This window comes from Hyperolius riggenbachi, chromosome 8 (assembly GCF_040937935.1).
Source record: "Hyperolius riggenbachi isolate aHypRig1 chromosome 8, aHypRig1.pri, whole genome shotgun sequence".
Taxonomy (NCBI): Eukaryota; Metazoa; Chordata; class Amphibia; order Anura; family Hyperoliidae; genus Hyperolius; species Hyperolius riggenbachi.
In genome coordinates this window covers 25,941,914-26,007,536 of record NC_090653.1, presented here as the reverse complement: position 1 = coordinate 26,007,536, position 65,623 = coordinate 25,941,914, and the positions used below count along the sequence as shown (strand labels likewise).

General features: G+C 48.6%; 1 protein-coding gene across 5 annotated transcripts; it reads right to left on the bottom strand.

Moving 5' to 3' along the window:
- Positions 1-8,966: 8,966 nt before the first annotated feature.
- MEIOSIN (meiosis initiator) lies at positions 8,967-48,855 on the bottom strand. Of its 5 annotated transcripts, none has more exons than XM_068249277.1 (12): positions 48,776-48,855; positions 45,694-45,769; positions 40,360-40,462; positions 39,128-39,223; positions 37,263-37,305; positions 34,507-34,604; positions 33,323-33,427; positions 33,197-33,243; positions 20,484-20,696; positions 14,141-14,301; positions 13,973-14,062; positions 8,967-10,000 (listed from the first exon to the last, which is right to left on the bottom strand). In XM_068249277.1, exons 1-12 carry the CDS (start codon positions 48,847-48,849, stop codon positions 9,856-9,858), a joined length of 1,251 nt encoding a protein of 416 aa, XP_068105378.1. In that variant the 5' UTR covers positions 48,850-48,855; the 3' UTR covers positions 8,967-9,855. The 5 variants fall into 5 exon arrangements, with proteins under 5 accessions (XP_068105378.1, XP_068105380.1, XP_068105379.1 ...); XM_068249279.1 differs by having other exon boundaries at positions 13,985-14,062; XM_068249278.1 differs by having other exon boundaries at positions 33,197-33,240.
- Positions 48,856-65,623: the final 16,768 nt, after the last annotated feature.

Sequence of the window (65,623 nt, the reverse complement as noted above, 5' to 3'; positions counted from 1 at the left end):
CCCATCCCCTTCTTGCACCTCCGACACTGTGGTTGTTCTTCATTTGTTTTGGTGCGCCATATCAACTGTTTCCTATATCGTTCTTGGGGGGCAATGTAAAACTTGCATCGGGCCCACAGCTTCTTGGCTATGCCACTGGATAAGGAGGATAACCCCGAGGAGAGAAGGGGGTGGGGCAGAGGTTACCCCAGAGGAGGGGGGAAGACGAAACCGCAGAGGATACCCCAGAGGAGGGGAGAAGAGGATACCACAGAGGGGGGCGCACAGGATACCCCAGGGAAGGGGCGCAGAGGATGCCCCAGAGGAGGGGCGCAGAGGATACCCCAGAGGAGGGGCGCAGAGGATACCACAGAGGAGGGGCGCAGAGGATACCCCAGGGAAGGGTTGCAGAGGATGCCCCAGAGGAGGGGCGCAGAGGATACCCCAGAGGAGTGGCGCAGAGGATGCCCCAGAGGAGGGGCGCAGAGGATGCCCCAGGGAAGGGGTGCAGAGGATGCCCCAGAGGAGGGGCGCAGAGGATACCCCAGAGGAGGGGCGCAGAGGATACCCCAGAGAAGGGGCGCAGAGGATACCACAGAGGATACCCCAGGGAAGGGGTGCAGAGGATACCCCAGGGAAGGGGTGCAGAGGATGCCCCAGAGGAGGGGAGCAGAGGATCCCCCAGAGGAGGGGTGCAGAGGATACCCCAGAGGAGGGGCGCAGAGGATACCCCAGGGAAAGGGTGCAGAGGATACCCCAGAGGAGGGGAGCAGAGGATACCCCAGAGGAGGGGTGCAGAGGATACCCCAGAGGAGGGGCGCAGAGGATGCCCCAGAGGAGGGGAGCAGAGGATACCCCAGAGGAGGGGTGCAGAGGATACCCCAGAGGAGGGGGGCAGAGGATACCCCAGGGAAGGGGCGCAGAGGATACCCTAGGGAAAGGGCGCAGAGGATACCCCAGAGGAGGGGCGCAGAGGATACCCCAGGGAAGGGGCGCAGAGGATGCCCCAGAGGAGGGGTGCAGAGGATACCCCAGAGGAGGGGTGCAGAGGATACCCCAGAGGAGGGGCGCAAAAGGATACCCCAGGGAAAGGGCGCAGAGGATACCCCAGAGGAGGGGTGCAGAGGATACCCCAGGGAAGGGGCACAGAGGATACCCCAGGGAAGGGGCACAGAGGATACCCCAGGGAAGGGGCACAGAGGATACCCCAGGGAAGGGGCACAGAGGATACCCCAGGGAAGGGGCGCAGAGGATACCCCAGGGAAAGGGCGCAGAGGATACCCCAGTGAAAGGGCGCAGAGGATACCCCAGAGGAGGGGCGCAGAGGATACCCCAGAGGAGGGGTGCAGAGGACACCGCAGGGAAGGGGCACAGAGGATACCCCAGAGGAGGGGAGCAGAGGATACCGCAGAGGGGGAGCAAAGGATACTACAGAGGGGGGGGGGGGGGGCACGCAATTAAGAAGCAGGCTCCCCCGCCTCCTTCATATCGCCGCTCCACACCTGCGTCCCTTCCCTCCCCACTGATTGTAAGGAAGGGACGCAGACGGGGACCGGCGATATGGAGAAGGCGGGAGTGCGGCAGAGAGTGACAGTGGCCATGTAAACAGCCGGCTATCAACGCTATAATGTGTCGCTAGCACATTATAGGTTTGATTTATGGGGGCAAGCAGAGTGCAGGGGGTGTCTGGGGGAGCACAATTTAGCAATAGAGGCTGGGCATTACATGCAGACCCAGCCTCTGTGTGCAATTAGGGTTTTTAAAACCCACCTCGGGTTGACCGTTTCTTCTTGAACGGGGACGCTACTGGAGCCGGCGTGATGACGCGTAGCGTCGCCGTTCAGGAAGTATACGGCCGACCTTCAGCCCGAAAGTCGCCGGTAACGGAGCCGCCAGCGGGACCCGCAGAAGAGCCAGGAGAGCGCCCGGGGGACCTTGCGGTCTACGGTGGGCTGGAGGAAGCCCCACGTAAGTACCAGTTTCATTTTTTTGGACTCCTCAGGGTCTCTTTAAGGAGAAGAAAGATGACGGAAGGTAGCAGTATACAGAAGATGGTGATGTCAGAAGAAACACGTACTCAGATTTTTTTTAAAATAAAGTTTATATTTTTATTCAAAACAGGTAGAGGGTCAGTATAATGACCCCCAATATCTATTTACATGGTAAGGGGACAGGCACATAGGAGCCCTTTATTAAAGGGGGAATCCCCGGATTCCAACGTAAGCCCCCCTCAGGACCTATCCACATGTGTGGGGGTACTTACCTCCTCTAATACATGGAGTTGGGGATAAGCCCCGAGACATGGACAAGGGGGAGGCTTTGCTGTCCCTCTCCTCCAGAAAGGAGGGGGGGGGGGTGCAGGGACCAATAAAGATAACCAAGAACCTGTTTTTTTCTTGATTTCTAATAGCTATAGGAGCTGCCACGTTTCCCCCTCCCCTTCTAGCTGCCCATTATTATTGTGTTGTGTGTGTTGATAGTCTGCTCATATCCACAAGGCATATATATATTCATTAGTTCAACCCACACACCCTTGGTATATGACAAGTCTCGGTGTGTTCAAATTTTCAGGGTGATTGTCCGCATCCTCTTGATAATTCAGACAATACACCAAGGCTAGCACTTTCTTAATCTTCACAATTCTATTGATGCAGTCAGCCAACGTTGGGACAAACAGGTCCCTTCTTCAGTACAAAACCAAGTTTATCAAAGCATCAGCATGACCACCATGGCATCTGCCGCTGCAGTCGCCTTCAAGCGATGTGCTCAGTCCATCTGATGCTTTGACAGACTTGGTGTTGCCCTGAAGAAATGACCTGCATGTCCCGAAACGGCTGTCTGCATCAATACAATTGTGAAAATGAAGGAAATGCCAGCCTTGCTGTATACATGTTTTGAATGCAAGAGTTGTATCCTGCCTTCAATTAGGCTCTGCACACCTATGTTGTTAGGCATTCAGATGCAGCCTGTCTTGGGAAGCGCTGCCACCTCTCCCTGCTGCTTTAAAATGTAAGTTTACCTCAGGGCTATCTGCTCCCATTTGTTAAAGAGAACCAGAGGTGGGGTTCTCTGACAATGCTATTTGCATACAGAGGCTGGGTCTGCCTATACTGCCCAGCCTCTGTTGCTATTCAGATTCCCCCTGCGCTCTGCCCCATAAATCACAGCCGCGCTGTGCGGGCTGTGTTTACCTTTGTACTGTCAGTCTCGGCGCTCCCCCCCCCACCTCCTGCATAGCTCCGGTCCCCGCCCACGTCCCTTCCCTCCAATCAGCGGGAAGGGAAGGGACGCGGGCGGGGACCGGAGCTATGCAGGAGGCGGGGGGTAGCGCCGAGACTGACAGTACAGAGGTAAACACAGCCCGCTGCGACACGCTGCATGTTGACAGCGCGGCGGTGATTTATGGGTGATCGCAGAGCACAGGGGGGGCTTAGGGGGGATCTGGATAGCAACAGAGGCTGGGCAGTATAAGCAGACCCAGCCTCTGTATGCGGATAGCATTGTCAGAACCCCACCTCGGGTTCTCTTTAAGTTTGAATTCCGTTTTTATTCAGAGTTTAGGGATCTAGTGCATAGTTGGCATCTGTTTTGAATACAAGGGTCCATATGCAATTAATTTTTTCACCTGCTTTTTCTCCTAGGTAATATTTTTAAAATCGTCAATAAAATACCTTTTAAACAACCAGCAAGCAAGTAAATACTCAAAATAATTTTGATAATACATTTTCACCAACCTTTTGGTACTTTTTCAGTGCTGAAAAGTTATTTTAACTTCTAGCCGACCGCGTCACGCTGACGGGCGTGGCCACGGCGGCAGCCCCAGGACCGCTTAACGCTGATCGGCATAAAGTCCTGGGGCTCTGTTTCGCAGGAGTTCGCGCGCAGGCTTCAGTCTCCGAGCGGCGTTCCGTCGTCAATTTACCCATACAGCGCTGCGATCTACAGCAGCGCTGTACTGGGGACAGCTGTGTGACACAGCTGCCCCCCGTGGGGCACAGGAGCGATCCGCTGTGATAGGCTGAAGTCTATCACAGCCGATTGCTGTGATAGGCTGGCTGGGGGAGGGAAAGTGAATACAAAAATACTGTTTTTAATTTAAAAAAAGGACACATAAATGTGTATAATAAAATAAATAAACATGGTGGGGGCAATCAGACCCCACCAACAGAGAGCTCTGTTGGTGGGGAGAAAAGGGGGGGAAATCACTTGTGTGCTGTGTTGTGCGGCCCAGCTTAGCCTTAAAGCTGCAGTGGCCTATTTTACAAAAAAGGCCTGGTCTTTAGGGGGGTTTAACACTGCAGTGTTCTCCCCAGGCTCTTTTAGCCAGGTGCTCCACCCAGCTAGTTTTGGTGAGCACCCGGCTGTCATCGGCTCACTTCCTCCTATGCTGTAAGCATAATTGCTCACAGAAGCACCGGCCCTGCATTCTCTCATCTCTCCCCACCTGGCTACTTTTTTATGCCACCCGGCTACTTTTTCATGCCACCCGGCTGGAAAAAAATTCTGGGGAGAACTCTGCACTGGTCCTCAAGAGGTTAAATAGAAAATGAAAAATTTTCTCCTAGGAGAAAACTCAGGTGGAAAAGTAAATTGTAATGGGCTAAGGTGTGTATTTGCCTCTAGTGGGCTCTGCACGCCTCTGTTGGTAGTCATTTCAGATGCAGCCTGGGTTTAGGATGTACACCTATGCTGCTAGTCATTCAGATGCAGCCTGTGTTGGGAAGCACTGCCACCTCTCTCTGCAGCCTTGCTGTATTGTCTATGAAATATCCATGAGGCAGGGGCGTAGCAATAGGGGTTGCAGAGGTAGCAACCGCATCGGGGCCCTCCCTCAACTGCAGTATTAGCTCTCTATTGGTCCTATGCTCATAATGATCACTTCTATAGATACTTGGAATAGTGGTAATCATTAACAAGCTGTTCCCCATCCCCTTCTTACACCTCTGACACTGTAGTTGCCATTGGCAGGTTTTGGTGCACCGTATCAATTGTTATGTATAGAGTTCTTGGGGGACCCAATGTAAAACTAACATCGGGGCCCACAGCTCCTTAGCTACGCCACTGCCATGAGGCAGGAAAGGTTGTCATTGTTCAAGTATGCTGGGGCCCCCATTAAAACTTTGCTATGGGACCCCATGATATTTAGTTATGCCACAGCTGTTCATGATGAAGCTCTGCCCACTGGTGGCCCTATCATAAAAGAATCTGGGCAGTGGACTAGGTATGGGATCTCATACACAGACTGACAGTTTCAGAGCAGACCTACTTCACCCCGATGATGAAATGTAAATACCACCCCAGAGGAGCCTGTTATCATAAAGCCTATAGGAAGAAAGGAGCCATATGACAAGAAATATTTTTCTGACAACAAAGCATTTTATTTGTCAATTTTTCTGCAACAGCATAAGACAGCTCTGACATATTGAAAATACAGTGGCTGTGTGGCCTGTCCTTTTTCAGGTTCAGTAGAAGGAACATTTACATATAAATACTATAATATACATAAATACTATAATATAAATAATGAATAAATAAAAGAGAATTTCAAATATGAAATTAATAAATGGAACTTCTCAAAGTTATCATCTAATCCCACCAGCCAATCAGTGTAGAGACAGTTCTTAACACCTAAATCAGGGATCGTGTTTATTGGTGAATCTCTTTTTTTGAGTGCACTTAATTCGGGACTGCCCAGCATACGTATTACTTTTTTGTCATAACTTCCCTCCACACGGAGGTTGAAGCTCACTCCGAGGATAAAAAATAGCCCTCTTAAAGGGGACGTTTACATAAAAGTGTTAGTTACAGATACCCATTATTCCCAACTGCTGCAGCATTCCAATTCATGTGTTTTGAATGTGAGGTGCGAATGTGTGTAAGGGAGGACTGAGGCACCCTGGGGATCCTCATTTTTAAGTGATTTTAAAGGGGCACTACAGCGAAAAACTGTAAAATTTAAAATATGTGCAAACATATGCAAATAAGAAGTACATTTTTTCCTGAGTAAAATGAGCCATAAATTAGGTTTCTCCTGTAATGCTGTCACTTACAGTAGGTAGTAGAAATCTGACAGAAGTGACAGGTTTTGGACTAGTCCATCTCTTCATAGGGGATTCTCAGCAAGGCTTTTATTCTTTATAAAGATATTCCATAAAAAGGATTTAAACAATGATGCTGGCCAGCTTCCCTGCTCCCTACACAGTTTTTTGGCAGTTGGACAGAGCAACTGCCATTCACTAAGGCCTGGAACCCACTGAAAACAGCAAACGCAAAACGCTACCGCTAGAGTTTTGTCTGAGCGGTTTGCAAGCGGATTCATGCGCGTTTGCGGTCGCGTTTTGCAACATTTTATTTTTTTGCTCAGCGGTTGTGTAGCGTTTTGCGTTTTTATCCTGATTGGTCCTGTGAATTATTTTTAATTTTGTTAGTGTGCTGAACCGCAAAACGCTAGCAAAACCGCTCAGTTTAAGTTTTGCTGAGCGTTTCTGCTAGCGTTTCAATACTTTACATTGAAACGCTAACGGTCCCAAAATGCTGCAGGTCCTGCGTTTGCGTTTCTGGGAAACGCAAACGCTCCTGTGGAAGTTGCCCCATCCATTAACATCAGCTGATCGTTTTGGCAAAACGCTAGCGTATCGCAGCGCTGCCAAAATGCTCAAAAAACCGCTCTTGTGGGTTCCAGCCCTAAGTGCTTTTGATAATAAATATATATCTGAGAATCCCCTATAAAGAGATGGACTAGTCCAAAACCTGTCACTTCTGTCAGATTTCTACTACCTACTGTAAGTGACAGCAACATAGGAAAAAAGTCATTTGTGGCTCATTTTACTCTGGAAAAAATGTACTTTTTATTTGTATATGCTTGCACATATTTTACATTTAACAGTTTTTCGCTGTAGTGCCCCTTTAACTGTATGTTGTTTGCTGTGAATTGGTCCATAATAAAGATTTTTGTATTTTTCTGGATCACGTTGAGGCCTGTTTTGGAACTTGTCTGCTCCATGCTTTTTAAGTCTAGTACTTTAGTTTTTAGGGCCCAAAGGAGTTGATGTTAATGAGGAGCTATATGCTCTCATGTTATATACTTCAACTCAGATCCTAGAGCATTGAGGACTGTCTCTTTGGTGTAGAACTGTCTATAACTGGAGACAGTTCTGCACAACTTTTCATGGAGTATCAGTTAAAGAGAATCTAATTTAAAAAAAAACCTCCTCTGGGGGATACTTACCTCTGGAGGGGGAAGCCTCTGGATTCTAACGAGACTTCCCCCATCCTCCAGGGTCCCGGCAATCCAGCGCTGCAACCCCCTGAACCCCGGCAAGGTAAATATTTACCTACCGCGATCCTCCGCAGGCGCACTAGCGCCTCTCCGTTCGAGTTAAGGCGGAAATAGCCAAACCCGCTCAATCCGCTGTACTGCGCAGGCGTGAGTCCTTTGCGACTTCGCAGTAAAGCAGATACGATCGGGTATTGCTAATTCAGCTTTACCCCAACGTAGAGCCGCTAGTATGCCTGTGCAGGATCGCAGAGGGGTGAATAAATCACCGCTTGTCAGGTGTGGTTTCGGAGGAGCCAGCGCTGGATTCTCTAAAGCTAAGGGGAGGGGAATCCTCATTGGGACCCTGAGGCTTTCCCCCTCCTGAGGTAAGTATCTCCCAGAGGGCTTTTTTTTAAGTACAGGTTCTCTTTAAAGAGAACCAGAGATGAAGCACCCTCTTGTATTTTACCTTATAAATCAGTGGGAACATGACAGTAAACACCTAATCTGCTCTTTGTTTCATTGTTCTCTGTTTAATCTGACTGTTATCACCTCTGATAAGAATCCCCGACTGAGCACTCAGTCTGGCTTTGCTATGGAATGATTATAGCGGAGTCTGTCTTCTCTGGTGTCTTTTTAAGCCCAAGCCTGCCCCCTTGTGGCTCTGCTATAATGACTCAGCTATAATGACTCTCTGCAAAGCCAGAGTGAATGCTCAGTCCGGGATTCTTATCACCGCTGATAACAGACACTTTTAGCAGTGAGGATGAAACAGAGAGCATGGTAAGTGTTTTCTCTAATGTTCTTACTTATATATATGGTAAAATACACATGGGTGCTTCGTCTCTGGTTCCCTGTAAAGGACAACTGTAGTGAGAGGTATTATTTCCTTTTAAGCAATACCAGTTACCGGGCAGTCCAGCTGATCCTCTGCCTCGAATACCTCTAATACACTTCTGCGGCCAAATAGATCAGCAGGGCTGCCAGGCAACTGGTATTGTTTAAAAGGAAATAAATATGGCAGCCTCCATATACCTCTCGTTACATTTGTCCTTTAAATGTAAGAAGCTGTTGGCTAGGGCTCTGGGTTGACATAAAGTGCTGATTGTGTCTTGCATAGGCAATTACAATTTACAATGCCCTGCGTTAAGAGTAATTAATTAAGACTAATGTACTAAGTCTGAGAAATGGAACTGAAAGTGTAAGCTCAGGGCCAGCCCGCTCATGAGGCGGGGTGAAACATTTGCCTCAGGTGGCAGATCTGGGGGAGCGGCACCTGCCTGTCCATGGATGCTGGGGGCCGCCCGCCGAGCTGGCGGGGTAGCTGGCAGAAAGGGGGTATTGGGCCTAGCAGTGGGGAGGGGGGTCGGACCCCCCCCCTCACCTGGGTCCCCCGATCTGCACTCCTCCTCCAGCGTTAAGTACCAGCGTGCGTATGATTAAGAGGCGACGGGCGGGGGAATCGCTCACCTCTTCCGAATTCCGTCGTGCGCTCCAATGACGTCACTTCCTGCAACGCCGTCCACTTGGGCGGTGTTGCCGGAAGTGACGTCAGTGGAGCGCACGATGGAACGCGGAAGAGGTGAGCGATTCCCCCGCCCGTTGCCTCTTAATCATACGCACGCAGGTACTTAACGCTGGAGGAGCGCAGATCGGGGGACCCAGGTGAGGGAGGGGGGGTCCGACCCCCCTCCCCACCGCTAGGCCCAATACCCCCTTTCTGCCCGCTACTCCTCCAGCTCGGGCCCCCCCTCCCCACAGCTGGGGGGGGGGGTGCGGCGATTTTTTCTAATTTTGCCTCAGGCGGCAAAAAGTCTAGAGCCGGACCTGGTTAAGCTCCACCTATACCATTACCCTTATCTTCAGCAAACAGGGTCACCTATCTCCTTTTTATACAGTACCACTTCCTGTATCTTCAGCAAACAGCATAGCCTATCCCCCCACCTATACCACTTCATGTATCTTTAGCAAACAGCATCACCTATCTCCTTTCTTATACCGTGCCAGAAAAGAAGTGGCAGCAGAACATACAAGATGAGGAATGCCAGACAGGAAGTGGCAGCAGAATAGACAAGAGGAGGAATGCCAGACAGGAAGTGGCAGCAGAATTGACAAGAGGAGGAATGCCAGACAGGAAGTGGCAGCAGAATTGACAAGAGGAGGAATGCCAGACAGGAAGTGGAAGCAGAACATACAAGAGAAGGAATGCCAGACAGGAAGTGGCAGCAGAACATAGAAGATTAGGAATGTGAATCAAAGTTCCTCATTGGCAGGAACTATCTGGTGGATGACAGTCTCTTTCTAGGGGATGGCAGTATCTCTGGTGGATAGACACATACGTTGGTGACTTGGCATTGATTTGGTTTCTGGGGATCTGCTCCCATTTATGAGGACATGTCACAGCAGGAGGGATATAGCAGGGGGCATACAGGAGGAGGAAGGCAGATCAGAGTGCAGGAAGGGCAGGAGGCATATGACAGGTGTCATTCTCTCGCTTTGTTAGATGGACACGCACTCTGGCTGGATGGAGATAGAATTTGGAAGAAGTCCTCTTAGCTGTAAGCACATATCACACCACAGGGAGGCAGTAGTGGGTCATATGGAAGGAGGAACGTGAATCAAAGTGCAGGAGTGGTGGAAATAATCTTCTCCGCCAGCAAGACAGACAGCGGTTTAGGCGGTGATATGTATCCAATAGGCATGCTGGCCTTGCTTTTCCTTACCATGCGGTTGTTCAGCACACTGAATTGCAGAGCCTTCATGCTGAAAGGAGAAGACAACAATGAGCTCTGACCAATTTACAACCTTAAAGCGGATCCGGGATGAAAAACTAACTATAACAAGTAACTTGTCTATATATCTTATCTAAAGTTGCTGCAAACAGCTTCAACAGTATATGATTATTTATTCCTGTGATACAATGAGAGCGGCCATGTTCTGTTTGTCACATTACACACAAGCAAGCTGATAGCATCTCCAGGTCTCAGCCTGTGAAAACTTAACTCTCCTCCCCTCTGCCTCTGAAACCTCTAGCTAGTAACCTCCTCCTCCTGCCCAGACTGAGCTCCCATAAGCCCTTGCTACTAAGGCTCAGAGTGCCAAGGCACTCTGGAGAAGCTGTGGGCGGGGCTTGTTTAGTTTATAGGGAATTCGAGTATTAAAACAAAAACAAAAAAGTATTTGGCTTGAGGAATGCCCTATAAACTATATGAAAGGAACACAATTATGCAATGAGTAAAAGTTTATCTCGGATCCACTTTAAAGTGTAGCATTTTTAGCACCCAAGGCATCTCAATAGCACATTAAACATGCATGCCTACAATGTAGCTTATTAATAAAAAAAACTTCAGTTTTACCTCTTCTTTTTACATTTAAAAGTTTAGCAGAGTCTTTTACTACCCTACTTTCACTGACAGCAGGGCCTGCCTGACCACAGACATTTCAGGCAGATAAGGACTGCTGTAATTATTTTATTGCATACATTAGTAAATAGAAAACACAAGCTTTCATCAGCAGGAGTTGTGGGTGGGGATAGGACACTGTGCTTCAAAGAGTTTAGAGAAGTCACAGATGCTATCTTCACACCTCCCCTGGATAAATAAGGGCAGTTAGAAGGAGAGGGGGGAACGTGGCAGCTCCTCTAGCTATTAGAAACCAAGAGAAACTGCAGGAAAGAAAGGTGCTTGGTTCCATTTAAAGAAAATCTGTAACAAAAAAAACTCCCCTAGGGGGTATTCACCTCGGGTGGGGGAAGCCTCCGGATCCTATTGAGGCTTCCCCCGTCCTCCTCGGTTCCACGGTGGCGGTGAAAAACCTCCCGGAGTGGCAGGGATGTAAATATTTCCCTTTTGGCTCCAGCGCAGGCGCAGTATCCGCTCCTTCCCACAGAGATAAGCGTAAATAGCCGATCTCCGCCGGGCCGCTCTACTGCGCAGGCGCAAGTCTCCTACGTCTGCGCAGTAGAGTGGACCCGACAGAGATCAGCTTTTTCCGCCTATCTCCGTCAGAAGAGCTGCAACAGCGCCCCCGCTGGAGGCTGTCGGGCCGCTGTTCGGAGGGCTGCAGCGAGACCCCCGTGGGACAGAGGAGATCGGGGGAAGCCTCATTAGGTTTCGGAGGCTTCCCCCTACGAGGTGAGTACCCCCCAGGGGACGTTTTTATTGTTACAGAGTCTCTTTAAAGTGTACTTGAAGTAAAAACAGATACTTAGGGGTGTGTTTACTAAACTATGGCAAGCAGAATAACGCGCTTATAGTTTATCGCACGATGAGCAAAGTGTAACGCAATACATTGCATGCAATGCATTACGCTTTACTCATCACATGTAATTCCGCTTACTGCAGATTAGTGAATCTACCCCTTACCTCAGTCGTGGGCAGCCTCTGAATAGTGCAGGGGCTTCCCTGATCCGCTTACACCCCAACATTCCAGCGCTGGGTCCCTCTAAACATATTCAACAAGAGCTTTTTGAATATGTTTCTCGTGGCCACTCTACTGCCAAGTAGAAACACATCCATACTGAGCATGTGCGAGTAAGGTTTGCACGTGCCCAGTACAACGAAGGCGCTCATGCATGTCTTTTCTTCTTAGTGCATCAGGGCTTTATTTTTCTGGGACTGCACGGACCGTACTAACGCTTGCCCAGTACGGAAGCACCCATACATGGTCTGGGGTGCGGCCAGGACAAGAAGCTCTGGGGTGCCTCTGGAACATCTAGACGCTTCCCACTACTTAGGTTAGTGTCCAAGTTTGCAAATACCTCCTGTTTTAAGAGGGCAAAATTATATTTGTCACCTACTACAGTAATTATAATTTTGTTTTCTTAAAGAGACACTGAAGCGAAAAAAAATTATTATATAATGAATTTGTTGTGTAGTACGGATAATTACTAGAACATTAGTAGCAAAGAAAATATTCTCAAATTTTTATTTTCATTTATATATAACATTGGATCATTCTCTAATATTTGCAGTTTACACATTACACAGCATTCTAAATGATTTTTACAGAGCAGTCTTGTGAACTATTCACCTGTCCTCTGGAGAGAAAAAGAAAATACAGTGACTGACAGTTGAGATAACAAGCTTCAGAAGACAGGGCTCTCTGCGACTTTGAAAGTCGTGGAGCTCAATGGCTCTTTTGCATAAATAACAACTGGAGTTTCTTAACTCTTCCTGTACTGGAAACAATATTAGACTTATGTATCTGCTCCTAATGTTTTATTTCTTAGCTGTACTCCGCATACAAATCATTATATCATTATTTTTTTTTTCGCTTCAGTGTTTCTTTAAAGAGGATCTGTAACATGAAAAGATCCACTGGGGGGTACTCACCTCGAGTGGGGGAAGCCTCCGGATCCTAATGAGGCTTCCCACGCCGTCCTCCATCCGTCAGGGGTCTCGCTGCAGCCCTCCGTGGAGTCCGTGCAGCGGTGACGTCAATATTTACCTTCCTGGCTCCTGCGCAGGCGCTCTGACGGCTGTCGGCTCCGAACTACACGGAAATACCCGATCGCCGTCGGATCTGCTCTACTGCGCAGGCGCAAGTTTCCTGCGCCTGCGCAGTAGAGCGGACCCGAATGAGATCGGGTATTTCCGTGTAGTTCGGGCCGGAAAGCCGCCACAGCGCCCCCGCTGGAGCCAGCAAAGGTAAATATTGAACTGACAGTCGGGTCTGTCGCCGGCTGTTCGGAGGGCTGCGGCGAGACCCCCGTGGGACAGAGGACGGCGTGGGAAGCCTCATTAGGATCCGGAGGCTTCCCCCACCCGAGGTGAGTACCCCCAGGGGATCTTTTTAATGTTACAGAGTCTCTTTAAAACAGAAGGTTATTCATAATTCACTTTTAAGTGAGCAACTGTGAGTTCCCATGATGCATCACTCCCGAATATGCAAATCATCTCTTTATGCCTCAGGAGGCAAAGCTGCACATTCAGTACCGCTGATGTTACCTATAACTTCTACATTTTACAAAGCCACATAGCGTTATACTCCTCTAAAGTATGCCTGTAGGTCTGCTTTTCATTTCTTTATGCCCCGTTTACACTTGCCTTGCAAGTATGCATTGCATTACCCTGTTTCACCACAGGGTAGCGCAACGACAATGCAAAGCAATGAGGCCTAGTACACTTACCATGTCACGTTCCCTATGAAGATTCCGATCAGCCACCGAGCCGCTGCAAAGTCAACACGCCGTTACTGTCGGACTTTTTGATGAAGGGGCCTCCGCATCTAATGCGTTTATCAGGTCTCCAACAACTTTTACTGACAATCATGGTCAGCTAGAGAATTTTGTTAGTAAAAGCTGTTTGAGGCCTGATAAACTCATTAGATGCGGAGGCCCCCTTCATCAAAAAATTCTTTGACGAGATCTTCCCACTGACTGTGATAGAGCAGTGCCCCCTAGTGGCCAGAATGGAGCTGTGCACACTGCGGTACATTCTTGGCTTTCCCTGAAGTTTATGAGGCTCATCTTTGCCTGGAATGAAGGACCCTTATCTGCTCTACAAGCTGAGACTGATGCCTTCAGACAGGAAATAATAAATACTGGCAGAAGATGAGGCGGAATTGTTATGTCTGTATAGCCCATCCAATAGTTCCCTGGAAGAGGGGAAGTTTCCCCATCCTCCTCGGGAGGTGACAGAAGGATGGAGCCAGGAGACATAAGAGGACCTCAGATGCCCCCAGAACAAAACAAGCATGTAAACATCACAGCTGATACTCCCAGAATCCTCTCACCAGTAAGGGTACCTCTCCTCCACAGACATAACTTTCCACAGTTCTGCCAGATCTCTGGTGGCTGTTGTTGATGCTTTGCCGGGATTGGCCCTAGACAAAGAGGTACAGTTCAGATCGTGCTGCCTCCATTGCCCCATCATACAGCTGTCCGATTTCCATTCCGAGTACCTGAGGTAAGCTTTCCGGTTCAGCCTGCAGAACATGATGAATCCGTTCACACATTTCTTCCTCTCTCGCTGCAGCTGGAAGACCAGCGGAGGTTTCTCGTCAGCGTTGCCGGCAGCAGATCCTTCAGCATCGGCAACATTGCCAGACGGCGGCACCTTCACCTGCGGCGACAAACCCATGCAGTTTGAATCCCAGCCAGAGCCCTATCTGCACAGAGTTTATATGTTCTTCCCGTGTCTGTGTAGGTTTCCTCCGGGCACTATGGTTTCCTCCCACATCCCAAAAACATACAGATAAGTTAATTCACTTCCCCCTAAATTGGCCCTAGACTATGATAAATATATAGACATAGGACTATGGTAGGGATTAGAGTGTGAGCTCCTCTGAGGACAGTCAGTGACATGACTATGTACTCTGTATAGTGCTGCAGAAGATGTCAGCGCTATATAAATACATGATAATACTATGGTAGGACATTACACTATTAATTTTGCAAAGCAAGAAAAAAGGATCTTTCACGGGCACCTTCCGTCTGATGAATTTATTAATTCCAAAGTGACAGCCAAAACTTCAAGATAGCAGGCAACAGTGACACTTCATAACATTGCAAGATCCAGTATCTCAAAAGAACATGGTGTGAAACACCTCTTAAGCCCCATCTACACTATAAGATGTTGCAGCGATTCGGCGGCTCGATTAGCCGCCGGATCGCCTCTTCCGCGTGCCCGCCGCGTCCCCGCTCGCCGCGCGTGCGCCGCATTTGATTCCCCGCCCGTGCCCGCTCGTCCCCTGCGGCGCCGCTTACCTTCTGCTCGATTCCCTGCCATTGTCCCCTCGCGGAGAGCAAGCAGGGAATCGGCGGTGCGGAGATCCATCCTGTTGGATCTTATCAATCGAGCCGCATCAGCAGCTCGATTGATAAGGAGCATCGCGGCCGCATCTACTCGTGTAGATGCGGCTTTACGCCTAGTACACACCGTACAATTTTCTGTAAGATTTACCTGCCAGATAGATAATTTCCGACATGTTGGAAATTACCTATCTGACCATCTATCTGCTTAGCAATTAAGCATTGTTCTACTCAGCAGGACAATGTCTTCCTCAGTAGACAATGCACCAGAGATAATTCCCAGTCTCTACCAGTACTTTACAGAAAATAATCTAATTACAGAAAATCTAACAGAAAAATCTTACAGAAAATTGTATGATGTGTACTAGGCCTTACACATGTCCATTGGAGCAGGGTCAGCGATACTGGAAGTGGATGTAGGCACTAGATGGTGGTGTTTACACTATCACAGGATTAGATTAGACAGATTAGATTAGATTGTGAGCTCCTCTGAGGACAGTAAGTGACATGACTATATAAATACTAAATAATAATCTCTCAGGAAAAAAACACTTCATATCTTCTATATTTGAGAAGTGGCCTGTCACGTAGCTTACTATCAGTCAGTACGGCATAGTGATGGACCCATAGAAAGATGTGGCAGGCTATACTCGAGCACGTTGAATCCAGTGCAGGAGATTTGGATGCAGCCGGCGCCACCATAGACCGTAATAGGAATTACGGCTATAGCAGCGCACAGTGAGTAACTTCAGCGCTGTCAGAAGACGAGCTGAAGTTACTTTTAAAGAGAACCGGAGGCGGGTATTTGAAATCTTAAAGCGGTATTGTCACCATAAAAATCAAATTTCAACAGCAACTGGTCTGAGTGTATTAAGTGATAAAGATGCTAATCCTGCATTCAAAACTTGCAAAACTTTTTCTGCTGTTATGGTTTGTAGTTATCACATACTTTAGGAGCACTGGCCCTAGTGCCAAACAGTGCCAAAGAGTTGTATGCTGGGAGTTCTTTTTATCTATAATATATTCCTTCTCTTACATTTAGTTCCCTGCCTAGCTGCTTATCAGAAACATATTCTGATTACTTGTGTTTAGAAGCAAGGCTGAGGTGACTCAGTGATTGGATGTGTAAATAAAAAAAAGACAGTGCAGTTGTTAGTATACACCTCAGTGGGAGTGTCTGAAGACTCTGGGAGGAGGGTAGCTAATAAATACACAATGAGCAAGAGAAGGGAGGGGGGAAAACAAGAGTAAGGGAGGATATGATGTCAGCATTAGCTTGGCAAGATGGCCACTGCCTAGAATAGGATTTTCTGCTTTTCCTTTGTAAAATTCACAGGATTCATTACGTGGATAACCCAATACATCTGTTATGTAATAGAAGTAGTATTTATCTACTTATATATGTGTTTTTTATTTCTAGGTTAGCATGGGTGTAGCTTGTTCTTTAAGAAACCACAGAGGAATGTCCTGTGCATAATCACATGCCTCTGGGTCTCGCTAACGCCGCCTCTAGTCCCCCCTCCCCCCGGGGTCTCATGTGCCCCCCTGTTAAAAGCGCCAGTCTCCTTGTCAATTTACAATTATGTCTATCAATGCGCGCTCCCCCGCCCCTGTCCCCACCTCCTGTAAGCTTCCTCCAATCGGAAGCTAAGTTGCAACCCAGGAAGTACCTCCCAGGTCATGGCTTTGCTTCTGATTGGAGGAAGCTCACAGGAGGCGGGGACAGGGGCGGGGGAGCGCGCATTGATAGACATACAAATGGTAACTAGACAGCTAGCGACAAGGAGACTGTCGCTAGCCTGGCGCTTTTAACAGGGGGGCACAGGAGACCCTGGGGGAGGGGGGACTAGAGGCGGCGTTAGCGAGACCCAGAGGCATGTGATTATGCACAGGACATGCCTCTGTGGTTTCTTAAGATTTCAAATACCTGACTCGGGTTCTCTTTAAAGACTGTAATTCGGCCTCAAGCAATAGCTGGCAGCCGAATTACATCATTCCCCACCATCCACGTGGACCTGGAGGAGGAATAGTAATCAACGCCGCCGGGACTTGTGCAGCAGCAGGATAAGCCATATATTGGCTGTTTCCTGCCCCCAAGTCTCCCGGCGGGGATTTCATACGTATGCGCCATACTGGGCATATGCACAGATCTGAGCGTTTAAAGAGCTGGTCCTCTGTGATCCCGCTGGAGCCCGGGGCAGATGCGTCACCCCCTTAGGCTATATGGGGAACGCATCCACCTTTTGACACACAGCTCCTGCGCTGACACACAACTCCCGTGCTGACGCACAGCTCCCACCCTGACACACAGCTCCAGTGCTGACGCACAGCTACACAGCTCCCGCGCTGATACACAGCTCCTGCGCTGATACACAGCTCCTGCGCTGACACACAGCTCCCGTGATGAAGCACAGCTCCCGCGCTGAAGCAGCTCACGCGCTGACGCACAGCTCCCATGCTGACACACAGCTCCTGCGATGACGCACAGCTCCCGCGCTGACGCACAGCTCCCATGCTGACACACAGCTCCTGCGATGACGCACATCTCCCGCGATGAAGCACAGCTCCCGCGCTGACACACAGCTCCTGTGATGACGAACAGCTCCCCCGCTGACACACAGCTCCCGCGCTGACACACAGCTCCCGCGCTGACACACAGCTACACAGCTCCCGGGCTGACACACAGCTCCTGCGCTGACACACAGCTCCCGTGATGACACAAAGCTCCCGCGATGAAGCACAGCTCCTGCGCTGAAGCAGCTCACGCACTGATGCACAGCTCCCACGCTGACACAGCTCCTGCGATGACACACAGCTCCCGCGATGAAACACAGCTCCTGCGCTGAAGCAGCTCCCGCACTGACACGCAGCTCCCGCGCTAAAACACAGCTCCTGCGCTGACACGAAGCTACACAGCTCCCGCACTGACACACAGCTCCTGCGCTGACTCACAGCTCCCGTGATCACACACAGCTCCCGCAATGCAACACAGCTACTGCGCTGAAGCAGCTCACAAGCTGACGCAGAGCTCCCACGCTGACAGACAATTCCCGCACTGACACACAGCTCCTGCACTGACACACAGCTCCCGTGATGATGCACAGCTTCCACGATGAAACACAGCTACTGCGCTGAAGCAGCTCACACGCTGGCGCAGAGCTCCCACGCTGACACACAGCTCCTGCGCTGACACACAGCTCCTGCGCTGACTCACAGCTCCCGTGATCACACACAGCTCCCGCAATGAAACACAGCTACTGCGCTGAAGCAGCTCACAAGCTGACGCAGAGCTCCCACGCTGACAGACAGTTCCCGCACTGACACACAGCTCCTGCACTGACTCACAGCTCCCGTGATGATGCACAGCTTCCACGATGAAACACAGCTACTGCGCTGAAGCAGCTCACACGCTGGCGCAGAGCTCCCACGCTGACACACAGCTCCTGCGCTGACACACAGCTCCTGCGCTGACTCACAGCTCCCGTGATCACACACAGCTCCCGCAATGAAACACAGCTACTGCGCTGAAGCAGCTCACAAGCTGACGCAGAGCTCCCACGCTGACAGACAGTTCCCGCACTGACACACAGCTCCTGCACTGACTCACAGCTCCCGTGATGATGCACAGCTTCCACGATGAAACACAGCTACTGCGCTGAAGCAGCTCACACGCTGGCGCAGAGCTCCCACGCTGACACACAGCTCCTGCGCTGACACACAGCTCCTGCGCTGACACACAGCTCCTGCGCTGACTCACAGCTCCCGTGATGACGCACAGCTCCCGCGATGAAACAGCTCCTGCGCTGAAGCAGCTCCCACGCTGACACACAGCTCCCACGCTGACACACAGCTCCAGCGCTGCACAAATAGAAACAAGCTCTTACTGTCTGTATTATTTGATATTCTGGTTTTGACCTTTGTCTGTCTCATAATTCTCTTGTGTGCGGATTATGTTTATGCATTCCTGTACATATACAGTATTGTGTGTTTCGTGCTCCTGTATATTTGTCATTGTATACATCAGTTTAGTTAGTTAGTTAGGGTGGTTATTGTGGGATTTGTGGTGCATCGTATGTTTCTAATTGTATGTTTGCATGCATATTGATGTGTGTGTATGTATATATTTATATACAATACAATACAACAACATTTCTATAGCGCTTTTCTCCCATAGGACTCAAAGCGCTTAGGCTCTCTCAGATTCAGTAATTGGTAGTAGGATGAAGTATTCACACAACAAAAGTTATATTTCTGCAAATGCCAAACTGAACAGGTGTGTTTTCAGTCTGGATTTAAACACGTCCAGGGATGGAGCTGCCCTGATCTGTTGAGGTAAGGAGTACCAAAACATAGGGGCAGCATGACAGAAGGCTCTGGGACCAAAAGTTTCCAAGTGGACTCTGGGTATGACTAGATTATTAGAACCTGTGGATCTGAGAATGCGGGGATTGCTACGCAGCTGCAACATATCTTTCATGTATCCAGGGCCCAGATTATTCAGGGATTTAAATATCAGTAGGCCGATCTTGAATAGGACCCTCCATTCTATAGGTAGCCAGTGAAGGGAATGCAGGACTGGCGTTATGTGGCAGTGACGGGGTTGGTTGGTTAGCAGTCTGGCAGCAGTATTCTGTATCAGCTGTAGGCGGTACAAGACCTTTTTTGGAAGGCCAGTGTAGAGAGCATTGCAGTAGTCCAGTCGGGATGTGATGAAGGCGTGGACTAAGGTTGGCAGATCTTCTGGGGGGATGAGGTGCTTGATTTTTGCAATGTTCTTCAGGTTAAAATAGGATGATTTCACCACAGCAGAGATTTGAGTTCGGAAGTTTAAATCCCCATCAATTAGAACTCCTAGGCTACGCACATGATCAGAGCTGCGCAGATCTGTGCCTCCTATTCCCAGTGGTGAAGACGGCAAGTTAAGTTGTTTTGTTGTCATGTGCTGCCCTCCGATCAGAAGGACTTCAGTTTTGTCTGCATTTAGTTTCAGCCAGTTGTCATTCATCCATTGCTGTAGTTCACGTAAGCAGGCGTTTATAGTTAGAGTTGGGTCTGTCACACCAGGCTTGAAGGAAAGATATAGTTGGGTGTCGTCTGCATAGCAGTGGTATGTCAGGCCATGTTTTTGGATTAGTTTTCCAAGCGGTAACATGTAAATTGTGAAAAGCAGGGGAGAGAGGATTGAGCCCTGGGGCACCCCATACTTAAGTGGTACAGGGATACATATGCATGTATGTTTGTATATATATATATATATATATATATATAACATTCCTGTAAATAAACACATTTTATTCACTTCACCCTTGGTTTTGTCCTCAGTATTTCCTGCAGAGTGATCTCCTGGTTCTGTTTTGTCACATTTACGAACCTGCATGTGCCAATCGTAACACCGCCATTCTACATGCTTGAGATGAAAACCGTTTGGTGGTTGCCATTGCCAGTGTATGCTGTGCCAACAGGAGCATGATGTGCACCTTCCCCGTAACTTACCGCCTTCTTCTTGGCTTTGCTGTGAGCTCCTGACTTCACGCACCCTATTGTGCTACAATCAGACTTCAGGCTTGCCATGTGAGAGCCAATCTCCACGCGGAATCCTTGGTGCTGCCGCTGGAACAAGAGCCCCGAGCCTCCAGTCACAGCACTGCTCTCATTTTCTAGCTTCACACTACATTCCACAGCAGGCCTGGAGGCCACTGCTGACTCCTGAGACATGGAGGACAGAGGTGTCAGAAGTGTCAAGAAACAGTCAAAAGCCACTAACAGAAAACATATTCTGCACTGTCCTAGCCCATCACATACTGCACATTTTTAAACAATATCTTGTTAATACATTTAAAAAGTTACAAAACGACAATAAGAAACAGGAAGTCCATAATAGTCAGTATATACCTCAGAACAATTAATGTGCAGAAGATAACATAACATAGTAAGGCACTATATAAAAGGTAATAAACAGACGACTTTAGCAGCAATACATTTCCAATTACCTGCTGTCACAGGAGCCCTTGTGGCTGACCGCACTTAGCCTTCTAAACGGTGCCAGCGCACAGATCGTGCGAACTCTGGTCGCAGTCAATGCGCAGGAACCGTTAAGAATTAGCCGCAGACAACTCAGAAGGGAGCCTGTGAGACACGGGTGATTACAACGTCACCTACTGGTTCAGAGTAAACTGCCACCACCGCGGTTACTATGGGACCGTGGGGCCCACTAACTGACTGACTAATCCTGCGAATAAAACGGTTAAACACACGATATTCTGTCTAGCCAACAACAAACAAACAGTAGCGTATCTTCAGAGACCCGGGATCAGTTCTGTGTGTGCTGATAAGCAGGGTAGCGGAAAGTGAATGACTTGGAGAAAGTCGTTTATTCACGCAATATAAATAATTAATATATACAGACAATTATGAAAATCAACAATTATGAAAACAGTAATAGCCAGTATGAAAAATAAAAGAAGGGAGAAAAATACTTAGTTCCTGGAAAGATGTCCTTATTGTGGGAAGAATCATAAAGTCCTTGGTTTCAAAGTCCAGAGTTCAGAGTTCAGACCAGGTGGATGCCAGCATATCCTCAAGCTGGCATCTGATGAGTGCAAGATGTTTCAGTGTGGAGGACTCCAGCCCGCCTGCTGGCTCTGTGCTTTTGATGAAGCTGGTTTGGGGGTGTGGCAGTGCCAGCCCCCTCTGAGCTACCAGCAAATGACAGTTCATTCCCTCTGAGAGATTTTAGAGCTAAACTTATGAATTGCTGTAACTCCTGAACCATACATGTTACATTTAGGGGGGTAACAGCTTCAGACTTGTTGGAAAATACAGATTAATATGACATCAGACACGGCTAAGCCAGCGGGTCAGGCTCCTGAGAAGATTCATATCTCGATAACCGGACGGTCTATCCCAAGGAATTTCATATCAGCACGATGGCCAGATTTTACCGGACAAGACGATATGAATTTTATAGCTGTGCGACATACGGTTTTCGTATGCCGACAGGAAATCATATCACCCATGCTTTCCTTATGGCCCATGCTCGGTGCCGGATCGGCTGGCTTTCTATGGCCCCCCTGTGGAGCCAGTTTCCTGGTCCTTTTCATGGAGACATCTGCTGTAGGGGGAATGAGCTGGGCCCCACAGGGAGTCCAGCCACGTGCGACATTCCGGAGGGGTGAGGGGACTGCTTTGGCTCACAGGGGAACAGATCTCTGGATTTAAAACAACACAAAAATGTCATTTTCGGATCGCTTGCCTGACTACACAGATCCGACAGGGAGCGATCAGGAAAGCGACTGTGAATTCTCTAGATTCACCTGCGTTTCTCACGGCTATTCCGTGACACCTCCCTTTCCTGATGCTGTGTAGAGGGTTGTCAGCAAGACATCCGTCGTAGCAGCCATTGGCGCTGTTGGGCCTAGTTCCCCCTGACACCAGGACAGCCCATCAGCGTTCCGGTGTCGGCCAACCTGGCTGACGGGTCTCGGGTTGCCGGTGCGGCAGGGAAACCTATTGGAGCCTGTGGCTCGGTTCCCCTGGACCGGTCGCGGTCTGCTACCCTCAGGGTTGACCCGACATGGACCGTTCTGGACAGGGCGTTTGCGCCACTGCAGTCGGACGTGGTGTCTGCCGGGACTGCTGACAACGGGCAGTGGGTTGGTTAGGTCAACAGCCAGCCCACGCAGGGTTCCCCTGCTAAGTGGCTGTGGACCTAAGGGAACCCCGCGGGAATCCCTGGACCTTCCCAGCTCCTGACAGACGGCACATGCTCCGCAGTAGTTTGCTACATCCCTGTTCATCCGGGGCCAATAAAACTGTTTCCGAATACCGGCAAGTGTCTTGCGGACCCCTGAGTGCCCTGTCAGAGGATTACCATGTGCGGATTTCAGCACATGTCCCCTGAACGCACTCGGGACCACAAGCCATTTGGTAATCGCGTGGGATCTACCTGCAGGGGGCTGTACAGACTCACTGTACAGTCTCCCACCTTCCCAGTACACCTTGAAGGCGGCCCCGTCTGCGAGGGGCTCAGCGGCTTGCTGCCTGAGCACCTCCAGGCTTGGGTCACTTTGTAGTGCGGCTGAGAATACGGCGCTGTCAGTTTCAGCCAACTGGCTCATGTCACACGAGGGCAGCGGCGGAAAGGTCTCATCCCTGCGGTCAGAGGAGGGGGAGGAGGCCGGAACCCCCTCCACCTGTTCTGAGCTCGGGTTCTGAGCAGTGCAGCTGCGCGGTACTGCTAGCACAGGTACACTGTCAGAATGGCACAGACGGACATTACTCAAGTCATCATTGCATGCAGTAATGACATTGACAGGTATAGACATTTTTCCATTACAGACAGGTTGTACAGTAAACTCAGGTACAGTTACAGCATCATCACAGCAGACAGTCTGTACATCAAACTCAGGTGCCTTTGAAGCAGGCACTATTGAACCTGGTACCCTTGAACTGGGCACATTCAACCCGCCTCCCCCTGGTGCTCCCCCAAGTGTATAAAGTACCTGGTGGTGGGTGGAGAGTCCGTCTCCTTCCGTGAGCGACAAGGCGGTCGTGGCAGGTTCATAGTAGGACACAAGCTTGCCCAAATCAGTCCCCAGCAACACAGGGACTGGGAGATCCTTCATAACCCCAACAACCCTTTCGTGGACCCCTCCCACTCCCCAATCCAGCTTCACTCTGGCGTGGGCTATGTGGAAAAGGGTGCCCTCTACTCCAGTAAGGGCAAGGGATCGGCTGGAGCTGATGCTCTCCTTTGGCACAAGATGTGAGTGAACTAACGTGATGTCAGCTCCGGTGTCTCGAAATCCGGTGACAACTTTGCCGTTCACTCTAACAAGTTGCTGCTGGTCGGTTCGGTCGCGGATTTCCTTTCCGCGGGCAAACAGGACAAAATCGGATGATCCAGGCTGTGGTTCGCTGGCGGGCTGCCTCTGCTGTGGGTGAGGTGCAGGTGATGCAGATGATCCAGGTGCTGGTGGTGTCTGTCTCCGCTCCGGACAGTCGAATTTCATGTGTCCGGGCTGGCGGCAGTAGTGACAGGTGACCTCTCCAGGCGCTGCGGGCCTGGGTGCAGCAGCTGCGCTGGGTGGCCTCTGTGGCGGACGGCTCACAGGGGCAGGAGGGTCTGCCGAGGTATTGGGCTGACCTCCTCTCCAGCTGGATGGGACAGTTCTGCGTGTATCAGCCACCCGGGTAGTTGCAAAAGTCTCAGCAAGGTCTGCAGCGACAGTGGCTGAAGCCGGCCTGCGTTCTAACACAAACTGTCGTACATCAGCAGGGCAAATGTTCAGAAATTGTTCCAGGACTATCAAGTCCTCCAGGACATCATAAGACCCTTTGGTGAGGCCTAGAGTCCACTGCCGGAGTGTGGTGAGCAAGCTGCTGGCCACATCTCGGTACGAATCAGAAGGCTTTTTCTGCCAGGCCCTAAACTTTTTCCGATAGGCTTCTGGCGTCAGCTGGTACTTAGTAATGATAGCGTCTTTTATAGCAGCATAATCATTATCCTTTTCCGCAGGCAATTCTGCGAAAGCATCAAGCGCTTTGTAGCGCAGCAATGGTGTCAGATGTCTGGCCCACTGGTCTTGGGACAGACGATACTGACGGCATGCTTTTTCAAAAGACCGCAAAAACAAGTCAATGTCAGTGTCTTTTTCAATATTAGCAAATTTAAATTTTGCACTTACGGGTGCTGCAGCTCCTTCAGCAGGGAGGCTGGGCGGTGAACTCCGGCTGGCCTGTTGCACCTTTGCCATGTTGAGCTCATGCTGTCGTCTCTCCCGCGCCTCTGCGGCATCCCTCTCCGCGTGGCGTTCAGCAGCAGCAGCAGCAGCTTTGCGTTCTGCAGATTGGCGCTCCCGTTCCTCTCGTGCTTCCATGTACTGCATGTACTTTTCCAGGTCAGTCTCCATCAGCTTTTGTAATGCCTGCTGCATTACCGGGTCAGCACCCATGGACAGTCCAGTACTGGCCAGTTCCGGGCGAGTAATGTCAGAAACTCTGGGATTGGGGTCCATACTGACAGTCTCTGGCGTAACTGTTGCAACAGGGCCCGCAGGATGCTCAACCTCTGTACGCCTAAGATCTTCAGCCTCTGGTTCCCCTTGATTGTCAGATGGGCTGGTATCCACCTCAGCGGACACTCCCGGCTCCCGCAGTTGCTGGGCATCCCATCTGGACAAGTCTGCTATCAGGTCCCGTTTTGTCTTGCGGAGGATGCCAATGCCCCTCTCTTCGCAAAGATTTTCCAGGTCTGCTAGGCACATGTTCTGGTAGTTCCCGGACATTTCCATGCCAAATAAAATAAAACTTTGGGGAAGGGGTACTGGCTACACAGTCTCTCTGTATATATAAAAAATATATTGCCTTCCAGCTACACCAACGAATTAGTTCGTTTCTCGATAGCGCTAGCGCTATCGTAGATACTTTCAGCACAACACAGGTCCCACCCGCTGCCTAACACTGTCACAGGAAGCCCTTGTGGCTGACCGCACTTAGCCTTCTAAACGGTGCCAGCGCACAGATCGTGCGAACTCTGGTCGCAGTCAATGCGCAGGAACCGTTAAGAATTAGCCGCAGACAACTCAGAAGGGAGCCTGTGAGACACGGGTGATTACAACGTCACCTACTGGTTCAGAGTAAACTGCCACCACCGCGGTTACTACGGGACCGTGGGGCCCACTAACTGACTGACTAATCCTGCGAATAAAACGGTTAAACACACGATATTCTGTCTAGCCAACAACAAACAAACAGTAGCGTATCTTCAGAGACCCGGGATCAGTTCTGTGTGTGCTGATAAGCAGGGTAGCGGAAAGTGAATGACTTGGAGAAAGTCGTTTATTCACGCAATATAAATAATTAATATATACAGACAATTATGAAAATCAACAATTATGAAAACAGTAATAGCCAGTATGAAAAATAAAAGAAGGGAGAAAAATACTTAGTTCCTGGAAAGATGTCCTTATTGTGGGAAGAATCATAAAGTCCTTGGTTTCAAAGTCCAGAGTTCAGACCAGGTGGATGCCAGCATATCCTCAAGCTGGCATCTGATGAGTGCAAGATGTTTCAGTGTGGAGGACTCCAGCCCGCCTGCTGGCTCTGTGCTTTTGATGAAGCTGGTTTGGGGGTGTGGCAGTGCCAGCCCCCTCTGAGCTACCAGCAAATGACAGTTCATTCCCTCTGAGAGATTTTAGAGCTAAACTTATGAATTGCTGTAACTCCTGAACCATACATGTTACATTTAGGGGGGTAACAGCTTCAGACTTGTTGGAAAATACAGATTAATATGACATCAGACACGGCTAAGCCAGCGGGTCAGGCTCCTGAGAAGATTCATATCTCGATAACCGGACGGTCTATCCCAAGGAATTTCATATCAGCACGATGGCCAGATTTTACCGGACAAGACGATATGAATTTTATAGCTGTGCGACATACGGTTTTCGTATGCCGACAGGAAATCATATCACCCATGCTTTCCTTATGGCCCATGCTCGGTGCCGGATCGGCTGGCTTTCTATGGCCCCCCTGTGGAGCCAGTTTCCTGGTCCTTTTCATGGAGACATCTGCTGTAGGGGGAATGAGCTGGGCCCCACAGGGAGTCCAGCCACGTGCGACATTCCGGAGGGGTGAGGGGACTGCTTTGGCTCACAGGGGAACAGATCTCTGGATTTAAAACAACACAAAAATGTCATTTTCGGATCGCTTGCCTGACTACACAGATCCGACAGGGAGCGATCAGGAAAGCGACTGTGAATTCTCTAGATTCACCTGCGTTTCTCACGGCTATTCCGTGACACCTGCCCTTAGAAACAGGGCTGTGGAGTCGAAGTCGAGGAGTCGGAGCAATTTTGGGTACCTGGAGTCGGTGGTTTCATAAACTGAGAATTTAGAGTTGGATTTTTGAACCAACTCCACAGCCCTGCTTAGAAATTCTCAATGTCCAGGCGTATCTTCAATAAGGGAAAATATTTCACCCACTGTGCACTCTGAAGAGCCAAGAAGAAAGACTCATAATTCTAGCTACTCATAATTCGAAATTTAAATTATATAGCGCTGCCTGTGGTGGGCTAACTTACCTACGCTGCCACCAATAGCCGATGCGTTCCATTCACTGTACATGTAACTCCACTACTTACCCCTTCCGGGTTTGAAGGAGAAAGTAGTGGCGTTACGTGGAATGCAAGTGAAACGCATTGGCTATAGGCTGCGGTATAGGTAAGTTAACCCCCCCCCCCCCCCCGCAGCGCTATCTACTGTAAATTTCAATTACAGGTAGCTACGTCCTTGTAGCTACGCATAGTTACCATGACTACTGTACATCTGTATGCTGTTCCGTTGATCTGGTCACAAAATTATGCAATTTTTTATAGTTTGATCGTATTCATTGCATAACATTGCACTTTATGTATTGTGGTTTGTGCACTATTTTAAATTTTGCACAACAGCACTTTTGTCGCACTAGTTCCATTAATTTATCATATCTGTACTTTGCTCTCTTTAGCATTTTTTAAACCCGGGTTCAGTATCAAAGGGGTTCCATTTGCGTATCTACTTACGTGCCTTGCAGCTTTATTTATTAGATATGGAAGAAGATTATGCATTTCTGTTTTTAAATGGAATTTAACTTACTATTTAATTGATTCATAAGTAAAATATTGTGATATACTTTTTGAACAGCAGATGGTGCTGTTGGGCCAATTCTTTCTCTTTTTCATGTTCTCAGGGCCCATTCATACTAGAAGTACTAGAAGCGCTTTTCTGAGCGTTTTGCAATTGATTCGCGTTTTTTAAAAACGCTTCCATTCACTTTCATTAAAATTGCAGAAAAATCGTAGGGATTTTTCCGCGAAATGAGCCCGAGGGTGATATGGAGGCTGCCATATTTATTTCCTTTTAACCCCCTTGGCGGTATGAAAAATATCGCCAGGGGGCAGCGCAGCAGTTTTTTTTAAATTATTTTTTTTTTAAATCATGTAGCGAGCCGAGGGCTCGCTACATGATAGCCGCTGCTCAGCGGCATCCCCCCAGCCCCGCCGATCGCCTCCGGCGATAGGCGATCAGGAACGGGATTTCCTGGAGGGCTTCCCCCGTCGCCATGGCGACGGGGCGGAATGACGTCACCGACGTCAGCGACGTCGGGACGTCATTGGGAGACCCGATCCACCCCTCGGCGCTGCCTGGCACTGATTGGCCAGGCAGCGCTCGGGGTCTGGGGGGGGGGGCCGCGCGCCGCACCGGATAGCGGCGATCGGGCGCGCGGCGGCGGCGATCGGGGTGCTGGCGCAGCTAGCAAAGTGCTAGCTGCGTCCAGCAAAAAAAAAATTAAGTAAATCGGCCCAGCAGGGCCTGAGCGGCACCCTCCGGCGGCTTACCCCGTGTCACACACGGGGTTACCGCTAAGGAGGTTAATCAATATCTGTTGCCTGGCAATCCTGTTGATCCTCAGGCATCAGTAGTGTCTGAGTCTCAACCCTAAAACATGGGCTAATCTAGTCAAACTTCAGTCAGAGCACCTGATCTGCTGCATGCTTGTTTGGGGTTTATGGCTAAAAGTATTAGAGACACAGGATCAGCGGGACAGCCAGGCAACTTGCATTGTTTAAAATGAAACCAATATGGCAGCCTCCATATCACTATCACATCAGGTTTCCTTTAACACTAAAATGAGCCGTACACACAGAAAGTCACAGAGCAAAGGTAGACAGACACACAGAAGGCAGATGGACACACAGAAAGTCACAGAGCAAAGGCAGACAGACACACAGAAGGCAGATGGACACACAGAAAGTCACAGAGCAAAGGCAGACAGACACACAGAAGGCAGATGGACACACAGAAAGTCACAGAGCAAAGGTAGACAGACACACAGAAGGCAGATGGACACACAGAAAGTCACAGAGCAAAGGCAGACAGACACACAGAAGGCAGATGGACTCACAGAAAGTCACAGAGCAAAGGCAGACAGACACACAGAAGGCAGATGGACACACAGAAAGTCACAGAGCAAAGGCAGACAGACACACAGAAGGCAGATGGACACACAGAAAGTCACAGAGCAAAGGCAGACAGACACACAGAAGGCAGACGGATGCACAGAAAGTCACAGAGCAAAGGCAGACAGACACACAGAAGGCAGATGGACACACAGAAAGTCACAGAGCAAAGGCAGACAGACACACAGAAGGCAGATGGACACACAGAAAGTCACAGAGCAAAGGCAGACAGACACACAGAAGGCAGACGGATGCACAGAAAGTCACAGAGCAAAGGCAGACAGACACACAGAAGGCAGATGGACACACAGAAAGTCACAGAGCAAAGGCAGACAGACACACAGAAGGCAGATGGACACACAGAAAGTCACAGAGCAAAGGCAAGTAAGACACACAGAAAGCAGAAGGATGCACAGAAAGTCACAGAGAAAAGGCAAGACAGACACACAGAAGGCAGACGGATGCACAGAAAGTCACAGAGCAAAGGCAGACAGACACACAGAAGGCAGACAGACACACAGAAGGCAGACGGATGCACAGAAAGTCACAGAGCAAAGGCAAGACAGACACACAAAAGGCAGACGGACCCACAGAAAGTCACAGAGCAAAGGCAGACAGACACACAAAAGGAAGACGGACCCACAGAAAGTCACAGAGCAAAGGCAAGACAGACACACAGAAGGCAGACGGACCCACAGAAAGTCACAGAGCAAAGGCAAGACAGACACACAGAAGGCAGACGGACCCACAGAAAGTCACAGTGTAAAGGCAAGACAGACACACAGAAGGCAGACGGACCCACAGAAAGTCACAGTGTAAAGGCAGACAGACACACAGAAGGCAGACGGACTCACAGAAAGTCACAGAGCAAAGGCAGACAGACACACAGAAGGCAGACGGACACACAGAAAGTCACAGAGCAAAGGAAGACAGACACACAGAAGGCAGACGGACACACAGAAAGTCACAGAGCAAAGGCAGACAGACACACAGAAGGCAGACGGACCCACAGAAAGTCACAGTGTAAAGGCAGACAGACACACAGAAGGCAGACGGACTCACAGAAAGTCACAGAGCAAAGGCAGACAGACACACAGAAGGCAGACGGACACACAGAAAGTCACAGAGCAAAGGAAGACAGACACACAGAAGGCAGACGGACACACAGAAAGTCACAGAGCAAAGGCAGACAGACACACAGAAGGCAGACGGACCCACAGAAAGTCACAGTGTAAAGGCAAGACAGACACACAGAAGGCAGACGGACCCACAGAAAGTCACAGTGTAAAGGCAAGACAGACACACAGAAGGCAGACGGACTCACAGAAAGTCACAGAGCAAAGGCAGACAGACACACAGAAGGCAGACGGACTCACAGAAAGTCACAGAGCAAAGGCAGGCAGACACACAGAAGGCAGACGGACACACAGAAAGTCACAGAGCAAAGGGAAGACAGACACACAGAAGGCAGACTGATGCACAGAAAGTCACAGAGCAAAGGTAGACAGACACACAAAAGGAAGGCGGACCCACAGAAAGTCGCAGAGCAACAACAACAACAAAAAATTTGTAAAGTGCTTTTCTCCCTGGGAACCCAAAGCACATAAGCTTGTCTCAGATCAGTAAACAGTGATGTGTGCAGGGAAAAATGATGTGATCATAAATACCAGACTAAACAGGGGGCTTTTTAGTTTTGATTTAAATGTGTCCAGGATTGGAGCTGTCTTGATTACATTTGGCAAGGCATTCCACAGGGTAAGGGCAGCATGACAGAAAGCTCTGGCTCCAAAGGTTTTTAGTTGAACTCTAGGGGCAAAGGCAGACGGACACACAGGAAGTCCCAGAGCAAAGGCAGACGGACACAGGAAGTCCCAGAGCAAAGGCAGAAGGACACACAGGAAGTCCCAGAGCAAAGGCAGACAGACACACAGGAAGTCCCAGAGCAAAGGCAGAAGGACACACAGGAAGTCCCAGAGCAAAGGCAGAAGGACACACAGGAAGTCCCAGGAAGTCCCAGAGCAAAGGCAGACGGACACACAGGAAGTCCCAGAGCAAAGGCAGAAGGACACACAGGAAGTCCCAGAGCAAAGGCAGACGGACACACAGGAAGTCCCAGAGCAAAGGCAGACGGACGCACAGGAAGTCCCAGAGCAAAGGCAGACGGACACACAGGAAGTCCCAGAGCAAAGGCAGACGGACACACAGGAAGTCCCAGAGCAAAGGCAGAAGGACACACAGGAAGTCCCAGAGCAAAGGCAGACGGACACACAGGAAGTCCCAGAACAAAGGCAGACGGACACACAGGAAGTCCCAGAGCAAAGGCAAAGGGGCACATAGGAAGTCCCAGAGCAAAGGCAGACGGACACACAGGAAGTCCCAGAGCAAAGGCAGAGGGGCACACAGGAAGTCCCAGAGCAAAGGCAGACGGACAAACAAGAAGTCCAAGAGCAAAGGCAGACGGACACACAGAAAGTCACAGAGCAAAGGGAAGACAGACACACAGAAGGCAGACTGATGCACAGAAAGTCACAGAGCAAAGGCAGACAGACACACAGAAGGCAGACTGATGCACAGAAAGTCACAGAGCAAAGGCAGACAGACACACAGAAGGCAGACGGACCCACAGAAAGTCACAGAGCAAAGGCAAGACAGACACACAAAAGGCAGACGGACCCACAGAAAGTCACAGAGCAAAGGTAGACAGACACACAAAAGGAAGGCGGACCCACAGAAAGTCGCAGAGCAACAACAACAACAAAAAATTTGTAAAGTGCTTTTCTCCCTGGGAACCCAAAGCACATAAGCTTGTCTCAGATCAGTAAACAGTGATGTGTGCAGGGAAAAATGATGTGATCATAAATACCAGACTAAACAGGGGGCTTTTTAGTTTTGATTTAAATGTGTCCAGGATTGGAGCTGTCTTGATTACATTTGGCAAGGCATTCCACAGGGTAAGGGCAGCATGACAGAAAGCTCTGGCTCCAAAGGTTTTTAGTTGAACTCTAGGGGCAAAGGCAGACGGACACACAGGAAGTCCCAGAGCAAAGGCAGACGGACACAGGAAGTCCCAGAGCAAAGGCAGAAGGACACACAGGAAGTCCCAGAGCAAAGGCAGACAGACACACAGGAAGTCCCAGAGCAAAGGCAGAAGGACACACAGGAAGTCCCAGAGCAAAGGCAGAAGGACACACAGGAAGTCCCAGAGCAAAGGCAGAGGGGCACACAGGAAGTCCCAGAGCAAAGGCAGACGGACACACAGGAAGTCCCAGAGCAAAGGCAGAAGGACACACAGGAAGTCCCAGAGCAAAGGCAGACGGACACACAGGAAGTCCCAGAGCAAAGGCAGACGGACGCACAGGAAGTCCCAGAGCAAAGGCAGACGGACACACAGGAAGTCCCAGAGCAAAGGCAGACGGACACACAGGAAGTCCCAGAGCAAAGGCAGAAGGACACACAGGAAGTCCCAGAGCAAAGGCAGACGGACACACAGGAAGTCCCAGAACAAAGGCAGACGGACACACAGGAAGTCCCAGAGCAAAGGCAAAGGGGCACACAGGAAGTCCCAGAGCAAAGGCAAAGGGGCACATAGGAAGTCCCAGAGCAAAGGCAGACGGACACACAGGAAGTCCCAGAGCAAAGGCAGAGGGGCACACAGGAAGTCCCAGAGCAAAGGCAGACGGACAAACAAGAAGTCCAAGAGCAAAGGCAGACGGACACACAGGAAGTCCCAGAGCAAAGGCAGACGGACACACAGGAAGTCCCAGAGCAAAGGCAAACAGACACACAGGAAGTCCCAGAGCAAAGGCAGAGGGGCACACAGGAAGTCCCAGAGCAAAGGCAGAAGGACACACAGGAAGTCCCAGAGCAAAGGCAGACGGACACACAGGAAGTCCCAGAGCAAAGGCAGACGGACGCACAGGAAGTTCCAGAGCAAAGGCAGACGGACACACAGGAAGTCCCAGAGCAAAGGCAGACGGACGCACAGGAAGTTCCAGAGCAAAGGCAGACGGACACACAGGAAGTCCCAGAGCAAAGGCAGACGGACACACTGGAAGTCCCAGAGCAAAGGCAGAGGGGCATACAGGAAGTCCCAAAGCAAAGGCAGAGGGGCACACAGGAAGTCCCAGAGCAAAGGCAGACGGACACACAGGAAGTCCCAGAGCAAAGGCAGAGGGGCACACAGGAAGGCACAGTGCTGACCATTACCTGAGTAGGAGAACTGCACTCAATCTGGACCTCATGGAAAAGAGCTGCTAGGAGAAAAGTCACATGATTAGACCACCAGTCCACCATGTTACCCCTGCACCCCAGACATACACTGTACTCCTGTACCTGGAGGTGTTAAGCTATCATCCAATTCTTCAGCCAATGGGGAGGACCGCAGCAATGGGCTGACACAAACAATTGGTGCTGCCAGTGAACTGGGAGTAAAGGGGCCTAATGTAGGATAATTGAATTGTTAATATACACAAATGAACTGCCTGCCATCCATTCCATAATCCATAGCAAATAACAAACTCCATCTGTGAACTGCAGTGTGAAGGGTCAGCCTCCGCTGAGTTCATGGCAATATGACAAACAGCCCATCCAACAGACTCCCTAGCTTACCACTGTCAAATGTTAATTACATACTACCTATCGCTAGCAAATGTCTGTATGGTTGGTGTGTGTGTGTGCGCCTGTGTGTGTCCACACTGCAGCGAAGACCTCCCTTCCTGTCTGTATACTGTTCTGTGTGTGTCCACACTGCAGCGATTACCTCATTTCCTGTCTGTATCATGCAGTGGGTGTATCCACACTGCAGGCATTACCTCACTTCCTGTCTGTATACTGTTCTATGTGTGTCCATTCTGCAGCGATAACCTCACTTCCTGTATGTATACAGTGGTGTGGCTCCACAACACAGAGCTGACCTCTCTTCCTGTTTGTATACTGCTGTGTGCGTCCACACTGCAGCGAAGACCTCGCTTCCTGTCTGTATCATGCAGTGGGCGTATCCACACTGTAGCGATTACCTCACTTCCTGTCTGTATACTGTGCGGTGTGTGTCCACACTGCAGCGTTTACCTCACTTCCTGTCTATATACTATTCTGAGTGTCCCCACTCTGCAGCGATGACCTCACTTCCTGTCTGTATACTGCGGGTTGTGTCCACACTGCATCGATTACCTCACTTCCTGTCTGTATACTGGTGTGTGTGCAACCACACTGCAGCGATGACCTAACTTCCTGTCTGCATACTGCTCTGTGTGTGCCCACACTGCAGCGATGACCTCACTTCCTGTCTATATACAGAAAGAAATGTCAATGTGAGCCTCTCATTGGAAAAAAAAGCAAAAGAAAATGTTTCCTTAATGTGTTGGCAAAGAGAATTATACACTTAGGAAAAGCAAGATATTGTTAAGGCGTTAATTATTAATTGCTAACTAAACAAAATAAAGTTTCATAATGCAAGCTTTCGGGCAGCTAGTCCCCTTCCTTAGGCATATTTTCAGATTAGCTTTGGGAATACTCACTCCGGGGCGATGTAGGGGTGCCAGATACTGAGACCAGCCAGGGACCCAAATCACCGTTGTCTGAAGATGAGGATGACAAGTACCGGACCAGCTTCTGCCTGGGTGATACAGATATATTACATCACATCATCACACCACCAGAAGGGGAGACAGGTTATACACAATAACTTGAGGCTGCTGGATGCCACATGCCGCTGGCCTTCTAACCTACTTGAACACTATTTTGGCAGCAATGCTGCGCAACTGCTATTCAGTACGTAAGTGCTTTTGAAAATAAATAAAACCCTGAGACTCCCCCATGAGGAGATGGGCTAGTCTAAAATCTGTCAGATATTTACTACCTGCTGTAGGCGACAGCAGCATAGGAGAAAAGTCATTTATAGTGCATTTTACTCTGGAAGAAACATACATTTTATACAGTATGTACCCGTGTTTACCCTAAAATAAGACAAGTGTCTTATATTAATTTTTGCACCAAAAGTTGTGCTAGGACTTATTTTCGGGGGATGTCTTATTTCTAAGAACACACAAGTTCCTGTGCTGCGAGTCCTGCCTTCCCCTCTGTGCCGCCTCTTCCACTGCTGGATCCACCTTTTGTGTGCCTGTTTCCCCCTTGTACCTTTAGTGTCCTCCTGGTGTCCCCCTCTGTACCCTAAACTCCTGTGTCCCACGTAACCCTATGTCCTCCTGATGTCCCCAGTGTCCTCAGATGTCCCCCTGCATCCTCCTCTTATCCCCAGCTCCATGCCGCTGTGTCCCCGAGTTTCAGACTATGGGGAAGAAGTACGGCAACTTGTGTTTCTCGGCTCCAGTAATTATGCCATACTTTTTCCCCTTACTGCCGCTAGGGCTTATCTTCAGGGTAGGGCTTATACTTCGAGCATGCTCAAAATTCTTGCTAGGGTTTACTTTTTTGTGGATGACTTAATTTTAGGGAAAGCGTATCAGGGAAAAATGAATTTAACATTTTTCCCAGTAGTGGTCCTTTAAAGAGACTCTGAAGCAAGTCTTATGCTGGGCATACACGGGTCAATCACGGCAGCCGATTAGCCGCCAGATCGACCCCCGCCGCGTCCCCGCTCATCGATTCCTGCTCGTCCCCGCCGGTGCTTATCTCCCGCTCGATTCACTGCTATTGTCCGCCCGCGGGGATCGAGCGCAGAGTTGATCCCCGCGGTGACCGGACACGTCGTATATTATCAATTGAGCCATCAGAATCGATTGATAAGCCTCCCCTCGATGCCATGTATGCCCAGCATTATTCACTTTTTTAACCTGTAGCCATGTTAAAGAGACACTGAAGCGAAAAAAAATGATGATATTATGATTTATATGTGTAGCACAGCTAAGAAATAAAACATTAAGATCAGATACATCAGTGTAATTGTTTCCAGTACAGGAAGAGTTAAGAAACTCCAGTTGTTATCTCTATGCAAAAAAGCCATTAATCTCTACGACTTTCAAAGTCGTGGAGAGGGCTGTCTTCTGACTTTTATTATCTCAACTGTAAGTGAACAGTTTTCTTTTTATCTGCTAGATGAGAGGTCATTAGTTCACAGACTGCTCTGAAAGACTCATTTTGAATGCTAAGTGTTGTGTAATCTGCACATAATATAGAATGATGCAATGTTAGAAAACACACTATGTACCTGAAAATAAAAATATGAGAATATTTTATTTGCTGCTAATCTTCTAGTAATTATTCATAGTACACAACCAATTCATTATATCATTTTTTTTTTCGCTTCAGTGTCTCTTTAAGCACTATAAGCCCTGCTAAACCGCCGCCATCCTGCGGCAAAACAAGAGGTTTATACCCCCCAACCCTCTGCTGTGTTCGGGGAGCGATTCTTCATAGAGGCAGAGCTTATGGCTGTAGCTCTCCCTCTCAGCGCGTCAATCCCCGCTGATCGCCGCCTTTCCCCGCCCCTCTCAATCTTCCTTTACAGAGAGGGGCGGGGGAGAGGCGGAGATCTGCGCAGCAATTGACGCACATGGAGGCGGAGCTGCAGCTGAAAGCTCTGCCTCCCGGGCAGCAAAATCCACGACCAAGAAAGTAGTGGATTTTGCAGGGGGGATTTGGGGGGTATAAACCCCTCGTTTTGCTGCGGGATAGCGGCGGTTTAGCAGGGCTTATAGTGCTTAACATAAATACAAGTTAAAAAAATTAATTTAGACTCGCTTCAGAGTCTCTTCAAAGCAGACCTGAATGCAGAACGCCCTCTCTGCTCTAAAAGATAAGCAACAGCATAATAACCTTTAAAGAAAAAACAGTTCTTTGTTACAGCTGATACAAATCCTACAATAAATCTGCAGTGTGTCTTCTTCCTGCTTTCATGGAAGCAGCCATAGGGTTAACATCCTGTGTTTACAAATTAGCTACTCTGCATTGGCAGAGGAGATTCCTGAGCTGCTACACCTGAAAGATCAAATTACAGTTGTGATTAGTCACAGATGAGGGGGGATTAGACAGGCTCAACTCTCTAAATACATACAAGGTGCATTTCTCTGTTTTCTTTCTGTCCTGTGCAAGAGTTCAGGTCCACTTTCAAATATAAACAGGGCACACATCTTTCCAGCTGTCTGCACAGCGGAGGTGGGAGTAGCAATACTGCAGTCAGTATAGGGAACGTGAAACCATCAGATATGTGGTCAATGTCATTCCACATACATGTGACTCAAGCCCACCCTTCACCCCCACGGATTCCCAACGTCACCCCAAATGAGAGACCTGTAACATGTCTGTGTGGCATTACCTGACTCCAGGCTCCACTTCCAGCTCCAGCCACTCTGTACACGCTACAAGAGTGAGAGAATATTAAAGAGTTACTCCGGGGAAAGGGATGAAAGCATATACTGCACCACAGACCACTGCCATCACTGTCACCCAGCTTTACCTTCATCACCATGTAACAGTGCTAATGGCTTATCCATCATATATCACTATCTGCGCATATTTGTATGTTCTCCCTGTGTCTGTGTGGGTTTCCTCCTGGCACTACGGTTTCCTCCCACATCCCCAAAACATACAAATAAATTAATAGGCTTTCCCCTAAATTGGCCCTAGAATATAATACACACACTACACAATACATACATAGACAGATGACTATGGCAGGGATTAGATTGTGAACTCCCTGCATCCCATGTACACCCCAGGGATACACACACTCCCTGCACGCCACACACACACAACCCTGTGTCCTGTACACACTCCAGGGCTACATACACTCCCTGCACCCCTGGTGTGCACACACACATCCCTGCATCCCATGCACACCCCAAGGATACACACACTCCCTGCACGCCACACACACACAACCCTGTGTCCTGTACACACTCTAGGGCTACATACACTCCCTGCACCCCTGGTGTGCACACACACATCCCTGCATCCCATGCACACCCCAAGGATACACACACTCCCTGCACGCCACACACACACAACCCTGTGTCCTGTACACACTCCAGGGCTACATACACTCCCTGCACCCCTGGTGTGCACACACACATCCCTGCATCCCATGCACACCCCAGGGTTACACACACTACCTGCACCGCACACACACACATCCCGGGACGTACACACTCCTGGACTATACACACTCCCTGCACCCCAAGTGTACACACACACAAACTCCCTGCATGCCGTGCACACCCCAGGGCTACACACACTCCCTGCACCCCGTATAAACACATACCTGCATCTCGTACACACTCCAGGGCTACACACACTCCCTGCACCCTAAGTGTGCACACACACATCCCTGCATCCCGTGCACACCCCAGAGATATACACACTCCCTGCACCCCATATAAACAAATCCCTGCACCCCGTACACACTCCAGGGCTACACACACTCCCTGCACACAGCAGATATACACACTCCCTGCACACCGTACACACTCCAGGGCTGCACACACTTTTTGCACACTGCAGATATACACACTCCCTGCACCCCGTACACACTCCAGGGCTGCACACACTCCCTGCACACAGCAGATATACACACTCCCTGCACCCCGTACACACTCCAGGGCTGCACACACTCCCTGCACACTGCAGATATACACACTCCCTGCATCCCGTACACACTCCAGGGCTGCACACACTCCCTGCACACTGCAGATATACACACTCCCTGCACCCCGTACACACTCCAGGGCTGCACACTCCCTGCACACAGCAGATATACACACCCCCTGCACCCCGTACACACTCCGGGGCTGCACACACTCCCTGCACACTGCAGATATACACACTCCCTGCACCCCGTACACACTCCAGGGTGCACACTCCCTGCACACAGCAGATATACACACCCCCTGCACCCTGTACACACTCCAGGGCTGCACACACTCCCTGCACCCCAAGTGTGCACACACACATCCCTGCATCCCGTGCACACCCCAGAGATATACACACTCCCTGCACCCCGTACACACTCCAGGGTGCACACTCCCTGCACACAGCAGATATACACACTTCCTGCACCCCATACACACTCCAGGGCTGCACACACTCCCTGCACACTGCAGATATACACACTCCCTGCACCCCGTACACACTCCAGGGCTGCACACACTCCCTGCACACAAGGCACTCAGAGGACATGCTCACCTTTAGGCCGGTGTTTTTTCCTGGATGTTGGGTGGGCTTTTCCTTTCCTTGGAGTACTGGTGATCGAACTTCGGGGGATACAGAGAGGCAGGAACTCTATGGAGAGGAGACACAGTCTCACCTTATAAGGCAATTCCTGCATTTTCAGAAGCCCAGTATAAGCAATATGTACCCAGGATGTGAAATCCTAAAATCATGCCCTGCAGAGGAATAAACCTGCTGAACAATCATGGCTGCCTTTTTTCCCATGATTCTCTATCACAGCTGTTTCAGTCACATAACATGCAGCCTCTTGTATTACGATTGCAGTGTTTGATTTTCAATGCCCGGCCCCCCCATGCAGGGTCGGACTGGGCCACAGTAGTACAGTTTTTCCCTCGGTGGGCCTCACAATTGCTGGCACTTGACATTACTTGTCATTGCTCACAATCGAATGATTCCCACCATATCTATCCTAGTGTGCTATATTTGTATTATGTATTTATATAGCACCGACATCTTCTGCAGCACTTTACAGAGTACATAGTCATGTCACTGACTGCTCTCAGAGGAGCTTACAATCTAATCCTATTATAGTCATAGTCTAATGTCCTACCATATTATTATATACTTACATAGCACTGACATCTTCTGCAGCACTGTACAGAGTACATAGTCATGTCACTGACTGTCCTCAGAGGGAGCTCGCACTCTGATCCTACCATACCCATCGTCTAATGTCCTACCATATTGTTATTATTATGTATTTAGCACTGGCATCTTCTGCAGCAATGTACAGAGTACATAGTCATGTCACTGACTGTCCCCAGAGGAGCTCACACTCTAATCCCTACCATACCCATCGTCTAATGTCCTACCATATTATTTTATACTTACATAGCAGTGACATCTCCTGCAGCACTGTACAGAGTACATAGTCATGTCCCTGACTGTCCGCAGAGGAGCTCACAGTCTAATCAATGTCATATGTATGGTAACTAGGACATTACTGTATATTGAAGGAGGGGACTCTATGCAAAGTTTTCCTGGGCAGCAGTGTCCCTGAATTACAATGCTGCTAAGATCTTGTACATTTGGCCCTGTCCATAATATGTCATGACCACGCCCAACTTCCGGTGCATGGCCACGCCCTTTTTTCACTGCAATCATGGGATGTGTGGGCCCCAGGTTGAGATTTTTCTGGTGGGCCCCCAGTGTCCCAGTCCGACCCTTACCCCATGCTCAGTTCTTACCCAGCTGGCTGCTGTGTGGCACCAGCTTATTCTGTGTCTCCTGGACCTTTGACTGCAGGAACTGGATGTAGGAGATGGCACGGAGCAGAACATCTTGTGTGACCTGTACACATGTATACATTTAATCATGATATACTGTAAAGTTAGGAGTCTCCAAACATAATGCAATATACAGTATAGGGTTGTTTAATAACATTTATTGAATTAATGTATTGAATATATCGGGGAAAAAAAAGAATCATATACATATTGTCTAGTAGGATGTATTTAGATCTTAGGGCCCGTTTCCACTAGAGCGAATCCGCATGCGTTGTCTGCATGCGGATTCGCACAGCCAATACAAGTGGATGGCCCTGCTTCCACTTGTCAGTTTTTTCCTGCTTTTTTCTGTGCAGGATTTTTCTGCACGGTAGAGCCTGCAGAATTCGCCTGCGTGTGGAATGCAGGCGATTCGCAGGCTATGTATTTGATAGGGAAAACATGCGTTTTTTGCCGCGATTTCACGTGCGAATTTGCATGTAAATTGAACTAGTGACATTGTTAAATTCACATATACCCTGCCTATGTGAAATCGCATGCAAAATCGTGGCAAAAAACGCACGCGGAATCGCATCCGCATGCGATTTCGTCAGCGGTGGAATCCCGGCGATTCGCACCGCACTAGTGGAAACGAGCCCTTACTGCTTATTACCTGAATTGTGTTTTCTGTCACCTTTATTATCATTGGTAATGTGGACAGAGGAGCACATTATCAGTACTGTACCTACATTAAAGGAATACTGTAGGGCGTCGGGGGAAAATTAGTTGAAGTTACCCGGGGCTTCTAACTGTCCCCCGCAGACATCCTGTACCCGCGCAGCCACTCCCCAATGCTCTGGCCCCGCCTCTGGTTCATTTCTAGAATTTCAGACTTTAAAGTCTGAAAACCACAGCGCCTGCGTTGCCGTGTCCTCGATCCCGCTGATGTCACCAGGAGTGTATAGCACAAGCCCAGTATGGTCTACGCCTGCACTGTGCGCTCCTGGTGACATCAGCGGGAGCGAGGACACAGCAAGGCAGGCGCAGTGTTTTTCAGACTTTAAAGTCTGAAATTCCAGAAGTGAACCAGAGGCGGGGCCAGAGCATCTGTGAGTGGCTGCGCGGGCACAGGATGCCTGCGGGGGAACATTAGAAGCCCCGGTTAAGTTCAACTCATTTTCCCCCGACCCCCTCAAGTATTCCTTTAACAGTAAAATCAATGCTTCCAGTGCAAGCTGTTGCATGATTATTACATGCAAATCCCTGCATATTGAGCACTGTGACACAATAAATAGAGTTAAAGGGAATCTGTAACAAAAAAAAAGCATGCATACTAGCTATACTGGGGACTCCTGTGCTAACTATACAGGGGCAACTACACTAGCTATACTGGGGACTCCTGTGCTAACTATACAGGGGCATCCATACTAGCTATACTGGGGACTCCTGTGCTAACTATACAGGGGCAACCATACTAGCTATACTGGGGACTCCTGTGCTAACTATACAGGGGCATCCATACTAGCTATACTGGGGACTCCTATGCTAACTATACAGGGGCATCCATACTAGCTATACTGGGGACTCCTGTGCTAACTATACAGGGGCATCCATACTAGCTATACTGGGGACTCCTGTGCTAACTATACAGGGGCAACCATACTAGCTATACTGGGGACTCCTATGCTAACTATACAGGGGCAACTACACTAGCTATACTGGGGACTCCTATGCTAACTATACAGGGGCAACTATACTAGCTATACTGGGGACTCCTGTGCTAACTATACAGGGGCAACTACACTAGCTATACTGGGGACTCCTGTGCTAACTATACAGGGGCATCCATACTAGCTATACTGGGGACTCCTGTGCTAACTATACAGGGGCAACCATACTAGCTATACTGGGGACTCCTGTGCTAACTATACAGGGGCAACCATACTAGCTATACTGGGGACTCCTATGCTAACTATACAGGGGCAACTACACTAGCTATACTGGGGACTCCTGTGCTAACTATACAGGGGCAACTATACTAGCTATACTGGGGACTCCTGTGCTAACTATACAGGGGCAACTATACTAGCTATACTGGGGACTCCTATGCTAACTATACAGGGGCAACTATACTAGCTATACTGGGGACTCCTGTGCTAACTATACAGGGGCATCCATACTAGCTATACTGGGGACTCCTGTGCTAACTATACAGGGGCATCCATACTAGCTATACTGGGGACTCCTATGCTAACTATACAGGGGCATCCATACTAGCTATACTGGGGACTCCTGTGCTAACTATACAGGGGCAACCATACTAGCTATACTGGGGACTCCTATGCTAACTATACAGGGGCAACCATACTAGCTATACTGGGGACTCCTATGCTAACTATACAGGGGCAACCATACTAGCTATACTGGGGACTCCTATGCTAACTATACAGGGGCAACTACACTAGCTATACTGGGGACTCCTATGCTAACTATACAGGGGCAACTATACTAGCTATACTGGGGACTCCTGTGCTAACTATACAGGGGCAACCATACTAGCTATACTGGGGACTCCTATGCTAACTATACAGGGGCAACTACACTAGCTATACTGGGGACTCCTATGCTAACTATACAGGGGCATCCATACTAGCTATACTGGGGACTCCTATGCTAACTATACAGGGGCAACTACACTAGCTATACTGGGGACTCCTGTGCTAACTATACAGGGGCAACTATACTAGCTATACTGGGGACTCCTGTGCTAACTATACAGGGGCAACCATACTAGCTATACTGGGGACTCCTGTGCTAACTATACAGGGGCAACCATACTAGCTATACTGGGGACTCCTATGCTAACTATACAGGGGCAACTACACTAGCTATACTGGGGACTCCTATGCTAACTATACAGGGGCATCCATACTAGCTATACTGGGGACTCCTGTGCTAACTATACAGGGGCAACTATACTAGCTATACTGGGGACTCCTATGCTAACTATACAGGGGCAACTACACTAGCTATACTGGGGACTCCTATGCTAACTATACAGGGGCATCCATACTAGCTATACTGGGGACTCCTATGCTAACTATACAGGGGCATCCATACTAGCTATACTGGGGACTCCTATGCTAACTATACAGGGGCATCCATACTAGCTATACTGGGGACTCCTGTGCTAACTATACAGGGGCAACTATACTAGCTATACTGGGGACTCCTGTGCTAACTATACAGGGGCATCCATACTAGCTATACTGGGGACTCCTGTGCTAACTATACAGGGGCATCCATACTAGCTATACTGGGGACTCCTATGCTAACTATACAGGGGCATCCATACTAGCTATACTGGGGACTCCTGTGCTAACTATACAGGGGCAACCATACTAGCTATACTGGGGACTCCTGTGCTAACTATACAGGGGCAACCATACTAGCTATACTGGGGACTCCTATGCTAACTATACAGGGGCAACTACACTAGCTATACTGGGGACTCCTATGCTAACTATACAGGGGCATCCATACTAGCTATACTGGGGACTCCTATGCTAACTATACAGGGGCAACTACACTAGCTATACTGGGGACTCCGATGCTAACTATACAGGGGCAACTACACTAGCTATACTGGGGACTCCTATGCTAACTATACAGGGGCAACTATACTAGCTATACTGGGGACTCCTGTGCTAACTATACAGGGGCAACTACACTAGCTATACTGGGGACTCCTATGCTAACTATACAGGGGCATCCATACTAGCTATACTGGGGACTCCTGTGCTAACTATACAGGGGCATCCATACTAGCTATACTGGGGACTCCTGTGCTAACTATACAGGGGCAACTACACTAGCTATACTGGGGACTCCTGTGCTAACTATACAGGGGCAACTATACTAGCTATACTGGGGACTCCTATGCTAACTATACAGGGGCAACTACACTAGCTATACTGGGGACTCCTATGCTAACTATACAGGGGCATCCATACTAGCTATACTGGGGACTCCTATGCTAACTATACAGGGGCAACTACACTAGCTATACTGGGGACTCCTGTGCTAACTATACAGGGGCAACTATACTAGCTATACTGGGGACTCCTATGCTAACTATACAGGGGCAACTACACTAGCTATACTGGGGACTCCTATGCTAACTATACAGGGGCAACTATACTAGCTATACTGGGGTAACTAAACTGGGGGAAATCGGGGGGTTTGGTGCCCAACTCCCCCTACTCCTGCCGCCGTGCCCCTCTCCTATCGATCCCCCCTCCCCCGAACAAAGTTCAGTCTGGATAGCGGTCCCCAGGCTGAAAAAGGTTGGGGTCCCCTGTTCTAAAGGACATCTGAAGTGAGAGGGATATGACGGCTGCCATATTTGTTTCCTTTCAAAAAGTACCAGTTGCCTGGCAGCCCTGCTGATCCTCTGCCTCTACGGCCACGTTCAGATTATAAAACGCGGATGGCCATGCGTTCAGAACGCAACGCATACGAACGCACGCCATCCGCATTTGTATGTGTTGCGTGGCTGATCCCATTCACTGAAGTGAATGGGTCAGCTGCGCGTTTCTGCAAAAAATGCGTGCACTGGTCCGGAACTCATACAGTGTGAACATCAGACAGTGCAGTCTATGCACTTGTTCCCGGAACGCGTGCAGTGTGAATGGGGCCTAATACGCTTAACCATAGACCCCGAACAAGCATGCAGCAGATCAGGTGTTTCTGACAAGATTAGCTGCATGCTTGCTTCCGGTGTGATTCAGGCACTGCTAAAGCCAAAGAGATCAGCAGGGCTGCCAGGTAACTGGTATTGTTTAAAAGGAAATAAATATGGCAGCCTCCATATTCTTCTCACTTCAGTTATCCTTTAATTTAAAGGATACCCAGGGCAAAGTCATTTCTACACATGGAGGAAGCAGAAATACATGGGCAGCAGTCTCCATGCCAACCACTTCCTGTTTCCTCCATTGCCTTGTATATGCCCTGTACATCGCACCAGGTCATGCACTACTGCACCAGCGCTGGTATAGCGGCGTGTGTCCTTGATCTAAACTGGTATTGTTTAAAAGGATATACGTATGGCAGCCTCCATGTCCCTCTGACTTCAGGTTCCCTTTCAGTTCTTCATCTGTTTGAAATCCCACCTCTTGACACCTGCTGCCTGACACATTACTTGACACGAGAGACACTGTACACGCTGCTGTGTAGTAACACCTGCTGTCCCTTGTGAGTGTATCAGGCGCATCAGGGTCAAACCTGATGGTAATCTCTCTATGCCACGGTAATTACCTGGGTGCCATGCTGCCACCTGTATCCTCCTGGGAGGACGCTTCCCAGTTCCTCAGTGCCCGGCACCAGCTTCTTCCTGTGTAGAGAAACCCTCATCATTATTCTAGAAGGGTGGTACTCTCTAAAGGTGCGTACACACATGCGACTATAGTCGTTTGAAACTATCGTTCCCTGATCATTTCAAACGACGATCGTTTAAATAAAAGCAGCCAACGACCATTAAGTCTAGCGACGGACGAGCTAGATCGTTAAAAACGAACGATCTAGCTTGGTGGATTTTCCCCAACGACGATCGTTTGCAAAAGTAGTACATCGTTGGAAACGGTCGTTCGTACTAGGCTTGAAATGCGCATTTCGCTATTTCTCCATGGAACTTTTCATTTTCATGCGCAAGCGCAATAGTTGCTTTACGTGATGTAACGTTAGTTCTAAAGATCAGATCGTTACACACCTTTAAAAACTAACTTTACATAGGTCGTTCTTTCATCAATTAAAAGTTTGTTCGTCGTTCACAACGTACGATCGTTGTCGCATGTGTGTACGTAGCTTTACTCTGCAGATGTGGTCAACCAAGCCAATCAGAAGAAACGCACACCTGTAGTGCAGCTATGCTGGTGCAGGAATCCCATAGCAGTATAAATCCATAAATCACAGAAGGGATCCGCACACAGACAATGGCCTCGATTCATAAAGCATTCCGCGTTGCGGAAATGCTGAAAACAGCTCACTTTACCGACCACATCGCAAAATCTGTATTCATAAAGGCTTTTTCCGCATGAAAAGCTGACATTCCTGAGGAAAGCGATAAATCACCGCCTTGCACGGTGATTATCTTAACAAAAGTAACAAATGTCAATTCATAAAGATTAGAGGAAGCAGTATGCAGACGGGGATTACCGCTACCTCTGATGTACACAGAAACAGGAAGTAAGAGTGGGATGACTGTAATGTGTACACAGAAACAGGAAGTAGAGTGGAATGTCTGTAATGTGTACACAGAAACAGGAAGTAGAGTGGAATGTCTGCAATGTGTACACAGAAACAGGAAGTAGAGTGGAATGTCTGTAATGTGTACACAGAAACAGGAAGTAGAGTGGGAAGTCTCTGACATAAAAACTGAAACAGAAAGCAGGGGCGGAGTGTCTTTTTTCTAGAACATGATGTGTGGGTGGGTTTTCTGTGATTTACACACTTGAACAGGAAGTAACAGCAACCTTGAGTTTGTTTACATGACGTCACTCTAAGCGTAACATGTACGCTTAGAGGGACGTAAGTGACACAAAAAGCGAGGCTTCCGAGAGAAGCAGTCGCATTTTCTGCCGGGGAGAGAAATCAATCATCGGGCACCATGTCCCGATTAATTGATTCCTGGGCTAACGATCCACGGCCGGGTGCGCGCGTGTACACGCGCGATTGGCCGTAGCTTCTACGTCCAGAAGGCTTAAATGGTTAATCTCTACGAGACAGGCCACAGTACCCGCAGTGCAACGCGATGTGAAGTGGTTTGGGCTATGAGCATGTTGCTGAGCGGTACTAAGGCAGGGACCAGGTCCTCCAGCACCCAAGGCTGAGACACCAAAGTGCACCCCTCCATCCCTCCCACTCCAGCAGTCACACACTGATTGCTATTAGACTAAGAGGTGCCCCAGGGCCCCCAACACCTTAATCTCTAGTTATCTGGCTTGCAGTCACCGCCATGTATCCCCTTTTCTTATTCCTCTCTGCTACAAACACAATAGGGGAATGATAGCTGAGTGAGTTGTGCGCCCCTCCTACACTGTGCCCTGAGGCTGGAGCCTCACTCGCCTCTGCCTCGGTGCTACTGCACAAATGTGCGTAACGATGAAATCACATGAAGCACTTCCTCTCTGGAGGGTGCGTGTGAATGAGGGGTCAGATGTTTCCGATGTCTGACATGACGTACACGTTTGGAGACAGGCTCATACAGATTTCTCTGTCAACGCAATCTGCCGCAGGGACCAATCTGTAATGGTGAGGAAGACAAATCGCACCGCACCATGTAAGTCTAGCCTGAAAAGGAAGGTGCAGGGTGACTGTGATGTACACAAAAGTATAAACTGGGGATAGGATTTCCAATTGCAGGGGCTTACATCTCCTAGTACAGTTTGTATAAGATTAGTGTAACCTAATAGGAACTGTTACCCCTCTTGCTCATTACCACATAGCATGCCTCCCAACTTTTTGAGATGAGAAAGAGGGACACTTAAGCCACGCCGCTGCCACACACCCTGATCACGCCCCCCCCCCCCCCCCCCGTCACACATACCATAAAGATTTCATATGAAAAATATGTTGTTTTATAATTCAAACCACACTGGTCCTTTCTATCCTGGTTCATTTTCCTTCATATTAACATTTTAAAATGAGTAATATATCAACTTAAAGGTTGGGAATAAAGTTTAGAGTCAATCAAAACACATTTTTTAGTAGAGAAATATATATATTTACATAGAAAGAGGGACAAAGTCCTGAAAGAGGAACAAATGAGGAAAGAGGGACAGGGCTCCCAAAGAGAACGGGCGATATGACATAGTGTCAGGCCTGACCACTGGGGTGTGCTATGACCATTTTGTTCCTCTTCCTCCCTTTCTATATGCTGTGTTAGCCCCCAATTTCTTAGCCCCCCCCCAATCTCTCATAGAATCCCCACCTCATCATTCTGTTTTAAGCCCCTCCCCTAATCTCATAGAATCCCCACCTCATCATTCTGCCTTAAGCCCCTCCCCTAATCTCTCATAGAATCCCCACCTCATCATTCTGTTTTAAGCCCCTCCCCTAATCTCTCATAGAATCCCCACCTCATCATTCTGTCTTAAGCCCCTCCCCTAATCTCTCATAGAATCCCCACCTCATCATTCTGCCTTAAGCGCCTCCCCTAATCTCGCATAGAATCCCCACCTCATCATTCTGCCTTAAGCCCCTCCCCCCAGTGTTCCTTCATGGTACTCTGAACCCTCCCTCACACAGCGTCCCCAGTCATTCCTGCAATGCAGAGTCCTCGCCCCTTCCTCACAGTCACAGTACTCCCTTCATGCAGGGCCCCCGTCCTCTCAATCATCACCTCACAGGCGCGGCCCCGCGCTCACACGTCATAATGGTATAGCGGAGATCACAGCAGCTGCGCGCACCACACATCCAGCCCGAGCCCACAGGAATAGAAGAGGCGGGAGCCGCGAGGTGCTCTGTGACGTCACAGCGTGAGATGAGATATACTCTGCTCCGCACAGAGACAACCTGAGCTTCCCATTGACCAATCACAGGATGGAGGAGGGAGGCGGGAGGGGCTTTAATTCCTGACACTCACTCAGTCAGCACAGACTGTATCCTATTCCTAAAGGAACAGCAAAATGTCCCTGTTATTATTATTGTCAGTCCCATTGCCCACGTCTCTGGTGAAATCACTACAATCATCTCCAACTGTGTTCCTCTTAATGTTGTTTTATTAATTAACCCCCCTTACTATTATTATTATTATTATATCAATATCTCATAGCTCCCAGCCTCCCAATTGTGTCTCTTTTGGAGTGACAGTTCCTCTTTGGGAGCCATGTCCCTCTTTCCTCCTCATTATTCCCTCTTTCTATGTAAATATATCTATTTCTCTACAAAAAATGTGTTTGATTGACTAAACTTTATTCCCATCCTTTAAATTGATATATTACTAATTTTAAAATGTTAATATAAAGGAAAATGAACCAGGATAGAAAGGACCAGTGTGGTTTAAATTATAAAACTACATATTTTTCTTATGAAATCTTTATGGCATGTGTAACTTGGGGTGTGACAGGGCTGGATCAGGGGTATGACAGGGGCGTGGATTAAGTGTCCCCTTTTCTCATCTCAAAAAGTTGGGAGGTATGATATCTTTATCTATGGTGACCAGACGTCCCGCTTTAGTCGGGACGCGTCCCGGATTCGGGGTCCCTTGTCCCAGGCTGAGCGATGTCCCAGGAAACTTCCCGCTTTTAGCCGTGGGATGTCCCGGCCTCGGGACTCTGGCCACCGTCCGATTGCAACAGGCTGCGGCGCCTAATAGACGCCACGCCAGTTCATAGCCCGCAGCCCCGCTCCAGCCTGCATAGTCTTCCGGCAGGCAGAGCAGGGCTACGGGAAGATGGCGTCCGAAGCCCTGTACTGGAGACTATTTGTGTCTCCAATACAGGGCTTCGGGCGCCATCTTCCCGAGTTCCCGTAGCCCTGCTATTCCATTCAGCGCAGGAGATATGCAGGAGAATATCTCTCTCTCCTTCCAGCGTTGTGACCCCAGAGGTCACAAAAGTAAAAATAGGACCTAGTAGGCCAGCAGAGCAGTGAGGATGGTGGCTACCTGATCCGTCCAGCCCCCCATCCCCCCCCCCCCCCCCCAGATCAGGTAGCTTAGTTTTTTTTAATGTATAACCCAGTGGTCCTCATCCTAAGGCCCGCGGGCCAAATGTGGCACCCTTAGGCTTTTTTACCGCCCCCACACACACACACACACACAAAATGTTTGGGGACCCCTGGTATAACCCCACCTTAGGCTCTCTTTAAATACAAAGCCTGCATGCAGCAAGATAGAATATTGTGATCAGCTACAACGCAGTACTGTGAACAGGTCCATAGAATTGTATGGGCAGTGAGTTGACATGCAGAATTATTCTGAAATACAACTAAGCACTGTGAACTAGGCCCCAACCTACTTTGTAAATGTTTATAAAATAAAACCATGGGATAACTAAAAACAAAAAAAAATCATTTTTTTAGGAGTAGGAGGATACATACAACTGTTTATCTAATTTGTTTATTTTCAACTCGGGTTCTCTTTAGGTTGGCTTTTGGTCAAGTCTTCAAATTCGTCTGTGAGTTAAAAGCTTGGCTTTGACCTTCGGTGTTTGCGCGTACTGTGACCACACAATCCAGTATCGAGAGAGCGCGCTGAGCCAGTTTATCTGTGGTCAAACCTGGAAACATCTGATGTTTTGCAGAAGTGCTTAGCTATACATTTAGGGACGTTCCCTGAAATTATGAATGCAGAGATGTCACACCTTAGTGTGACAGAGTGATTCAGCTGCTCTTGAGGCATTCAGAAGGACATGGGTAGTTCACCCTGGGAGGTGGCATTGGCTGTTGTTGCCTGGACAAGGAGTGATAGACATTGATGGGGGAGTATGTATAGGGGAGGGCACATCAATGATGGACATCACAGACCTCTGCTTCTGTATCGGGGAGCGAGTTATACGGCCAAACATGGCCAAGTAAATGTTGCCCCAGCTGAGATGGTGGGAGAGAAGCCAGCTGGCTGTTCCACAACACGGTGACATGGCAACCGAGGGCTGCCGGACAATGTGCCACCAATACATGATAAATATTTACTTTGCTCGGAAGCAGCGATTTTGGCCTATTTACCTAGTGCTGTCCCTGATCCGCCAGTAATTGAGTCCTCTTCTGTCTGACCTCCCCGTCCGCCCCTCTCGCATCATTAACTGTTTACCTGATTTAACGCATCGCTGCCACTTATCATGGAAAACTCAATAATTCAGTTTTCAGCACAGGTCTATGATGGTACTTTTTCTACAAATATTAGTTGAGCCTCGAACAAGAGCTGTAAACTTTTAACCCTAACCTACAAAGCTCTCTACAATCTCTCCCCTGTACATCTCGTCACTTGTTTCCAGATACCAACCCAACCGCAACCTCAGATCTGCACATGAGCTTCTTTTGTCCTCCTCTAGAATCACCTCCTCACATTCACCTTTACAAGATTTCACACATGCTTCACCCCTCCTCTGGAATACCCTTCCACAGCACATCCGTCACTCTCCAACCTTTGAAATCTTTAAACGCTCCCTCAAAACTCACTTTTTCCGACAAGCAAATACTCTAACTTAGGCATTCCCCCTTCGGCCTCTCCCAAAGTTTCTCTCCTTAGTAGATAATTTAAGCACACGCTGCCTGTATGTATACTGCATACTTCCCCACCTCTTGTTTCCCCCCATTCCTTTAGATTGTAAGCTCGCGAGGGCATAGACTGCTAATGGGGGAGCCTGCAGGGCAACGTGGGAACCGGAAGGAGGCTCTATAGGACCCAGAGCCTTCCCTCTCCTTAGGTGAGTATGTGTTTTTTTTCTTTTCTTCAGATTCTCTTTAAAGGAGGAGCAGAATGCACTATACTATGGAGGGGGAGGAGCAGGGGTGCTGCCAGCGTACAAGCGAGGCAAGCACCTGCTTTGGGCCTCACTTTACAGGAGGCCTCGCTCTGTTGCTGGTGGCCGCCGACCTTACCTCTGTGCAGCCCCAGGTGGTCCCCCGTTATACTTATGCAACCTCGCTCCTGCGCAGACTCCTCGCAGCACTCTATTCCTGTCGCTGGGCAGCTCTCTCCTCCTTTGTCGCTGCCGCCGCTGGCATCCTGCTTCTATGGATAACCAACTGCGCCTCTAATGACGTCAGAGGTGGTGCCGAAAGTAGCATGGATGCGGCGAAGTGGAGAGTTGGAGAGCTCGCCCGGGGAGAGGAGAAGAGCGCAGAGGAGTCCACGTTGGAAGAGGTAAGCTGCTGGGCACCACCACCTGTATCTGGCTACCTAAACCGCTGCCCCTATAGCTTACTACCCATACTGAAGATCCCATCTGTACCTGGCTACCTATATACTGCTGCCCCTATAGCTCACTACTTATACTGAAGGCCCCATCTGTACCTGGCTACCTATATACTGCTGCCCCTATAGCTTACTACCCTTACTGACGATCCCATCTGTACCTGGCTACCTATATACTGCTGCCCCTATAGCTCACTACCTATACTGAAGGCCCCATCTGTACCTGGCTACCTATATACTGCTGCCCCTATAGCTTACTACCCTTACTGACGATCCCATCTGTACCTGGCTACCTATATACTGCTGCCCCTATAGCTTACTACCCATATTGATGATCCCATCTGTACCTGGCTACCTATATACTGCTGCCCCTATAGCTCACTTCTTATACTGAAGGCCCCATCTGTACCTGGCTACCTATATACGGCTGCCCCTATAGCTTACTACCCTTACTGACGATCCCATCTGTACCTGGCTACCTATATACTGCTGCCCCTATAGCTCACTACCTATACTGAAGGCCCCATCTGTACCTGGCTACCTATATACTGCTGCCCCTATAGCTTACTACCCATATTGATGATCCCATCTGTACCTGGCTACCTATATACTGCTGCCCCTATAGCTCACTACCTATACTGAAGGCCCCATCTGTACCTGGCTACCTATATACGGCTGCTCCTATAGCTCACTCCCTATACTAAAGGTCCTATATCTGTACCTGGCTACCTATGTACTGCTGCCCCTATAGCTCACTACCTATACTGAAGGGCCCATCTGTACCTGGTTACCTATATACTGCTGCCCCTATAGCTCACTCCCTATACTAAAGGCCCTATATCTGTACCTGGCTACCTATGTACTGCTGCCCCTATAGCTCACTACCTATACTGAAGGCCCTATATTTGTACCTGGCTACCTGTGTACTGCTGCCCCTATAGCTCACTCCCTATACTAAAGGCTCCGTCTTTACCTGGCTACCTATATACTGCAGCAACTATAGCTCACTACCTATACTGTCTGCAGCACCTATAGCTCGTTACCTATATATGGGCCCCACCTGTACTTGGCTACCTATACTGCAGCACCTATAGCTCGCTACCTATACTGAGGGCACCACATGTACCTGGCTACCTATACTACGGTGCTTATGGCTTGATACTTATACTGATGCCACCACATGTACCTGGCTACATATACTGCAGCACCTATACTTGGCTACCTGTACGCCAGCACCTACAGCTTTCTACCTAAACTGAGGGCACCACCTGTATGCTATCTCGTATGTTAACTGGGGACTACCTGCATTTTGCTCGTATTTGGCTCCACCCACATCACATATTGGCCACGCCCCCTTTTAGGCTGCTCCATAAGAGGATAGGGAATCAGTGATGCATGGTAGAGTTCCCCCTTATAAGCTGTCCTCCATGATGTAGGCTTGGGTGCTATAAGAGGACTCATAGCCACGCGTGATTGTCGTCATTGTCAGACTCAGTATCACAGAACATGCTTGTTTATTTCTTCCTTTTCCTCCTCCCGTCTGACAGCTGCATGTTGGACTTTTCATGCCTGGATGGAGTCAGACATTAGCGCAGGCTGTGAGCAAGCGATAAGAGCTTAATGTTCACACTGACTCCTAGCACATCAAACAGAGAGAAACGCAGCGTATATTGTCTACACAATCCAGCCTCACTGCCCTCGTCACACACGGGACCACAGCCAACGCCCAACATGACTGCATGGCCAAGACCAGCCAACCACAAGCTATCTTCACCAGCAGAAACTCAGCACAAAATGACAGCTCAGTGGAGGCCACATTTGTGTACAAGAGGAGATATTGGCAGCGCTTCCAAATGCAGGCTGCACCCAAGTTGACCAGCTGCATAGATGTGCAGAGCCCAAATCACTTGCAGATTACACAACTTGAATTCAAAACAGATGCACCAAATGGAGGACCTTAGCCTCCAAAACAGTTTGCGCGCAGATTGTTCAGTACTAGACTCTTCCACGGTGATGACGTGTCCTTCTGTTATTTAGAGAAAGTGGAGGCCACATTGAGAACAACCAATCACATCCTGCCTTCACCTGAGACATGAAATATTATTGGTGGTAGAGACTGGTGATAGAACAGCCAATCACAAGCCATCTTTCGCTGGTATGTAAAAACAAAGTGGTAAAATAAATATTCTAACCGGCAGCAAGAGACCAATCGGGATTTACCAAAGCAGGTGGTTTTGGTGCACGGCGCTCAGCTGCTTTTTATGATTGCTTAAAAATGGTGGTCTACTTAACCATTTCAGCCCGCGGGGATTTTTCACCTGATGCATCAGAGGAATTTTCACCTCCCATTCATTCACTAATAACTTTATCACTACTTTTCACAATTTATTGATCTATATCTTGTTTTTTTCCGCCACTAATTAGGCTTTCTTTGGGTGGTACATTTTGCTAAGAATATTTTTTTTATAAATGCATTTTAACAGCAATATTAAGAAAAAAATGGAAAAAATGCATTATTTCTCAGTTTTTGGCCATTATAGCTTTAAAATAATACATGCTACCATAATTAAAACCTATGTATTTTATTTGTCTGTTTGTCTCAGTTATTACACCATTTAAATGTTGTCCCTATCACAATGTATAGCGCCAATATTGTATTTGGAAATAAAGGTGCATTTTTTTTCAGTTTTGCGTCCATCACTATTTACAAGCTTATGTTCGTAGTATACCCTCTTCACATGCATATTTAAAAAGTTCAGACTCTTAGGTAACTATTTATGTTTTTGTTTTTTTTAATTGTAATTTTTTTTTTCATGAAAAAATTCATTTGGGTAATTTTTGGTGTGGGAAATAAACAGTTAATTTTAAATGTAATAATGTGTGTTTATTACATTGAAAAATGTATGTAGATGTAGTTTTACTATTTGGCCACAAGATGGCCACATTGAGATTTTTTTTTTTTTTTAGAAAGACCGCGGCCTTTGATAACAGGCTGTCGGTTTTTCTGCTGGGGACTTAGATCAATGAATGGGAACCACGTTCCCTTTCATTGATCTCAGGGCTACCGGGGAACAGCACGGGGGCGCACACACGGGAGTGTGCCGCAGCGCAGAACCGCAGCAGAACCGCAGCATAAATGGTTAAAGAGTACTTGAGGTCATATAGACATAGCCTCTAATGACAGCCAGGCTCTGTCTGAATGATGGAGGATTGGGGAAGTCGTGGAGGTTAAATACTCACCTGTCCTGTGATGTCTTCTCTTCAGACAGGGGATCGAGAGCTTCTGAGAGCAGGAAAGAGATAAAAAGGTCAATAGTTCATAGATTTTAGCTCTGGCATACTTCAGTGAACGTGTCATTGAGCAAAAACAATAAAACTGTTAAAACTTAAAAAGTAGATTTAAACATAAAATAAAACAGTGGAATATCTAAAAAAAGGTCATTTTTAGGGGAAGGAAGATAGATACAATCGTTTATTTCATTTGTTTATTTTCGCCTCGGGTGTCCTTTAAAGTCTGGGATGAGGAATAATGTTTTCTTGACTAGTCCACAGCCTAACCCATCATTATGTCAGAGGCCTCTGTGCTGCTCTGTGGGAGGATAGAGAGTCACTGAAGTGTCCCTCATGTGTTCTCCACCGTGATGTAGGCATGGGTGTTTATGCTGCTCTATAAGAGGACTCATAGCCACACATGATTGTCGTCATTGTCAGAATCACGGAACATGCTTGTTTATTTCTTTCTTTTCCTCCTCCCGTCTGACAGCTGCATGTTGGACTTTTCACGCCTGGATGGAGTCAGACATTAGCGCAGGCTGTGAGCAGGCGATAAGAGCTTAATGTTCACACTGACTCCCAGCACATCAAACAGAGAGAAACGTAGTGTATATTGTCTACACAATCCAGCCTCACTGCCCTCGTCACACACGGGACCACAGCCAACGCCCAACATGACTGCATGGCCAAGACCAGCCAACCACATGTTGTCCTCCTCTAGTCCACCAATAGAAATTCAGCACAACATGACAAGGCAGTGGTGGCCACATCCAGACAGACCAATCACATCAGTCCTTAAAGGAATACTGTAGGGGGGTCGGGGGAAAATGAGTTGAACTTACCCGGGGCTTCTAATGGTTCCCCGCAGACATCCTGTGCCCGCACAGCCACTCACCGATGCTCCGGCTCTGCTGATGTCACCAGGAGCATACTGCGTAGGCCCAGTATGCTCAGTGCCTGAGCTAGAGTGACCAGACGTCCCGGATTGCCCAGGACACGTCACGGATTCGGGGTCCGCTGTCCCAGGCTGCATGAGGTCCCGGGAAACGTCCCGCTTTCAGCAGCGGGACGTCCCGGCCTCGGGACTCTGGCCACTCTATCCTCATGAACTGGCAGCGGCGTCTATAGACGCCGTGCCAGTTCATTGCCCGCACCCCCGCTCCAGCCTCCTGTCTGTTCCGACACCGGCAGGCGAGCAGCGCTACGGCAAGATGGCTGCCCGAAGCCCTGTACTGGAGACTATTTGTGTCTCCAGTACAGGGCTTCGGGCGCCATCTTGCCGTAGCCCTGTCAGCGCGGGAGACGAGCAGGAGGAAGGTGTACCCGGGAGCAGCGCGCCAGAGGCCGGAGACTTCTGCCAGGTGAGTAAATACTTTCTTTTCCAGGTGAAATGTGCTCCCATTACGTTTCTTTTCTGGTGAAATGTTTGCCCGCATTGCGTTTCTTTTCTGGTGAAATGTTTGCCCGCATTGCGTTTCTTTTCTGGTGAAATGTTTTCCCGCATTGCGTTTCTTTTCTGGTGAAATGTTTGCCCGCATTGTGTTTCTTTTCTGGTGAAATGTTTGCCCGCATTGCGTTTTCTTTTCTGGTGAAATGTTTGTCCGCATTGCGTTTCTTTTCTGGTGAAATGTTTGCCCGCATTGCGTTTCTTTTCTGGTGAAATGTTTTCCCGCATTGCGTTTCTTTTCTGGTGAAATGTTTGCCCGCATTGCGTTTCTTTTCTGGTGAAATGTTTGCCCGCATTGCGTTTCTTTTCTGGTGAAATGTTTGCCCGCATTGCGTTTTTTTTTCTGGTGAAATGTTTGTCCGCATTGCGTTTCTTTTCTGGTGAAATGTTTTCCCGCATTGCGTTTCTTTTCTGGTGAAATGTTTGCCTGCATTGCGTTTCTTTTCCAGGTGAAATGTTTGCCCCCATTGCGTTTATTTTCTGGTGAAATGTTTGCCCACATTGCGTTTCTTTCCAGGTGAAATGTTTGCCCGCATTGCGTTTATTTTCTAGTGAAATGTTTGCCTGCATTGCGTTTCTTTTCCAGGTGAAATGTTTGCCCGCATTGTGTCTATTTTCTGGTGAAATGTTTGCCCGCATTGCGTTAATTTTCTGGTGAAATGTTTGCCCGCATTGCATTTATTTTGTACTGACATGTTGCCCGCATTGCGTTTATTTTGTACTGACATGTTGCCCGCATTGCGTTTATTTTGTACTGACATGTTTGCCCGCATTGCGTTTATTTTGTACTGACATGTTGTCTGCATTGCATTTATTTTATACTGACATCTTGCCTGCATTGCGTTTATTTTGTGCTGACATGTTGCCCATTGCGTTTATTTTCTGGTGTCCGGGGTAACTGTTACTGCATTTATTATTTAATGGTCATAGATGGCTATGTTTGCTGCTTTGTGGTTACGGTATACTATTAGCATCACACAGTTTCTGCACACCCATGATGCAAAGTCTCGTTTGTCCACATCATGGCGTAAACACTGCTTTCTTATGCCTCGCTGTTACATCATTACGTTAGCTCCACCCATACAATGTCATGGCCACGCTCCCTGTCCCAGGTTGGACCCACAAAAATCTGGTCACTCTACCTGAGCAGAAGTAGAAGTGAATTCCATAGAGTAGGGTCTGCGTGGGAAACGGTCCAAGCACCAAATGTTTTTAAGTGGCTCCTGGGAATAACCAGATTCATCTTGATGGCAGAGCAGAGGGTGTGTGGAGGGACATATAGCTCCAACAGATCCGCTGTGCACTTGGGTGCCATGTGGTTTAGAGCCTTGAATGTCAGCAGGCAGATCTTAAAGGGAACCTAAACTGAGAGGGAAATGGATTTTTCCTTTTAAATAATACCAGTTGCCTGACTCTCCTGCTGATCCTGTGTCTCTAATACTTTTATCCACAGCCCCTCAACAAGCATGCAGATCAGGTGCTCTGACTGAAGTCAGACTGGATTAGCTGCATGCTTGTTTCAGGTGTGTGATTCAGCCACTACTGCAGCCAAAGAGATCAGCAGAACTGACAGGCATCTATATCCTTCTCTGTTAAGGTTCCCTTTAAAATGGATTCCCCATGTTACTGGCAACCAGTGAAGAGTTTGCAGTACTGGGCTGATGTGTGAGCTGCGGGGGGCATTGCAGTACTGGGGAGATGTGTGAGCTGTGGGGGGCATTGCAGTACTGGGGAGATGTGTGAGCTGCGGGTAGCATTGGTTAGGAGTCTGGCTGCTGCAATCTGTACTAGTTGTAAGGGGTGCAGAACTTTATCCGGGGATCCGATGAACAGGGCATTGCAGTGCTGGGTAGATGTGTGAGCTGCGGGGGCATTGCAGTACTGGGGTGATGTGTGAGCTGCAGGGGGCATTGCAGTGCTGGGTAGATGTGTGAGCTGCGGGGGCATTGCAGTACTGGGGTGATGTGTGAGCTGCAGGGGGCATTGCAGTACTGGGGAGATGTGTGAGCTGCGGGGGGCATAGGTTAGGAGTCTGGTTGCTGCATTCTGTACTAGTTGTAAGGGGTGCAGAACTTTATCCGGGGATCCGATGAACAGAGCATTGCAGTGCTGGGTAGATGTGTGAGCTGCGGGGAGCATTGGCTAGGAGTCTGGTTGCTGCATTCTGTACTAGTTGTAAGGGGTGCAGAACTTTATCCGGGGATCCGATGAACAGGGCATTGCAGTACTGGGGAGATGTGTGAGCTGCGGGGGCATTGCAGTACTGGGGAGATGTGTGAGCTGCGGGGGGCATTGCAGTACTGGGGAGATGTGTGAGCTGCGGGGGGCATTGCAGTACTGGGGAGATGTGTGAGCTGTGGGGGGCATTGCAGTACTGGGGAGATGTGTGAGCTGTGGGGGGCATTGCAGTACTGGGGAGATGTGTGAGCTGCGGGGGGCACATAGGTTAGGAGTCTAGCTGCTGCAATCTGTAATAGTTATAAAACAACAATAAATAACACCACTGCGCTCGATAGGATGGATCTCCACAAATGAATAATAATGCCACCAATGAGTGCTGCTTCTCGTTTACTCTGGGACTGTAGCAAACCAACTGTAGAAAACAAGTAAAGAAAAAAGAGAGAGGAGCGCTCTCTGGTGCATTCACTTTTTAATCTTGCTTCTTTGCGCAAGGAAAACATATAAAACTTACAAGATTCAATATAAAACAAAGCTCATCACACTTTTGTAGGTTTCACCGTGTCCTGAAAGTTGGAATCACCGATCTGGTCGCCCCCACACACTATGGCCAGTAGCAGTGGTAATCCGAAGGATCAATCACGCCAGCGGGATCGGGAGCACGGGAGAATGGTGGCAGCTGCCCTGCGCCTAGTCCGTCATGACGCGTTTCAGCGTTCCACGCCTTCGTCAGGCCTGAATCTTGTAAGTTTTATATGTTTTCATTGCGCAAAGAAGCCAGATTAAAAAGTTAATGCACCAGAGAGCGCTCCTCTCTCTTTTTTCTGTACTAGTTGTAAAGTTGGGGACACACGGTACGTTTCTGTACCGTGTATCGAGCAGCTGATCCAGCCAGCTGATAATATTCAGCTGGCCTGATCATGCAGCTCGACCCCCGCCCGCTCGATCCCCGCCAGCGGACAATGGCAGGGAATCGAGCGCTGATAAGGAAGCGCCGGCGGGGATGAGCGGTAATCGATCTGCGCAGACGTCGATCCGGCGGCTAATCGTGTATTCCCAGCATAAGGGGCACAGGACTTTATCCAGGCATCTTATGAACAGGGCATTGCAGTAGTCCAGACGGGAGGATACAAATGCATGAACCAGGGAAGGTAGGTCATCAGCTGGGATAAGGTGTTTAATTCTCGCTATATTTCTCAGATGGAAGAAGGAAGACTTGACGACAGCCGATACCTGCTGTCTGAGTGTTAGCTTTCCATCCAGGATCACTGCAAGGTTTTCGGATCTTTATACTAGACGCATCTGTGGCGAACATTACGGAAAGTCGTGCGCAATCGCCAACGATTTTCGTATGGTCCTACACAATTACTGTCAGTCCTGTGTAAATGTACAATAGATGTCTTTTTACCTCTCTTCTCTTAAAAACAACAGCCCCTCATCCACATCCTGTGTCAGGTCAGAAAAGAATTTCACACCTGGCTGACCTCCTGCCAAGGACCATTTCCTGCTTCAGCTCTCTCCCAAGAAACCAGCTCGAACCAGTAAGATAAGAGATTCCCTCCAAACTCATAGACTCAAACAAAGGAAACTTTAATTTATTAATAATTCAAAATGGGTTTGGCACAGAAAGACAAAAATTACATTTTCGGATACCCATAACGCAGTTATATTATTCACCTGAATTATAATTTTCTAACTGTCAGGAAACGGTGGAGAAACGGCTTTATCCGGCCTGCGTAGAGCGAATGCAATAGAATAGGCATGTGTAGCCTCGTTTCATCCGGGGTCGCAGGCGCTTATGAATATAGTCTCGGATTTGCGATGCGCCAATCTGGGGCGGAGTCACACAGATTATTAATAATTGGTACATTTCTTGCTCTGAGTCTGGGGGTGGCAACCTTGCTGCCAGGAGATAACCCTGCCTTAAACACACCTACTTTCCAGGTAGTGACAGCCCAAAACTCAGGTCCTATAAAAGTGGGGAGGGATCAAACCCGCCCAGTTCTCCAAATTCCATCGACCAGGAACGTCCAGGCAGGCGTTTAAGGAGAGCCGACACCTGCTGTGTTCAAGGACTCTTAACCTGAATGCCTACTTTTAAACTGGACTCTTTTTCTTCATTCTTCAAATGGACTATCAGCAATAACTAAGTAAGAACCTTCTGATTTATTCCTTTTTATTTTTAAGCTCTGTGTGCATAGGTTAATTGGTGTATATAACTGTATGTAATGCATTTTTGTTATTAAACGTTTTAGAAATCGTTTAGCGGTTATGACCTGTTGCTGAACATACACAATCGTACCTATTCTCCTGAAATCGCTACCCTGTGTTTAGGTGTGCCTTTATAACCCGTATGCGAAAACCCGGCCCAGATATAACGATCTGACCCAGGTTCCTGCATACTGCTAAGGGTTAATAGAGCGTTCTCGAAGTCCTAGTATAATTACAGTAGCGGGCTGTGTAACTCGCTTGGTGGCAGATCTTTGAAAGGTATGTGTGAGGTGAATCCGTTGGCATCCGAACGCTCCCTCCGCGAGTCAGTTCATCAAATTGCGAAGTCGGGTTACCCTTCGTGATGGACAAAATGACCGTGTGAGAGGATTTCTGACGCTGATCGATTGACCCCATCCGCAGACCGGCCTTGGAGTCTGTGACAGCATCTTCTCCAATTGCTAGTTTGAAGTTGGAGTCTTTTAGAATTTATCTATCATGTGTGGACCACCTACCACCAACACCTCCACCACCAACACCTCTGTTTAGTCAGAGTTCAGCCTCAACCAAGTTGATTATTATTATTATTATTATTATCATTGATTAACCACTTCACCACTGAGGGATTTTACCCCCTGAGCACCAGAGCAATTTTCACCTTTCAGCGCTCCTTCCATTCATTCGTCTATAACTTTATCATTACTTATCGCAATGAAATAAACTATATCTTGTTTTTTCCGCCACCAATTAGGCTTTCTTTAGGTGGGACATTATGCCAAGAATTATTTTATTCTAAATGTGTTTTAATGGGAAAATAAGAAGAATGTGGGGAAAAAATTAATTATTTTTCAGTTTTCGGCCATTATAGTTTTTAAATAATGCATGCTACTGTAATTAAAACCCATGAAATTTATTTGCCCTTTTGTCCCGGTTATAAAACCGTTTAAATTATGTCCCTATCACAATGTTTGGCGCCAATATTTTATTTGGAAATAAAGGTGCATTTTTTTCAGTTTTGCGTCCATCCCTAATTACAAGTCCGTAGTTTATAAAGTAACAGTGTTATACCCTCTTGACATAAATATTTAAAAAGTTCAGTCCCTAAGGTAACTATTTATGTATTTTTTTTAATCGTACATTTTTTAATTTTTTTTTAATTACAAAAAAAAAAAAAATGGGGAGTGTGGGAGGTAATGAGTTAATTTTTTGTGTAACACTAATTTATTTCTATGTAAAAAATGCTTAGGGTGTAGTTTTACTATTTGGCCACAAGATGGCAACAGTAACTTTTTGTTTATTGCGACCTGCGAGCGTCCTTCCGGACTCTCGCAGGAAGTACTAGGAGAGCAGCGGATCATTGCGGGGCTTAGATCAACGAACGGGAATGGATTTTCCCGTTCATTGATCTCCGGTCGAGCGGGTGGCGGCGTGTTTACTAGCGGCGGGTGGCGTGTTTACGAGCAGGAGCGCGGGCAGCGGCGGGAGCGCGGAAAGTACGGATTTCTCCGTCCCTGGGGGTTAAAGGATGGAAAAAGGGACGGAGAAATTTGTACGGGCGGGGGTAAAGTGGTTAATAAAGCGCCAATATTTTTTGTGGCGCTGTACAACGTAAGAAATAAACATGGGGTACATAATATTACAGACAATGGTGTACACCAATATATGAAGTACAGAGGTTGGTACAAAACACAGAATCAGTACAAAGCAAAGAATCAGTAATAACAGTGACAGAATTAATATGAATAAATGTGTAACAAAATAAAAAACACGAAATGGTGAGAGAGCCCTGCCCTTCCGAGCTTACAATATAAAGGAATAGGGAAGGACAAGAGGAGGGGTAGTACACAATATTCATACCTAGAGGCAGTGTGTTTTAGGTTAGGTAGTAAGGAGTACAACTTGGCCAGAGGTCAAAAGGTGAACTGGCCCTAAGTTAGAGCTTATGCTTGATGAAAATAGTGAATTTTGAGGGCGCATTTAAAGAGAACCAGAGACGTTGGAAAAAAGCTTTTATACATACCTGGGGCTTCCTCCAGCCCCATAAGCCTGGATCGCTCCCATGCCGCCGTCCTCCGCTGCCTCTGTCCGCCGGTACCGGGTCCTGTACTTTCGGCCAGTCGACGCAAGCGCAGTGCGTCACTGCCGGCGACGATTTCAAAAAGCACAATGAAAGTTTATCAAGGGGAACCCAATAGAGCGATTGCGAAACGCCAAATCGAAATCGCTCTGTCTGCTGCATTTTTGGAGCGTACATGAATCGCTGCTCAAATCGATTTACAAGACTCTACCAAAACAGATGCGAGTTGCAGTTGAAAGCGCATCCCTGGCCTGTCTGTTTGTTGTGAATAATGATGATATCGATAATAATAATGTCTTGGACGTTATCATGTTTTGCAGGAAGTGTCCTCAGCATAGGGGGGTTCCCAGCACGTGATTAGGAGTTGATTGATGAGAGAAGAAGAGATGCAGCAGCACGCTTGATGAGAGTGATGTGTGCACAATGCTTCTCTATTGTCACCTGTGCAGTGACATGAGCCATATGTGTGATCAGAGGTGTGGGTACCGCCCCTCCCAGATCCTCATCCTCCGGCCGTCACTCTGCGCACTCACTGCAGGAGAGAGGCTGGGATCTGCAGACCAGGTGAGATCTGCCTGTGGGTTTCTTTATGGAATTATTAGAATGTTTTATAGAATGCAAAGAGCTTAACCCTCTGGGGACCGGATGCCAAACCCCCTTTAAAGAGAATCTGTAACGATAAAACGTCCCCTGGGGGGTACTCACCTCGGATGGAGGAAGCCTCAGGATCCTAATGAGGCTTCCCACGCCGTCTGCCGTCCCTCGGGAGTCTCGCTGTAGCCCTCCGTACAGCGGTGACGTAATATTTACCTTCCTGGCTCCTGCGCAGGCGCTCTGGCGGCTGTCGGCTCCGAAGGAGGTGGAAATACCCGATCGCCGTCGGGTTCGCTCTACTGCGCAGGCGCAAGTCTCCGGCGCCTGTGCAGTAGAGCGGACCTGACTGAGATCGGGTATTTCCGCCTCCTTCGGAGCGAAAGCAGCCACAGCGCCCCCGCTGGAGCCTGCAAAGGTAAATATTGAATTGAACAGTCGGGCCTCTCGCCGGCTGTTCGGAGGGCTGCAGCGAGACCTCCGTGGGACAGAGGACGGCGTGGGAAGCCTCATTAGGATCCTGAGGCTTCCCCCACCCGAGGTGAGTACCCCCCAGGGGACGTTTTTGATGTTACAGAGTCTCTTTAAGGACCAGGCCATTTTTACATGCGGGGGGAGGGGGGACGCATTTGGGGGGGGGTCAGGCAGCCGAATCCCCACTATAGATAGCTAGGCATAGTGTCCCCTGTATTGCCAGATGACCCCGTATTGCCAGCAGCCTTTACTCCCCTCCCAGGCTCCAGCGATGAGCAGCTCTAGCCCCCTCCGCTCTGGCCGGCATCCTCGCTTGCTCTGCCGTTAAGTTACGGGTCGCAGCTTGATGATGTCATCAAGCCAGGACCCGGCACTTAAAGCAGAGCGAGCAGAGATGCCAGCCAGAGCGGAGGGGAGTGACGATCGCCGGGGGAACATCACGGAGGTGAGTCCCCGTTCTCTTTTTCCCCTCCTACCACCACAGCTCTAATAGTGATCACTACGATCCACCGGCGATCGCAGTGATCACGTGATCAGGAGCCAATTGCGATGGCTCCTCGTCACTGAGGGGAGAAGTCAGCTGTCATATGACAGCTTAATCTTCCCTCTCGGGTGCGCGCGATTGCATCGGGAGCGGAAGCAGCAGGCGGCGTAAAACCTACGCCGCAGCAGAGTTGGACAACCACAAGTGCGGCGTAGGATGTACTTGGTTGGTCCCCAAAAGGTTAAGGTGGCCATACAGCTAGAGATGATGGGCAGATTGGACCAAGAGACAAATCTCTAAATGATCGAAATGGATTAGAGAGAGATCTTTCGGTTGCCCATACACTGCAGTCCGATTCCCGATAGATTTCAGTATGAAATCTCTCAGGAACCGCTGCCGCTCCCCTCATGTTTAAATGTACCCCCCGAGGGCATTTATACTTTACCTGTCCTGCGTTGCCCACCGTGCCGTGCCCATCCGTCTCCCAAACTCTTAACTCCCCCCTGGTGGTGCCTAACCCTAACCCCCCTCCTAAAACTTAACCCCCTCTGCCAAAAAGCCGCAGTATGCATCTACTAAGACAAATTTCCGCGCATG

What these genes read in the sequence shown, in the direction of transcription:
- MEIOSIN (XM_068249277.1), bottom strand. Translation starts at nt 48,849, where the DNA reads ATGTGTGGTGCGCGCAGCTGCTGTGATCTCCGCTATACCATTATGACG. An exon ending in TGATAGCTTAACACCTCCAG is followed by an intron (nt 33,244 to 33,322) that starts GTACAGGAGTAC and finishes CTTTTCTCCTAG; the next exon opens with CAGCTCTTTTCCATGAGGTC. An exon ending in AACCGGAAAGCTTACCTCAG is followed by an intron (nt 14,063 to 14,140) that starts GTACTCGGAATG and finishes CTCTTTGTCTAG; the next exon opens with GGCCAATCCCGGCAAAGCAT.